The 71,313-nt window shown below is 46.4% G+C and overlaps 2 protein-coding genes across 5 annotated transcripts in view; one reads left to right on the forward strand and one right to left on the reverse strand.

Annotated features, from left to right (window-relative positions):
* The first annotated feature begins 2,997 nt into the window (after positions 1–2,997).
* On the forward strand, positions 2,998–21,901 carry DUSP9 (dual specificity phosphatase 9). 2 transcript variants are annotated; one of them, XM_066617007.1, is made up of 4 exons: positions 2,998–3,136; positions 8,006–9,277; positions 16,044–16,466; positions 19,305–21,901. In XM_066617007.1, the coding sequence occupies exons 2-4, from the start codon at positions 8,920–8,922 to the stop codon at positions 19,601–19,603; spliced, it is 1,080 nt and encodes a 359-aa protein (XP_066473104.1). In that variant the 5' UTR covers positions 2,998–3,136; positions 8,006–8,919; the 3' UTR covers positions 19,604–21,901. The 2 variants fall into 2 exon arrangements, with proteins under 2 accessions (XP_066473104.1, XP_066473103.1); XM_066617006.1 differs by lacking the exon at positions 2,998–3,136 and having other exon boundaries at positions 7,864–9,277.
* A 30,683-nt stretch (positions 21,902–52,584) lies between these two features.
* Positions 52,585–71,313, reverse strand: part of PNCK (pregnancy up-regulated nonubiquitous CaM kinase) — a 23,028-nt gene continuing 4,299 nt past the window's right edge. For 2 of the 3 annotated variants that reach the window (XM_066616174.1, XM_066616172.1), the window contains exons 3-12: positions 69,898–70,029; positions 67,590–67,664; positions 66,926–67,064; positions 62,797–62,920; positions 61,722–61,797; positions 61,477–61,589; positions 58,132–58,210; positions 56,986–57,073; positions 55,670–55,788; positions 52,585–53,562 (exon numbers count right to left, since the gene is read on the reverse strand). In XM_066616174.1, coding sequence (XP_066472271.1) covers positions 55,678–55,788; positions 56,986–57,073; positions 58,132–58,210; positions 61,477–61,589; positions 61,722–61,797; positions 62,797–62,920; positions 66,926–67,064; positions 67,590–67,664; positions 69,898–70,029 — 937 coding nt within the window. In that variant the 3' untranslated portion in view covers positions 52,585–53,562; positions 55,670–55,677. The remainder of the gene's footprint in view (positions 53,563–55,669; positions 55,789–56,985; positions 57,074–58,131; positions 58,211–61,476; positions 61,590–61,721; positions 61,798–62,796; positions 62,921–66,925; positions 67,065–67,589; positions 67,665–69,897; positions 70,030–71,313) is intronic. The other variant, XM_066616173.1, reaches the window with a different exon arrangement.

The raw sequence follows: 71,313 nt of genomic DNA on the forward strand, positions 1-71,313 counted from the left end.
GTCTGAGTCAAGGAGTCCAACTGAAGGGGAAGAGAATGGACATGCAGAGGAGATGCAGGGGAACAGATAGATAGGAAAGTTGGCAGACCAGATAGGAAGCAGGTAACTAGAATAGCACACAAGTAAGATCTTGAGGCATTTCAGGTCAAGCCACATTAGAAGGAAGCTTTGGGCAGCAAGAGGATGAGGAGTGGGAGTTATGCTGGGACTTGGAGGGGATAACACTACCCCTCTGCTGCCTCAAGTGCCTCACTCCAAACAACTCTGTTGGTCAGACCAGGCAGTGCATGCTTTGAATCCTGACTGATCTTTGACACTTCCATAGCATGCATCACATTGGCCTGAGTCATCTAAGTGCTCTTTGGACACTTCACTGTGCCCTGCCTCTGAGTTCCATCTTCCTGAGCTTTGCTACCATGGGAACTGCAGCGGTCAGGTGGGAATGCTAAATTTGCGAGGTTTAATTCCAATTACCATTCCTCCCTGCTACAGAGTCACAGCTAGAATAGATTCTATGCACTATCACTTCATACTACACCCCTTATATTTTCTGAAGCAGCCCTACTCCATAGAGACGAGGGTCCCAAACCAGCAGAGTCCTTGTTAGGTCTGACCTAAAATTGAGCTGGCTTTCTATCCTAACTTCCTATGTATAGGGCTTTCACCACAGAATGCCAAGGCTTAGAGCAACTCTACTCTGTGCCCTCAGGCAACTATGACTTGCAATTGTTATCAGACATTCAGATTAGATCTATGCCTTCTCCTACATCCAATTAATTGGTTCCCCCCTCTTTTCCCCCTAGCCTGAAGACCCTAATCTTTTTCTCTTTCTATTTCCTAATCCCAGTGGTATACAAATGGGGGGTGGGTGGCAGGCCCCAGGTGCGAAGCTGCAGGCCAGTGACAGGCCATCTCCCAATTTTTTAAATCTTGGTATATAATACCATCATGTTATATACCATTTGATGCGTAATTTCATGCAGAATGCAATGAAACATTGAAATATCTCTATTCTATCTAATGTTATAGCAAAAAAAAAATCAGAAAAACACAACTGCCTTATGTAACAAAGAGTGGATTACACTGGGAATCCTGTAATAAAAAGTGTACTCTGTAACAAAAAGTGGATTACACAGGGGTTACCACTGGGAATAAATAGTTTGCTGCAAACATTTCAGAAAACCAAATGTATTCTTTATAAATGTATGGATGTTTTGCCTTTCTTCTATATTACAATAAAACTGCTTTTGTAAGTATGACAAACCACAAGCCCACTGCAAATTATCTTGATAGATATTCCTTCCCTTTTTTATTTTGGGCTATGTTCACTACATGTTCACTAATGTTCACTACATATGCGAAACCTATAAGTTAAAAAAAAGAAAATGTTCACTGTCTGTAATTCTCCTCTGGCCATTGTTATTATTCATTTCATATCATGACTATTACTGAAAGTAATTTTGTCACGGGAGTGTGCCAAAAATTTATGGGCCACAGGTGCCAAATGACCTTTGTACGCCACTGCCTAATTCACATTAAGCAACCTTGCCAACCTACCCCAACAGGTGGCCATTGCATGAAATGAACTTTGAGCATGACTCAGGAAATACATTCCACCAAGAAGTTCCCCAGCACAAGAAGAGTAGCAGATGTTTTTATAGGGCATTTCTTCATTCTAAGCACAAAAATTCTGCAGAATGTTACAGAACATTCTAGAAACGGTCACTGCTATGAACACAGAACCCAGGCATAAGAACATAAGAAGGAGCCCTGCTGGATCAGGTGAAAGGCCCATCTAGTCCAACTTCCTGCATCTCACAGTGGCCCACCAGATGCCCCAGGGAGCACACAAGACAACAAGAAGCCTGCATCCTCCCTTGCACCTGGCATTCTGAGGTGGCCTACTTCTAAAATTTTGAGGTTGCAAATCATGGTTTGTAACCTGTGATGGACTTTTCCTCCAGAAATTTGTCCAATCCCCTCTTAAAGGCGTTCAGGCCAGATGCCATCGCCACAGATGTAGATACCCATCATAGCTTGTAACTTGTGATGGAGTTTTCCTCCAGAAATTTCTCCAATCCCCTTTTAAAGGCATCTAGGCAGGATGCCATCACCACATCCTGCAGCAAGGAGTTCCACAGACTAACTACATGCTGGGTAAAGAAACGCTTTCTCTTGTCTGTTCTAACTCTCCCAACAGTGGATGTCTCCTGCCAAGCAATAGCTGTTCTGGATTAACCTGGAATTTATGAAAATAACGTCTTCCTGCCTAAAGGGGGAGGGGTTCCCCGGTGCCTCAGGAGGCTGTTTGAAACCAAAAGAGCCTTTGCAACAAACCCAGCACGCAAGAAACAAGAGAGCGCCCTGATCGTGACGGCGCAGCCACGAAGCGGGCCAGAAGAGGCGAGAGCGCGCCCCTCCTCTCCCTGCGCTCGCACACTCCGCCTTCCCGGTCAGGTCCCTGGAACCAATGCGGGCGCGGCTGGGCGTGGCCTCTCTCTGTACACAGCCACCACGTGGAGCTGGGTGGGGACTGGCACCAGCGGAGCAGGCAAGAAGGCAGAGTCAGCGGCGTGATGTTCTGGAAGCCAAGAGTGGGTGGAAGGGAAGAACGGAGCGAGCGCTGCTTCTCCACCGCGATCTCCTCCTCCCCGCAGCCCCGCTCGTCTCTCAAGAGTGAGCCCTGCAGCCTTTTCGCCTCGTCCTGAAGTCCCGCTCGGCATCGCAAGCGAGGTCGCTGCCCGGCTGGCTGCTGCAGAGCCCCCTCCTCTTTCTCCCGCGCACTGCAGATGGAGGCTGCCCCGCACTCGGTCACTGCTGCTGCAGCGGCTGCCGCTTCTCCTCCTGCCGACGAACTGAATCAGACGATTAATCGGAGGCAGGAGAAGGGAGAGGAAGGAAGCTGAGGCCGGTCGGGGCCAAGGAGCGGCGCAACCGGGGGGGGCGCCTGCAGCGAGCGACTGCTTCGGCCCAGGGATCCTCTTCTCCGAAGACCCGGCGCGCTGCGGGCACTGAGGCTGCGTGAAGGCGTCTCCGCGTACGAGGCGGCGTTTGTGTGTTTGCAAACATCGCCAGTGTCGGTATCATCACCAGCATGTCGGAAACACTTCGCAGGGCGTGCGGCAAGAACTCCAGGGTGAGGCGGGAACCGCTCCGTGGTTCGGGTTTTACTGAGTGGCAGCCTTCGGGGTTCACATGCCAGTGCTCAGCCCCGGAACGACTTTCCAAAGTAGCGATCCTGTGTACGGTTCCTTGAAGGCAGGCAGGGCACCCTGAACTTAGTGGGGCACCCTTCGGAGTAGCCACCTGTGGGAGGGGGACTCCCCGTGAGCAGGCGCAGTGTGCCTGCCTCTCCATCACTGAGCAAACCTGCATAGGATCAGACTGCAGGAACCAGTGTTTCTGGGCATGTGCAGCACAGTGCAGAAATGAGCAATGCTATTTAGCATCAGTGTGGCTTTTCAAAAACAACACTCAAAGTGCTTCACTTGCTTCATATACAACAACCCTGTAAGGTAGGTCAGCATTATTATCTCCCATATTGCAGGTGAACAGAGAGGCTGAAGCAGTGAGAGGGAGTGGCTAGAGGTCAGTAAATAAAGCCAATAAGCAAGTTCAAGGCAGAGGTAATATTCAAACTGGGGTCATTTGATCCACAACTCTCCCTGCACATGTTTCCTTAGAAGTGAGTCCCACTGGGTTCCATGAGGTTTACATGCAGGCAGATGTGCAGAGGGTTGCATCCTGGGCTGCTATGCACCACAAGGCACTGAGACAGCTGGCTTTGACTGCAGTGAGAGAGAAAGGCTATTGCTGTGGCATGGGGGAGATTGAGCATGGAGCCCAAGAGTGACAATGTTTTTGTGAATGAATTTGTTGTTATCATTTTATTACTGGGAGAAGTGTTCCTGCTTTATGGTTCTGGTTCCAGGTTTTGCAGAACCCTCAGGCAAGATGCCCTCAGTGGGCCTGCATTGGCCCACCTCCTCCTCACCACTGGTAGAACTGGCATTCACCTGCACTCTCTCTCTCTGGGCCTAGTCTGTTTCTGTATGCAGAGCAGAGGGCCAGGTGAGTTGAAGCTGTTGATTCTTCTCCTAAGTCTTGTGCCTGACAGCACACTTAGGGAGGGCAGGTAAACAGCCAGCAAAAACAAAGAGCAGGGCTGGGGGGCAGGAAGGGGGGAAATCTGTGGCCTAAGGGAAGGCTTCATTTGAATTGTTGCAAGCTGGAGGCTGGGTCCCTGGTTTTCATGATCAGGCTTGGCAAGGAAGCTGAGGGAGAATGGTATGCAAGGGACATACTGGGAAGCCCTAAGCTGTTCTGTTGACCTGAGGTGGAAAATCCACATTCCTCCTACTGATTAATCCACACAGGGCAGAAATGCCCTGGGGAAATTCTCCTGCACAAGCTTCAGTGAAAATGAATAAAAGTAGTACATTCAGGGAGTTCTTGTGCTGAGGAATTCTCAGGCTGCAATCAGTGACCTTACCTGAGAGCAAGCCTCAGTGAACTAAATGGTATCTCATGCCTATTAAAGGATGAATGAACGAACTAAATGGAACTTAAAATGCATAGGATTGCATTGTCAGTGCCTCTCTTAATGACACCCAAAATCCCTCAGTCAAGACAAGTATACTGCAGTTTTGGGAACCCAGCTCTGTGCCAAGTTCTATCACTGCCCTGTGATTTTTGGTGAGTCACACTGTCTGCTTCAGTGTTGTGACTTCTCTCTGTATAACAGTGACCTACTTTACAGGGTTGTTGTGAAGATAATGCCTATCAAGGACTTTGTCAGTTAAAGGTATTACATAAATTATAAATAGAAACTGAGCTCCAAGTTCAAGTCACTCACTGCCCCAAACCATTTTACCTCTGTAGAGCTGCAAACCTCTATGTTCTTTCTTCTGAGTGAACATAATTTATGATTATTAATTATTATTTATTTATTGCCACCAAGGTACATGGCACTTTATGTTGAATGCAAAATAGGTCCCTGTCCCACATGATAATTGAGCTCTCCCAGCATCACCCTTTCAGCCTCACTACTTCTATCAAGACTCTAGAAAAGGGAAATGGAAAGAGAAGGCAAGGAATGGTACAGGGTAAAGGGCAGACCAAGAGGGGTGTGAGTGGAAGACACTGCCAAGGCGCTTGGAGAGCCCAATTATCACATGGGCCACCCTTTCAGCAGCACCACTTCTGCTGAGTCATCACTTCACAGAGCACCTCTCAACTGCTGAGCTGCAAAGTGATGCCTTGGCAGAAGTGGTGCAGCTGCCCATGTGATAACTGGGCACTCCTATATCTTGAAAATATATCAAGATTTGCCTATTTTCTCTTCTGTCATTTGCAGCTAATGATTTCCTACATGAGAACAAAGTACTTATTTCTGACCATCTTCTGCTTAATGGCCACTTCCTGCTTAATGATGTCATTTTTGGCTCTCAGCATGTGCCATCAGTGTTGTTTGGCCCACTATATGGAATGAGTTTGACACCCCTGGTGTAAATAATGACATAAGGAAGACCTCTGAGGGAAGGGAGGGAAGGGAAAAGAGGTATGTGCAGTTGTTTCAGTTCTATGTACTTATTTAGTAACAATGGGGAATGAATGCCAAAAGGCTTTATGCCAAAGCCATGACAGAAAAAGTGGGTTTTTAAAAAAGTGAAGGAAGAAAGCAAGATGTTTTGGGGAGACAGTTTTGGGTCTGGGAGAAAGGATGGGGTCATTTGAGGGAGTAGATACCTTTGGATGGTTGAAGATGGTGGAGCTGGAAGAGTGAAAGGCACAGGAAGGAGAATACTGGAATATGAACAGCAAGAGCAGTGCTAGTGCCAGATTGTTGGGCACCTAGATTGTTTCCACCCCCTCATGGCACATTGGGACCTACCCCAGCTAACAACATTCAGAGTTCAAGAGTTGGCTTGGTCCTCTGATGAGCGTGAGCCTTTGGCTAGTGCCCAGCCAGGCTGACTCAGTGCTGCCCCTGCTCTAAGAGGGAAGAGAGGAGGTATGAGGCCATGGAGGGCTGTGAACAAGAATGTTTTTAATGTTCAGGATCATGCTGCAATACACTACTGTTCTCTTCCTGGATCTTGAATTACAGGAAGTAGTTGATTGTGAACACCAAGAACAGTTAGCCAATAGCAGCTAATTGCCTGGTTTGTAGTGCACTAAGAGCCCAATCCTGAGCTCTGCGTGTTGGACCGCTGGAGCTTTGCTTACCGCCCGACATGGAGGTTTTTACCTCACTGCTGACCTTTTGGTAGGCAGTGAATTGAGTAGCCCTATTGTGGGGCTACTCCCTTTACCCAGGGGAAGGGGACAGTCCCCTTCTCCCGAGGTGCTGCCCGCAGCTGCCTTGGGTGTGTAGGATGTGGCGGCATCCATTTTCGGTGCCACCGCAGCCCTGTGCCTAGGCAGCTCAGGATTGGGCTGTTAATCAGGCTGATGACATTGTTCTTTTCTTTCAGTTAACTGAGTAAAAATTGAAGTGGTAATTTGAATTCATGTTAGTTATAGATCAACCAACTTTTCAACAAGTTCCTGCACCTTTATCAGAAGCTTGATTAGCAGGTCATTGTGCTTGTGCCACAGCCATGAAGAACTTTATCTACTGATTTTGACTAATCTCTCTGCTTCTAAAAGCATAGGAGCAGGTCAGATTTTGTTCTGGTCATTTGGCAACCCTAAATTAGTGACTGGGAATTATGGAGACAAAGTTGATGAGTGGTCCCTGCTAACTGGATAAGAGGCACTCTTTCAAGTGGGTGCTCCTCTTTTTAGCAGGGGGAGAGTAACTAGCCCACCTCACCCCAGCAGTGTCTTTTCTAGTGGCTGTCTGCTGGTATTCTTTTCAATCGTTTTAGATTGTGAGCCCTTTTGGGACAGGGAGCCATTAGTTGTTTGATTTTTTTCTCTGTAAACCACTTTGTGAACTTTTAGTTGAAAAGTGGTATATAAATACTGTTAATAATAATAATAATAATAATAATAATAATAATAATAATATTCCAGATTAATCTACAATAAATTCATAATGCATGTGGCACACTTCCTATTAACATTTTGTATTTGGAAATAGTGATATGAGTAGTTTGGATATGAGTTTAGTTTGGAAACATGCATGTATATAAGTATTTGGACTTGGAAAATCCAGACAATTGGGGGTCCAACCGTTTCCCAGTTAGCTGTCACATGTACATTGTACCTGTGAAGAAAAGCACCAAACCGTGCATTTTTCAGCCCTTCAAAACTCACACACAAGGCCTGTCCTTTGTACTTGGCTATAGAAAGTGCTCCTTCAGGTGTATAAACCCTTGGATGTGAATCAAAGCCTTCAGAAGTGGGTCCCACTCTTCTGATCCATCTGCCATGAAAAAAGGGTGGACGGGTTGCCTGCACATTCAAGGAGCTACATGCAATATAGTATGTATGAGAACTGAGGCTTTCTACCACTCCAGTGAAGCACTTGGAGCATATGACACAATATAAAATGCTTCTGAATATATGCAAAGTGTCTTTCACTCCCCACTGGGTAACCACAGTCAGCCTACAAACGTATGGAATTAGGGCTAAAAGGCTTTCAGGGCAGAAGGTGTGATTTATAGTCCAGCTTTCTGCACAGGCATCTCTTACTTTAGAAATTAAAGTCCGGGGCGCCTACAATGTATACACAGCCTGTGTTGTCATCTGGCTCTTGGCAATTGCTGCCGTCTTCCCTCCAGTTGCCAGGAAGTCTCTTGTCAGCATCTGGCCAGGATGGAGGGGGACAGCAAGGTGCCAGGAAGGGAACACGCACTTCCTGTGTTTCCCTTCCTCTAGTGCCTGTTCTCTCTCCCCAGCCTCACTTCCCCCTTTTACTTTCCCAATGCAAGTTTGTCTCATCATGGATCCCAAAGCCATGCTAGCAGCTCCCTGTTCTTTGGGACTTTGAAACTTTACACTTGATACCCAGAGCAGCAACACTCTCTCTCTCTCTCTCTCTCTTTTCCACACCCAGGCGGATCTAGACTTTGGATACCTGCTTATTGCAGACCCACTCCTCACTGGTCTCTGCTATAGCACATCCTCTCCATCAGTGTTGGATAGACTGCAATCTGAAGATCCAAAGGAGCAGATTGGACCCCAAGTTGTGGCTCTCTTCTCTGCCTGAAGGGCTTTACCAGCAACACTTCTCAGGACAACAACATCAGAAGCTGTTTCAGTTTCTCTAAGCAAACAAAATTGGCTGGAGTACCCAGAGGAACGGTCATCCATCCCTCCAACTTTTGCTTGACTCTAGCTATTTCTACAGAGGCAGATCATTCTCGCATAGCAGCACCAGGTAAACCACTCCAAGAACGGGTGTCGTGGGCAAGGTGTACCAGAGTCTCAAGTGAAGTGGCTGGGAAGCACCTTTTCTGACTGTACAGACTATTTCAGGAAAGCATGCTGTGAGATCTCTTCTCCTCCAAACATTTTCCCTTGCCTTGCTAGAAGGCCTGGTGGTGTGGCTTTTGCTGCATACCATTCATCTCTTGAAAAATAGACTGGAGGATGATTTCCTTGCAAGGAGCAGGACTCCACGGGGTCCTCTTGTTTCTTTTATAGCAGAAGCTGTTTCGTTGCAATGGATAGACGAAGACTTTCTGGATGTGCAACACAATGTAGAAGTTTTCCCAGGACAAAGGTGCCTCGGGATTTTTATGTCCTGAGTTTGGGACCGTTGCTTGCCCCCTGTAATACTCCTCCTTTGAAGTCCCTTTGCAAGTGCTGGAAGAAAGGAAATTAGTGAGGTGGTGGGTGTGTTGCATCCCTATGTCTACTTATTTATCCCTGTGACTATCCACATTCAGACGGTGCTCTGAATTCAGGATCAGTGCAAAGAGTCTGTCTGTGAGTATTCCGATTAGCTGGACTGTGGCTTGGAGCTGCATGGAAGACCTGGGCAAGTCCACTCTGTGGCTGCAGGCCAAACTGGCCTCCCCATCTCCACACCTCCACATCCTTGACTGCCGCAGCCGGGAGCTGTATGATTCATCCCACGTGGAGCGGGCACTGAGCGTGGCACTCCCAGGACTGTTGCTGCGGCGTCTTCGCAAAGGAAACCTTTCCGTCCTATCATTACTGCCTGCACCCCCACAGGGTCTAGAGGATAATACCGTATTGCTATACGATGAGGGAACACTCCAGCTGCCCCATTCAGGGGGGCAGGAGGAGGATGAAGAGTCAGTGCTTGTGACATTGCTGCAGAAGCTGCGGGAGGAGGGTAGCCCAGCCTACTATCTGCAAGGTAGGTATGCAGTGTAAAGTGGACTTTGTGGAGGGCAGGGAGAGGGGACAGAGATTTCTTCTTTATTTTCTGCAGAAACCTTGAGATTGTTCTACCTCCTGTAACCTTCTGGATCAATTTTTCTCTGACGGAGCAGGACAGAGCCAGGAATAGGTGCCAGATTACAACTCAGAGATTCTCCCTTAAGCTTTACATTTGCTGCAGTCTCAGGACAGGAGATGAGGCAGCTTTAGCATCTCCTGGTCATTCTTCCTCCTGCCCCTTATAGATTGCGCCATGCCCATCTGCTGAAATGAGGAGGACTCCAGGCGTGCCACACACCAGGCAGGGAGGGAGCAGATGAAAGGCTGGGTTTGGGATGAGGGAAGGTGGTAGGAGAAGTGGTTATTTCATTGCCCGATCTGGGAGCAGATTTAAAACTTACAGGGGAATCTCAGGGTTGCAAGCTGTAGTAGTCGGGAAGGAAGGATGCAAGAAGACAGTAATAAATAAAACAACAGTAATAGAGGCCCAGCAGAGGTGTATACCGCAAAGAAAGAAGGGTTCCACTAAATCCAGGAAGGTGCCCGCATGGCTAACCAGCCAAGTTAGAGAGGCTGTGAAGGGCAAGGAAGCTTCCTTCCGTAAATGGAAGTCTTGCCCTAATGAGGAGAATAAAAAGGAACATAAACTGTGGCAAAAGAAATGTAAGAAGGTGATATGGGAGGCCAAGCGAGACTATGAGGAACGCATGGCCAGCAACATTAAGGGGAATAATAAAAGCTTCTTCAAATATGTTAGAAGCAGGAAACCCACCAGAGAAGCAGTTGGCCCTCTGGATGGTGAGGGAGGGAAAGGGGAGATAAAAGGAGACTTAAGAAATTAAATGAGTTCTTTGCATCTGTCTTCACGGCAGAAGACCTCGGGCAGATACCACTGCCCGAACGGCCCCTCCTAACCGAGGAGTTAAGTCAGATAGAGGTTAAAAGAGAAGATGTTTCAGACCTCATTGATAAATTAAAGATCAATAAGTCACCGGGCCCTGATGGCATCCACCCAAGGGTTATTAAGGAATTGAAGAATGAAGTTGCAGATCTCTTGACTAAGGTATGCAACTTGTCCCTCAAAACTGCCACGGTGCCAGAAGATTGGAGGATAGCAAATGTCACGCCTATTTTTAAAAAGGGAAAGAGGGGGGACCCGGGAAACTATAGGCCGGTCAGCCTAACATCCATACCGGGTAAGATGGTGGAATGCCTCATCAAAGATAGGATCTCAAAACACATAGACGAACAGGCCTTGCTGAGGGAGAGTCAGCATGGCTTCTGTAAGGGTAAGTCTTGCCTCATGAACCTTATAGAATTCTTTGAAAAGGTCAACAGGCATGTGGATGCGGGAGAACCCGTGGACATTATATATCTGGACTTTCAGAAGGCGTTTGACACGGTCCCTCACCAAAGGCTACTGAAAAAACTCCACAGTCAGGGAATTAGAGGACAGGTCCTCTCGTAGATTGAGAACTGGTTGGAGGCCAGGAAGCAGAGAGTGGGTGTCAATGGGCAATTTTCACAATGGAGAGAGGTGAAAAGCGGTGTGCCCCAAGGATCTGTCCTGGGACCGGTGCTTTTCAACCTCTTCATAAATGACCTGGAGACAGGGTTGAGCAGTGAAGTGGCTAAGTTTGCAGACGACACCAAACTTTTCCAAGTGGTAAAGACCAGAAGTGATTGTGAGGAGCTCCAGAAGGATCTCTCCAGACTGGCAGAATGGGCAGCAAAATGGCAGATGCGCTTCAATGTCAGTAAGTGTAAAGTCATGCACATTGGGGCAAAAAATCAAAACTTTAGATATAGGCTGATGGGTTCTGAGCTGTCTGTGACAGATCAGGAGAGAGATCTTGGGGTGGTGGTGGACAGGTCGATGAAAGTGTCGACCCAATGTGCGGCGGCAGTGAAGAAGGCCAATTCTATGCTTGGGATCATTAGGAAGGGTATTGAGAACAAAACGGCTAGTATTATAATGCCGTTGTACAAATCGATGGTAAGGCCACACCTGGAGTATTGTGTCCAGTTCTGGTCGCCGCATCTCAAAAAAGACATAGTGGAAATGGAAAAGGTGCAAAAGAGAGCGACTAAGATGATTACGGGGCTGGGGCACCTTCCTTATGAGGAAAGGCTACGGCGTTTGGGCCTCTTCAGCCTAGAAAAGAGATGCTTGAGGGGGGACATGATTGAGACATACAAAATTATGCAGGGGATGGACAGAGTGGATAGGGAGATGCTCTTTACACTCTCACATAATACCAGAACCAGGGGACATCCACTAAAATTGAGTGTTGGGAGAGTTAGGACAGACAAAAGAAAATATTTCTTTACTCAGCGCGTGGTCGGTCTGTGGAACTCCTTGCCACAGGATGTGGTGCTGGCGTCTAGCCTAGACGCCTTTAAAAGGGGATTGGACGAGTTTCTGGAGGAAAAATCCATTATGGGGTACAAGCCATGATGTGTATGCGCAACCTCCTGATTTTAGGAATGGGTTAAGTCAGAATGCCAGATGTAGGGGAGGGCACCAGGATGAGGTCTCTTGTTATCTGGTGTGCTCCCTGGGGCATTTGGTGGGCCGCTGTGAGATACAGGAAGCTGGACTAGATGGGCCTATGGCCTGATCCAGTGGGGCTGTTCTTATGTTCTTATGTAAGACATATATTGAGTCAAACCATAGGTCTGTTTAGCTCAGTACAAGAAATGGCTCTGCAGTGTCTCAGGCAGATATCTTTCCACAACCCTGCTACTTCAGATCCTTTAAGTGGAAATGCCAGGAATCAAGCCTTCAATTTTCAGCAGGCAAAACATATTCTGCCACTCCCCAAAATGGAAGGGATACTCAGGAAGAAAGAAAATGCAAGCAGGGTGTGGGGCATGCAGTGCCCAGTTCAGTGCTACACAGAACAGTTCTCAAAGTGCCCAGTCTCCTTGGCAGACTTGGGCAGCTGCCAGAGAAGTTACCAAGCATTCCCACTGGGTTCATCCCAGTTATTGGATAAGAGCCAGAAGGAGGTAGAACAGTGACTAGTACAATTGTCAACTTTTCAACTGGCTGGTGTAACTGTACCTTTTAACTGTAGTTTTATCTGCAGGCATTAGCTGTGGTAATGGTTATCTCTAATGCTACAAAAAGCCTCACTTGCTGATATCTGCACATCACGCTGCTGTTAAAGACAGAAGAGTAAGCCAGGTGGGCTTACTCAGTTGGCAGCTCCAACAGTATGCAGTTTTTTTGAACATGCTGCAAATCCAGTCCAAAGTATGAGAAAGTGCCACTCTTTATTACAGTACATATGAACCCCCACCACCTTGCTTTACATTCATCTGCGGTTTCATGAGCCAAAGACTCAGTACCATATGGGAGAGACAGTAGTACCTGACTTTTTTTACATATCCAGGAAAGTCACAACTCCCTGCCATTTGTAGCAGTCATGGGGAAGGTTTACATATTGGTTGGTTGCAGAGCTGTCAGGTTGCAATTCAGACATTCACAGCCAAACCAGATATAATGCACAATTGTGTATAGCATCACCCCCATTTTTTGCTTTTCTAAGGAAAAGCAGCCACGGCAAGCTGCAGTTTTGAGTGGATCATTGGTAGGAGGAGAAGAGCTGCTTCACACTTTTCCCATTCACCATTTTCCCACCCAACATCACATAGCCCCATTTGTTTTTCTGCCGAAGTAAAAAAAATACTTTGTCTAGAATTCCCCCCCCCCCCGATGGGGATGAAAAAATAAGCTGGGGTCAGTTATGAGCAGAAATCTTACCAGAAGGGAAAGGGTTAAGGACTTCCCCGCCATCTGTTGGTGTTCCACTCCAGACTGCAGCCTTCTAGGTAGGTGGTTAAAGCTACATGCAACTGTATGTTCTGCAAAACAATAAATCAATGCAGGACCTTTCCTTTATTATTTTAACAGATATTTCATAGGCTTCATTTCAGCCCTAGACTTCCAAGGCAGCTGACAAAAAATAACAACAGAAGCTGCAAACGCTGTGTGTTCAGGATAAACTGCCATGAGCGAACCTTAGGGAGGTCTTTGGGACATGGGCTGGCTCAGTTATCCCTTCCAGGCACTTAACATTGAAGGATTCCTCAAACATCAAAGGGTCCTCTCCTCTTAGCCCAGAGGGTAGCAAAGTCCCTGTGGAGTTTTGTTTTTTTTTTTTGTCTGAATACATTCCATGTGTGTTCCTATTCATAGGGTATTTCTGTTGTGCCTTTTAACAGTGGTGTGACTGGCAGAAATCCAACAGGTCTTTTCCAGCATTGAAATACAGTGATAGAGAAAGCTGCACCTGGTAACTTTCTGCCTGTTGTGCTGTTAAAAAGGAAAAAATGTAGCAAACGCAACCTCAAAGTGGCACCAACCCCATTCCTATCCCATTTTTATCTTGTCTGTTGCTGAGACTATGAGGTCAGATGGCCTGAAGGTTCAAAACCTGAGACTAAAGGGGCGGTGCTTCCTAGGAGAGGATGAGAGGGGGAAGCTGGTGCTGTGCTCAGACTATGGGAGAAAAAATAAAATCCGTAATAAAATCCAGAAGCCTTCCTCTACCTGCAACCCCATCTTAACCAAATCTGGACTCCCTTGTAGCCTTCTAATTAAAAAAAACATTTAAAAAAAATATTCAGAACAGTCCTCTCTGGCCTGATCAGTGCGATGGTCACCCCTGGGGCAGGTCATGGGGGTGGAGCCTCTGTTTAGATAGTATGGAAAGTCAAGGTTCAGCCCTAGTGGCAAGGAACACGAGAAGCAGCAAAGAGGGTTGGCACGCACGGTTTAATTTTTCAATGAGTTTACATCATTAGGGTCCTGTTCCGTCACAGGAACCCCAGGGCATACCCCTCCTCTTAACTAGTCAATCACAGAGTCCATGAAAAAGAGTTCTTAGGGTCCTGTTCCATCACAGGAACTCCAAGGGTGTGGCCCTCAACGCGAGCTGTGTCGTTGCTTTGGAGTCCACGAAAAGGATTAAGTTAGATCCTTGCCGGCAGGCCATGGCTTACAGCAGGGGTGTCCAAAGTTTTTGGCAGGAGGACCACATAAATGTATTAAAGATGAACTTGTATGAATGAATATAAAGGCCTATAAAAGGCCTTGCACAAAGCAAGGCTGGCCTTTCCTTTGCTGCTGCTACTACATCACAGACATGAAACAACAAGCAGTGGAGGGAGCCCTCATCCCACGGCTCAGGCGAGAGGTCAAACAGTCGCCCTCACGCAAAGAGCAGTTGCATCGGGCCAGTGTGGGCTCCAACAAATCTCTGGAGGGCCAGAGGCTCATTGAAGACTGGGGGCTCCCTGAAGGCCGTCTTGAGAGGCCTTGAGGGTCGCAAGTGGCCCCAAGGCCGGGGTTTGGGCACCCCTGGCTTAGAGGATCTTTGGCTACCACTGGTTGTTCTGTCGGGGACGTCAGGTGGCAGATGAGTCCAGGTGGGGTAGTTGTCATCTCTAGGGGTTGCTGCAGTTTGGGTCTCCCCTTGGTCTAGCAGTGGTGCAAGAAGTCCCGCTGAACATGTTCTGCTGTCCCAGGGTTCTGCCCATTCAGGCCTGGATGCTGCTGGGTAGTTGGGTGACGACCAGGCCCCTTGTTCAAAGGGAGGCCCTTTTGTGCCTGCCTGGGCAGGAGGGGTCTGGCCAGATGCCCTCAAGGGTGCCCAGGCTGACCCAAATGCTCAGCCACCCTCCGTCAGTCCCAGAGGTTTTGCCTAGTTGGGGGGCTGGAGGAGCCTTTCCCCAGTTGCCCTGGGTCAGCTACTACTGCTGAGGTGGTGGCCTAGCCCTCCTTGGGTCCAGGATGAGCCCAGGGAGCAGGTCGGGGCTGATGCACTTCTCCCCTCTCTGCCTCCCTCACACTGGAACCCAGGGAGGCGCAATCCCCCCTTGTTGGCTGCCAGGCTTCTTATGAGTCCGACCAGCTTGGCTCCTCCCCTTCTGGTTCTTAGCCGGGCCTGAGATCTCGGACTTTCCCAAAGGTGGGCTGAGCGCTCCCACGGCTGTGAGCACTTGCAACTTGGCTGTGGGGCCACTAAAGTGGCCGGCACCTCTACCAATTGGCGAGCGGACTGCTGCTTGCCTACCTGCCCTGGCACTATCTGGGATGCGCAGCAGCAGGGATCTGTCACTGCAGCTACCTTGTGACAGCGGCCTCAAATGGCAGGCAGTGGTGTGATCACAGTGGTGACACACAGTGGTGTGTCACAGTCGGACATTAGACATAAAAAGGCCATGTATCTGTGTCATACTACTCTGTTCCTCACAACACAGGCATTGCAGACAATTTTGTTTCACTATCATCAACCTATATTAGAAATTTCAGTTTATATTAATACAGTTTCTGCAAGGTCCTCATGCCCCTGAAGACCAGTCTTCTCAAAATGCATGGGGCCTTTTCAATAAATTACACATTATCAGAGCACCTAGAAATTGTGTCTCCTATTATAGCAATTTTAGTACTGCCCTCATCTTTTTTCTAAGTTCCTCCTTCTCTGACCCACTGTCACCCAGGGACTTACCCCACAGCGGGAACTGCCTGGGGAGCCGAGGTGGCCAACCAGCCAGGTGACAAGCCCCCACAGTCTGGCGGGAGTGCTAGGCAGCTGGCAGAACGGGGAGGCGGGAGCCCTTGGCGCTCCAGAGCTGCAAGCAGCAGCACTGGGAAAAGGTTTGGAAACCCTGAATGTCAGTACTGTAGTCCTGCATGTAGCAATGATCTTCTGTTTGGTGTGTTCTCCCTGCAGGAGGCTTCCATAAATTCCAGGCTGAGTGCCCCCATCTCTGTGAAACCAACCTCAACACGGCCAGTTCTAGTAGTTCCCCTGTGCCAACGGCAGCTCCTGTTGTGGGACTGGGGGGCTTGAGCCTAAGCTCGGACTGCTCGGATACTGAATCGGAGCCCCTGAGCAGTGGCGTGGAGTCGGAGGGGGCCAGCCCCCCATCTTTCCCTGTCCAGATTCTACCCAACCTCTATCTGGGCAGTGCCCGTGACTCAGCCAACATGGACACTCTGGCCAAGCTAGGTATCCACTACATCCTCAATGTCACCCCCAACCTTCCCAACCTCTTTGAGAAGAATGGCGACTTCCATTACAAGCAGATCCCCATATCGGACCACTGGAGCCAGAATCTATCTCAGTTCTTCCCTGAAGCCATTGATTTCATTGGTGAGTGATGGAAAGCAATCCTCAGCCCATTCCTGGCTATTGCTTTGTCCAAGGTTTCTATTTGTACAGTTTGCCTGCTGAACAGGTGCTCCTATGCTGTCAGCCGAAAGACTGACCTGCCCCTTTACTGATGCGTGTGTGCGAGTCTCAGATTCCTGGCAAGTTAGGGGCTGGCTCTGCTTTGCAAACATATGCAGGCATTCCCAAATTACTACTTGAAAGAGTGCTTGAAATTTCTGGCTCTCCCAGTCCCAGTAATAGTAATAGTCATCATCTTCAAGGTGAAACAATTGGAAAAGATCACAAAATACCAAAGATCTAGAAATTGAAATACACTGCCTTTGAGGAAGGAAAACAACATCCACGCCTATTGTCATTGGTGCACAAGGCACAAACTCCAAGAAATATCAAGCCAGTATAGACATTGACAAGATAAGAGTTGAACAACTACAATGAGCCACACCACTAGGAATATCGGACATTATACAGCGGTATCTCCCAGTTCTTAAACTCTTGGTTAGAGTTTGGACTATTGAGCACCCAAAAATCCCAGTCCAAACATTTGGTGAGCTGTGACATCACTGATGATAATGATGATAAAGGACTTTATTTATTTGAAAGCTTTATATTCTGCCTTTCCTATGCCAAAGCAAATACCCAAGGCAGCTTACAAATTACATGCTAAAATATACAATATATAAAACAATAAATATAATCATTAATAAGAACAGTAAAACCAATGGTGGGCAACTGTTTAAACCAAAACATTATTACAGAGGCAAAGGGGGTAGACATCAATCCATCACCCAAACACCAGATGGAACAAAAACATTTTGAACCCTCACCAATAAGCCATGAGGGCTGGTAGGGAATTCCATAGTTGTAGAGCCACTACAGTGAAGGCTTGCCCCTGCACTGCCATACCTCTGATTTTGGATAAAGGCAGCACTTGTAGGAGAGCCTCCTCAGATCTAAGAGACTGGGCTGGAATGTATGGGAAGAGGCAGTCTCTCAGATGACCTTGACCCAAACAGTAAAGGTCTTTAAAGGTCAATACCAGCACCTTGAATTGGAATTGGAGGCAAATGGGCAACCACTGGTCCAACAGAGTCAAACTGCCTAGCTCCAGTAACCACCTGGGCTGCCACACTCTACACTAGTGGTTCTCACACATTTAGCCCTGGGACCCACATTTTAGAATGAAAATCTGTCAGGACCCACTGGAAGTGATGAAATGACTGAAAGTGACATCATCAAGCAGAAAATTTTTTTAACAATCCAAGGCTGCAATCCTACCAACACTGACCCAGGAGTAAGTCCCATTTACTATCATTGTTAAAAGCATATACAGAGTAGCCTGTTAAAAGTACAGATGTGTAACATTTCCCCAAATGCAGTCACATACCATGGCAGCCTCAAGTCTAATATATTAAAAATAAAATATTGAAATGAATGGGGACCCACCTGAAATTGGCTTGCCACCCACCTAGTGGGTTCTGACCCACAGTTTGAGAAACACTGCTCTACAGTAATGGCTGCTTCTGAACAATCTTCAAGGGCTGCCCCATGCAGAGCATATTACTGTAATACAATCTTGAAGTCACTAAAGCAGGAGTCTCCAAGTCCAGGCCCGGGGGCCAGATGCAGCCCACGACAAGCCTCTATCTGGCCCATGGCAAGTCTCTATCCAGCCCACGGCAAGTCTCTGGTCCCCTACAAGCATCTAGCCCGCTCAACCAAATGTGACCAGAGCTGTGCTCCAGTTGCAGCTGGAGGGTGTTCTGAGGGCTGGGGAGGCATAGTCTCCCCTCAGAATACCTTCTAAAGGCCTAAAAACATAACTTCCTGGCTTTCCTGAAAAATCAGAAGTGACTTTTGGGGCTGCCTTAAGCTTTCTAATGTATTTATTTAAATTTTATATTTAAAATTTATTTTTCCGGCCCTCAACACCATGCCAGATATTTTATGTGGCCCTCTGGCCTAAAAGTTTAGAGACTCCTGCACTAAAGCATGAACCACTGTGTTAAATACTGTGGAATTTCTGCATCCAAACAGAACATCTTGCATATCACACCAGATTTAATACTAGTGAGGAAGAAAAAAGTTTGGATAACACAGGCCTACACACATTTTGCTGTCTTAAAAGTTAGACTTATTCTTGGGTATATTGGTGTGCTGAATCAAAAAAATGGCATCAATTTTGTCCAGTTGGCTCTAGTTTTGGGGCTACGACAGCCATGTTGTAAGCTTCCTCATGAGGAAACTGCTTGAATCGGTATATAAGCACCCCACAAATATCCTAAATTTGTTAAAATATCCTTGGCAACTAAAAAAAAGTTTTTTGTAGGCCTGTGTTAGAGATGTGGCAATATCTAAAGACGTGCAAATTGAAGAAAAAGGACATAAAAATGTAACCGACTTTTCAAATTGAGATACTCTGACAAAAAAGGCAAAAAATTAGACCAATAATTTTTCTTTATTGCTTTAGGTGCAATAAAGTGCTATACGTTTAGGTGCTTTAGGTGCTATGCCTAAAACCTTGGAAAAACACCTGTACACCTTAGGTGTAATCAGAATATCCCCCTATGAACTGCAAAAAGCAGCTGTACTTGGATCTGCACATATTCCATGGAAATACCTCTAGATATCTTAAGTGCCCTTAACTAGAACTTTTCTGAGTCTCTCCTCTCTTTCCTGTCGGCTTTAATGTCCCTTTCTTGTCATCTTTCTTGCCTTTTGCCTCCTCCTCTCTTGTTTCTTGCCTATGACATCTGCCCCCCCCAGTTCACATGACAGTAATTATGACTCACCTCTCGCTTTTCTCATCTCTGTCCCCAGATGAGGCCCTGTCTCGGAACTGTGGGGTCCTGGTGCACTGCTTGGCGGGGATCAGCCGCTCAGTTACTGTCACCGTAGCCTACCTCATGCAGAAGCTCAACCTGTCCCTCAACGATGCCTACGACCTGGTAAAGCGAAAGAAGTCCAACATCTCACCCAACTTCAACTTCATGGGGCAGTTGCTGGACTTTGAGAAGTCCCTGGGGCTCAGCAGAGGCAGCCAGCACCCACCTTCTGGCCAGAGCTGCTTCTTCACCTCACCAACGGATGACAGCGCCTTTGAGCTGGATCCCACGTAGGGGTGAAAGCTGCTGCTTTCTTGTCCTCCTTTACTCTTCTGTTCTGCCTGCTGCTGCCCTGGTGGCAGAGCACTTTGGGAACCTACAGAATACCTCATGCCAAGGAAGGAGGCACCCCTTTAGAATTAACTGCCACTTCCAGAGAAGGTTCTTGTTGCCTTTCTGACACATCAACAGAAATGCTCTGCATCTACCAATCTTGCAGCTAAGCTGACAGGGCCATACCAATAACCAAAGACTCTTTCCATTATCATCACCACCAACACATACCTGATTCCCAAAAGCTCTTATACAGACTGAGAACCCACCAGTTTCCAGAGCTGCTCTTTCTGGAAGGTTTGCTGTGGACACCATGTGTTGAACTACTCAGAACACCCTGCTAATTTAAATATTTATTTGGTTTGTGTCAGGTCTGGAACCTGCCAGTAGCTAATGGTGTCCACCTTGCATAGAACATTTTCCATCCAACAGCCATCATTCAGAAATGAGGCTAGAGATCTGCAGCTCTAACAGGATGTTCCTCCCTACACTGAACTTCTAGTGGTAGAGTCATGCCCTTCAGCTCAACCAGAGTAGGAGGAAAATTCACCCAGTCTGCATTAGCCAGTTCTGGAATGAACAAAGGACTCTTTGACAGTAATGCCAGGTCAGGAACCTGTACCTCAAGGATGAGAACAGAAGCTCTCCAGCTGTTCATCTTGTTGGTGGTGTTGATGGTTCTGGAGTCCAGATTGAACCACATAATCTAAGATCAATCTCTGAGACTCTTGAATTGCCTTAAGGAGTTTAGAGTGGCATACCTGGTCTGGTACCTGAAACTGTTGAACAAGGATGGAGAATCTCCATCCCTTTATCTTAAGCCATCAGTCTCTGGTTCTAGAACCACAACAGGAATGAATTCCACCGTACCAGAGCCTCACACCTTCAGTGCTGTGCCAGGTCAGGAACCTACAGTTCTGGAGGCAGATTCAGAAATCTTCATAACCATACCTCATCCTACAACTTTGGATGCCAGAAGCAACCCACCCAGCCACTCTGCAGTCCATCTGGATGTTTAGAAAAAGCAGAAGGAAATCAGTGGGGTAGGATGCTCAGAACAGATGCACACCAGGGAGCCAGCTGGAAGACACCAGTAATGAAAGGGCAAAGTGACTGCTTCCTGCATAGAATTGGAGAAAGCAAAGTAACTTCTGTCCGTGTTTGTATGTGTGTGTGTGTGTGGGGGGGGGTGTTTGTACATGTTTTAATGCACGTGTCTGTGTCTGAATGCCAGTAGGTGAGCAGCCAGACCTGTGGCATGCATATACAAAGGGCAGTTCTGCATTGGTACATGCAGAGGTTAATTTGTGCCCAGGTTAGCCCCTTAACTGGAAGTCAGTTTCTGTGCCAGAGTACAGCCCTACAATACATGAAGGGCTGTATTCTCAGAGAAGCCTCTGAGTACGTATGGAGTGTGTTTCCTTCCCCACTAACATAGTGGCAGGCTGCCCCACGTGTCTGAGATCCGGAGGCAGAGTGGGTCAAGTCTGTAACTTGCAAAGTCAAGTTCAGCCTCAGCACTTTAGAGTTCCCCCTTTTATTAACCATGCCAGTATGTTGAATGTGGTCATTCGACAGATTGTGTGTTACAGTATATTCAGGGAGTTCAGAAGCTTTCAATTTTAGTTTATTACTACTCTTGATCTGTTAGTTTTGTATCTGCTAGGCTGTGTCTATGCCATGATTCTGTAAGAGTGCTGAAAAAATGCAGAATTCAGCTTTCTGAGAATCTCTTTTTTTAAAGTAAGGGAGTTCTGCATTCTTTTGGTTTTTAAAATCGTGGTAACAGTGCATGTGGGCAAGGAACCAGAAGGTTGGCTGAAAAAGAATGTCAGTGACTGAGGGGGCGAGGTTTCATTGCCCTGCATATGCATAGCCCTACCCCACAACTAACACAATTGGAATAAATTTTACAAAATAGTAAAAAGTTTGCTTTGTTAGCATAATTTACATGGGGTGCAGAATTTGGATTGCCTGGGTACAGCATGTTCATTTTCCAGTCCAGAGCAAACACAGCCCTGCATACCTGTCTCTGGAAGTGCAGGTTTGCACATGGGTGTTTCTTTCTATTGTTGTGCATCTTCAGTGCTGTCTGGGGATGAGTTGTCCTTTAGAAGTAGTTGGCATCCTGGTATCTCTGTGAGAATCTGGCTTTTCACATTAATGTAAATGCTGTGGAGATGATGGGGAGATGGGCAAATGCTGCCATTGCCATGGGAAACAGTCATTTCAATAAAGCAGGACTTTAAATCATGCAAAGAGGTGTATTGTTTCTGTTTTTGAGAATCAGTGGTCCTGATTAGAGCCAATTCATAGCTGTTCAGTCTTCTGCCATGCACACAAGATTGATCCAAAATAGCTGCTGGTGCAAAATAATGATTGGCTGTCATTTCAGCCATGGGATTCTAACATGGATTTGAATGCCCTGTCCACAAAATGTTAGGCATCGAAGAAATACAATAAAATCTGCCCCCTTAATTGTCCTGACTGAATATAAAAGGGAGATTAAAGATATTGTGCTTACTATATATTGCACTGTATTTCACATTGATGGTATTGCACAGTGCATAAGCCAAAAAGAGCCCCAAAGAGCTTACAGTCTACCACTTTGCTGTTTTATAATAGCAAGAGAATGAGCAGGGAGAGTGTAGTGGAAAAGCACACGATCCCTTGAGGAGATAGGGTGTGGTGTCAACAGTGGCCCGTTGCTCTGACAGGTCTGGGAAGCTTGGGGTTAACATCAGGTGGTTAGAATGCAGTGTGTGCTGCCCCACTTGGAGGCAGCAAGGCCCTCAGGGTTAAAAGCAGAACCTGGAGAAAGAGGGTGTGGGTGTAGAAGGAAGGAGGTTGGAGAGACAAAGAGCAGCAGGAAGGGGCTTGGAGAAAAGAGGACTGATGGACTGAATGAATGGAAACTACTGGAGATTGCTGGAGCAGAGACTGCTGGAGACTGGTGTGTGGCTGTCATGCCCAGGAGCCGCTGGGAACCAAGGTTTTGCTGCTTTTCCCTCCCCATGTGCCGCCTGGCACAAAGGTACCCCGTCTGGTTGGTGCTGGGGCTGGATCTGTCCCTGGTGAGCCTTATGGCACATTTGCAACACTCAGGAGCCAGCACAGGTCTCCTGTGCACAGTGTGCTATAGTTCAGGTCTCCTAGATTTAAAGATTTTACTATTTTAAAAAAACACAAAATTTTTGAAGGCACAACACACAACAACAAATTATATATTAATAATATTATTAATTAATATAGTAATATTAATACAGATAACATCATGGACTATTTAGAAGAAAATAATATTTTGCCAACAAAGCAGAAAGGAAATAAAAGAAAAAGCAGGGATACAAAATATGAACTCCTAATTGATAAAATGATACTAGAAAACTAAAAAATGAAGAACAAATTTGCACATGGTCTGGATTGATTATAAAAAAGTCTTTGATTCACTCCCTCATAGTTGGATTGCAGAATGCTTGGAAAGAATAAAAGTTTGCAAAAATATAAATGCATTTATACAGAAGGCCATCAAACAATGGAGAACAGAACTGATAGCTGGAAATGAAAGCTATGGTACAGTTAATATCAACCAAGGTATCTTCCAGGGTGATTCACTTTCATCATTATTGTTTGTCATTGCCATGATTCTGCTATCAGTCATATTAAATAAAACAAAGTTGGGTTATCAAATGGCCAAAAATTCATAAAAAAATTAACCATTTGCTTTATACAGATGACAGGGAGCCCAATCCTGAGCTCGGCACACTGGCTTTGCACCAGAGCGCACTGTTGCAAACGTCCCGTAAAGCAAGCCTGCAAAGCTTACCGCCAGACCAGCACCCATACTAGCCCAGCGCTTGCCGGAGCTGGGGTAGTGCCGGGCAGGCGCCCATCCTCCGCTGCTTGGCAGTCTCACCACTGGCGTTGCACGGGGGGGGGGGGTGCGGGGCCGCACCAGGTGACGCGCCAGGGGGGATGACGCGCTAACATCGCAGCTTTAGGAGCTACCTTGTCATGCTGTACACTGTTGAATGCAGAACATCCAGTGGAACGCAATGCAAAAAACAATTGAAATAGCTCCTTTCGTTCAAAAGTTATGACCAAAACACCGGAAAGAAAAAATGCATGGAGCCCTATGGAAAGTGAGCTGTATCGTGCGTTTACTCGCGAGTAGGCATACTTGCCATAGTCCGTCAGAAAGGGCAGGCTGAGAGGACTCCAATGACACCAGAATGGGCCTGATCCAATGAATGCAGCCCCCCAAAAAACAAAAGGGAGAAGGAGGTCCCTGCCTCCCGCCCAGCTGCAGTCTATTGAGCCCTTTGGAAAGTGAAGTAGCCTCATGGTCACGTTTACTCACGTTTAGGCAGATGTGCCTTGGCTGGTGGTCAGGCCAGGCAAAGGGGCATGTGAGGACACCAGAAGGGTCCCAATCCAACGGAGCTGGAGTGCAACAAATGCTCCAGAAGGCAGTCTCCCCTCCCTTGACCACAATAGAACTTACTTCAGAGTAGATTCACTTGGAGGAACAGGACTGACTCCACCTTATTTAATTATTTATTTTAATTTAATTTAAATTAATTTAATTTAATTATTTATAATTATTTATTCAATCTTGGGGAGAATCTTGAAGAGGCCATCCCTGCTGACCAGGTCGAAGGCCTTCGTGAGATCTATGAAGGCTATAAAGAGTGGCTGTCGTTGTTCCCTGCATTTCTCCTGCAGTTGTCTAAGGGAGAATACCCTACCTGTAGGGTGGAAAGTGCCCTACAGGTAGACCACAGCTGTGATACAAGGACATCTGCAAGAGGGATCTGAAGGCCTTAGGAGTGGACCTCAGCAAGTAGGAAACCCTGTACTCTGAGTGGCCCGCTTGGAGGCAGGCTGTGCAGCATGGCCTTTCCCAGTTTGAAGAGACACTTGGCCAACAGTCTGAGGCTAAGAGGCAAAGAAGGAAGGCCCATAGCCAGGGAGACAGACCAGGAACAGACTGCACTTGCTCCCAGTGTGGAAGGAATTGTCACTCCCGAATTAGCCTTTTCAGCCACACTAGACGCTGTTCCAGAACCACCATTCAGAGCGCGATACCATAGTCTTTCGAGACTGAAGGGTGCCAACAACAATTATTTATTTTAATTTGCTTGATGATGTCACTTCTGGCCATGACATCACTTCCAATGGGTCCTGGACAGATTGTCATTCTAAAAAGTGGGTCCTAGTGCTAAAAGTTTGAGAACTGCTGCAATAAGGTGTTAATAATTTGACACGGGGTGTATGTGTGAGAGACTACAAGTTTTCAAATTCACTAAAATCTGAATTTGAGGAATAAGACCATCATGTTATATATCAATCAATGCATAATTTCATGCAGAATGCAATGAAACAAACCACATTGAAATATCTGTGTTCTAACAAAAGAGTCCTGGGACTCATGGGATCTACTTCTGAGTAGACATGCATAGGATTGGGCTGTCAGGCTGCAATATATCAAAGGGCAGCTCTGCTTTCAGGCCCTTGGCTGACATGTCAGCTGAGCCTTAAATCTGTGCCCTTTTGAACCGGAGAACATGTTTCTATTTCATGCATTAAACAGAGTCCATAGTTCTCTTTTTCAGTGTTTTGATCAGTTTAATAGAAGATTCCTCTCTTGGCTCTCCTCCTAACTCTTCCCATCTGTGCTGGCTTCGTGTCTTTTGATTAAAAAATATATACACAGTGTCTCTCTCTTCTACTCCGTTGCCTGGTAACCAGTCTTCTTTCTGTTCTGAAAAAAGAATGGAATGAGAGAGAAAATAGCTATAATTCTGGGAGATGCCCATATTGGCTTTCTCCTCCAGCAGTTTTTTCCCCCCTCTTTTTTTTGCTCCCGCCTCTTGGAGGGCAGGAGGCACTACACTGCAATATACACCTGATCAGTGTGTACTCACAACTTATAGGTATCAGTGTAGAAATACAGTATTGCCTGGTATTATTATTATGGTGCTGACAATTGTACCAGATTGTAGAAAGTCAAATTTCCCTAGTTTAAACCATTATATGCATAGATAGAAATCCTGCAAATTAGACATCACAACCAGACTCACCATCGAACAGGAGCAACCTCTGCAAACCAGGCCTAGGTCACTGGGAAGGCCCAGCCAAGGGCTGACCTAAGCTATCCCAGAGGCCTGCCACTCAAGTATGTGTCAGCCTCTGCTCCTTCCACCCTCCAATGCACTAACTCACCATTCTTCTCCCCTTCACATTTCTTCTTTCTGTCCATCACTTCCTTTTCCAATCCAGGGAATGGGAGGAGAAGGAGGAGCAGTGAAGGCAAGTAGTCAGACAGGGACCCCCCCCCCACTAATCTGCTGTCTTAGATGACCAGTTGGACACATGGATGGGCTGTTCCAAGACCAGTCTTCATAACTGATGACAGTCATGACATTAAGACTCACAATCTAAAATGAAAGCACCCAAGGTTGGGACTGTTGGGGAACCCAGAAAAAATAAAAATTTCTTCCAACCAACCTAATCAACCTCTCTCACTAATCCCCCACCCATATGCTATGTACCTTTAAAAACACCAGAAATTCAACAGGTGAAACTTCTCCCACCACTGCAGTGCAGCAGTCCACAGCTGGACTTCACTAGAGCAGACCCAGGCTCATGGAGGTGGCCTTGGAACATGATTGACAAGGGGCACAATCCTAACCAACTTTCTGGCACCTAGGTAAGGGCAATGCAGCTCTGAGGTAAGGAAACAAACATTCCTTTACCTTGAGGAAGCCTCTATGATTGTCACCCGACTGCAGGATGGCACAGCTATGGCACACCCATTGGCACAGCTATGTCAGTTCAGGAAAGTTGGTTAGGATTTGGGCCTAGGTCTATCTCACAGGATTGTTGTGTGAATAAACTGGACTTCCCCCCTCCCCCATGTTTGTCACCTTGAGCTCCACTGAGAAAGAATGGGAGTCACAGAATGTTACGACCAAATAAAATCAATGTATCTTCATGCCAGGAAAAATGGCACAGGAGCCCCACCAAAAAGAAATACTTGTAGACCTTCATAGGGAGCCCTGGCTATCCCAATTTCTCTCTCTCTCTCTCCTACATGCATAGTTCTGATTCTCCAGCCTTGAGCTTCCGTTCCCACCATCGCCCTTCCCCTGTTCAGAAGCCATTTCCTGCAAGCTGTTTCCGAGGGATTATTTTCACCCCATTTTCTTCCTGTCAGAAGACAGGAAGGGCAGCTTCCTTTACAGAGGAGATCGCTGTCGCCTTCACATTACCTCTGATTCTTATTCTGTTGTGCAAAAGTCTTTCTTATTATCTTCACAAAAATGTTATAAGACAGGACATTAAATGTTTTACAGGCGGGAAACCAATGGGCATATCCTGGAGCACCTGAAAGACCAAGGCACATATTGTACAGCATAAGCTCTCATGGGCTAGAGCCCACTTCATTGGACCCAAAGCAAAATGACATTTTGCAAACAAAAAAATTTCATCTGACCTACATAACTCTCCCCCCCCCCCCGCTCTGACTCCAAAAAACAGAGGATAGCATACAACACCCTATTGTATCCCCATCCTCATTTTAAACTCAGCCTAAGGGCACAATCCTAACCCCTTATATCAGTACTTTCCAGCACTGTCGTAGCGGAGCCAATGGGACATGTGCTGCATCCTGCAGTTGGGTGTCGCTCACAGAGGCCTCCTCAAAGTAAGGGAATGTTTGTTCCCTTACCTCAGAGCTGCATTGCCCTTATGTCAGTGCTGGAAAACACTGACATAAGGGGTTAGGATTGTGCCCTAAGACTGTATCTGAAATTCTCTTATGCAGATGCTCCAGTGTTTAGTCAAAGGCCATTCATTGAGTTTCAGGGAGCATAAGGGAAGTGACCTGAAGTTTCTCCAATCTAGGGGCTAAACTGCACATTACGTACAAATAATTTTAAGAACTAGACAGTCAAGCCTCCCTGAAGGTATTCAGATGAGCAGGTGCCACCATGGAGAAGGCCTTGTTTGCTTCAGTTCTGACACAGTGTAAGCATCAGACATGCATATTGTAGTATATCTTTATTACTGTATATTATATATATTTTGTTGGCATCCTTCAGTCTTGGAAGACCACAGTATCGCGCTCTGAATGGTGGTTCTGGAACAGAGTGTCCTCTCCAGTGCACGAAGCCTGGGTAAAGTAGATATGGAGGATAGACTGTTTCCTATGCAGCAAATCCCCCCTCTCCACGTCGCTGAAATGGTCCAATAGAAAGGCAGAAGCCAATATGGTTGGTTCTAGCAGCGTCGCAGGAATTGCCAGAACGTGACTGTGTTCAGACATGAACTGCCTCAGGGACTCCGACTCCGGATTTTGCCTCGAGGTTGACTCCTGAAGCCTTTTCCATAACTGGATGTAGCCACAAGGCAGTGGAGGTTTGGGATCAGAGTTTTCCTTCTCTCAGATGAGCTGCCTTCCCAGGCTAACGAGTCCCATCTACCCGGTGGCTGTTTAGTCGCCTCTGACAACAAGTACAGCCAAACCGAGGGCCTATTCTTATCCCCAGCCCCCAGGGGAATTGTATATATAGTATAGTTCCTTGACTTATCCCTAAGAGTATTTCACAGTGAAGACAGATGTAATCTCACAAGAAATCTAACAGCTGCACAGTAAGCCTGGCTTTTCCTGTCTGTGCAACTGAAATGGCATGTGCATCAGCAAACCAAGCCCTGGTTTAGCTTATCACTCTTTGTTACCCCTCATTCTTCAAGTAGGTTATCCAATTTTTAAATGTTTTAAATGTTTAAACAAGGCACCCCTTGGGCAGCTACCCCAGGACCCTGGCAGGGTCCAGCTCTAGCACCAGCCCAGGGCCCCCCTTTTTTCTCCTCTTGGAGGAAAGAGTGGTTGCTGCCATCTTGGTTTCCTGCAATGTCCCAGATGCTGAATAATTTCAGGGCATTGTGGAAAAAAGATGTTGGCTGCTGGGTGCTGAGAGGATAAAGTCTGGAGGTGGAAGTATGCCTCTGCAACCAAAGTAAGCCACCAATAGTCCCTATGAACATTAATCAGCTCATTAATGCATGATTGCGTTCACTGGATGGAAGTGTATTATGGCCCATCAACCTGGAGCCAGCCCTGTGTTCATGCATTTATCCATTTGTTCATCACCTAAGGAAGATTTTTTTTTAAGTGTTGAACTGCCCTGGGAATGTAATGGAGACCAGTTTCTTGGTGGCATCATGGAATAGAAGTCAATCTGCAACATGCACAGCCAGTCATTCCTTCAATTGTCCAGAATCTTTTTCTTTTCCTTTATAACTTAGCCCCAGATTGGAGACACACATTTGGATTGAACACAGTGGGGATTTTCCTGAGATTCCCATTGCTCTAAAGACGTTACTTCTGCCTTCACATTGGTTTTGCCCCACACATTAACAGTCCTTCCTGCTAGCATGGCCTTGGAGCCAAAGCTGGTTTTCTCCATTCAGAAAGTAGGAGGCATAGTTTCTGCTGAAGCATTTACCCTTCCTATGACAAGAAATCCTTTCCCTGTTTAAGAAAGACCAGGGCAGAGGAACAACAAACAGGATCAGTGGGATGTCGTGCTGGACAGGACTTCACATTTACAAGATAGGATGATCCACAAGATCCTGTCCACAAGATAGGATGATCCCTGGCATGTTCATAAATGTTAGTATTCATTATTTTTGCACCTTTGATATTGCAAAGTTACACAACAAAGAAATATCTCAAAGTGAAAGCAAAGCATCCTATTTCTGTGAAAAGTGTCACCCTCTGTGTTTTGCACATCAAGCTACTTTTTAGACACAAGAGCAGACCAAGCTGGGTTGTGGCGTGGCCAGCTGGCACCCTCAGCGGTAGAAAATTGGCACATTTCCCACATTTATGTAGCTGTACTATATGTTGATCCTGCACATACTGTATGCAAATCATTATTCTGCACTTAGGAGTAATAAGGAAGGTGACAATGTTTGAAATGGCAGGCTGGGATGCACACCTGCAGAAATGACACCTTGTAACAAGAATGTGCTTGTCCATTATGTGCTTGAGCCCCCCCTCCCCCAAATTAGCAACTGCAATGAAGCATCCAGATCAGGACCATGACAATGGGGCTTTAATATTTTTCCTACCTTGGTCCCAGCCTGGATTGCTTCTCCTCTGAGGAGGTGCTATGTGTCTTCGAGGACCATTGATGCCAACAGGTAGACACCACACTTTGCTGTTTCAAGTGGAAAGCTTGACAGAAACAGCCACCACACACATCAGGTTGCTGGAAGCGCAGTTTTGCACTGCGACCCCTTTGGCACCCCGTACTTACCCCCTGATGGCACATGAAGCACTACCACTGCCACTGGTTTTGAGGGTTCAGAAGTTGACCCAGCCTAGTGGACCTCTCATGGCATGTCCCCTTGGCCACTACACCACTTGGCTAACCATAAAGCTGCACCAGGAACAGGATCTCTCACAACACCTGAACAGACTCTGACAATCATACTGCAGGATTGTGGATGACTCTTGCATTAGTATTTCCGCTCTGCCTTTCCTTTGGCAAGAAGCCTAGTGACAGCCTGTAACTGTGAGAGCCTGTGGATATTACATATCTGGACTTTCAGAATGCATTTGACACAGTCCCTCACCAAAAGCTGCTGAGGAAACTCAGGGAATCAGCCGCTGCTGCCCACAAACCCGCATTGGACGCAGAGCAAGCCTCCTGGCTTGCCTGTTCCAGCACAGGTTTGGATTGCGCCCTTAGTAATGACTTGTTCTTCTACGAGACATAGCTGACTCCAATAGAAACGTATAATCTTCAAAACCATACATTTTCTTATTCACTCTGAATCCCTCCAAAAGCTATATATACTGAAACCATTGACAACTAAATCCCTCCCCTACAAGCTCCTCTCTTGTGTTCATTCTATATTCAGTTTGTGTAAAAATTATTAAATTTCTATACGATAACCAAGTTTCTGTAGAACCTGTATTACAACCAAAAAAAGCTTCTTGCAGAGAGATCCATAATGGTATTTTTGTATAAAATCTATTTTTGCATTTATTCCATACTCATGTCTAACATATTGACACCAAGCTTTTCTAAGTGGTGAAAACCAGAAGAGATTGGGAAGAGTTCCAGAAGGATCTCTCCAAACTGGGAGAATGGGCAGCAAAATAGTAAGTAAATGTAAAGTCATGCACATGGGGGCAAAGAATCAAAACTTTACATATAGGCTAATAGGTTCTGAGCTGTCTGTGATGGATCAAGAGAGAGATCTTGGGATGCTGGTGGACAGCTCGATGAAAGTGTCAACCTAATGTGTGGTGGCGGTGAAGAAAGCTAATTCCATGCTTGGGATTATCAGAAAAGGAATTGAGAATAAGACAGCTAATGTTGTAATGCTGTTGTACAAATTGATGGTAAGGCCACACCTGGAGTATTGCGTCCAGTTCTGGTTGCCACATCTCAAAAAGGATATAGTGGAAATGGAAAAAGTACAGAAGAGAGCAACCAAAATGATTATTGGGCTGGGGCACCTCCCTTACGAGGAAAGGCTACTGTGTTTGGGGCTCTTCAGTCTAGAAAAGAAGCGCATGAGGGAGGATATGATTGAGACATACAAACTTATGCAGGGGATGGATAGAGTGGATAGAGAGTCACTCTTTGTCCTCTCACATAACACCAGAACTAGGGGACATCCGCTAAAATTGAGTGTTGGGAGAGTTAGGACAGACAGAAGAAAATATTTCTTTACCCAGTATGTAATCAGTCTGAAGTTAATGCCCCAAAGCATAATGATAATCAATGTATACATGCCTCCTTTAAAAGATAAATCTGCAACAAAAAAGCAATGGGTATATCTTAGTGGTATAACCAATGACCTGACTGGTAAATTCCCGTCTTAAAAATTACTAATCGCAGGAGATCTCAACTCCAGGGTGGGGCAAAATTCTGACATCTTTTATCAACTTTGGGATCTACCTACAGAAATGATATTGCCAGAGCCCTGCTTATTTGAAAGGCAATCGAAAGACAGAACAATCAATGCTGCGGGGCTGTTTCTAGCCGAATTCTGTATTACCTAGGCTGAACTTGGCCTAGATGTATTGGGCGATAATGGAGAATTCACTCACACCTCATCTAGAGGTGCGAGTGTCATTGATTACATTTTGGTCCCCCCTCAACTCCTTCCACAGATAGCTAACTTTTGTGTTGGGTACCCTCATTCTAGGGACCACCTACCTCTGATGTGTGATTTAGCTTATTTTCCAAATTGTTATCATAACACTAATATCCAGGAGGAAGCTGGCTACTCAAGCATAACAAAAAGAATTAAATGGAACCCAGATTCTAAGGATTTGTTTTGTGCATTGATACAAACAAAGGAAATCCCTCAGTTGTCTACTTTGGATCAACCAGGGATTATCCTCTTTTTTGAGGACCTAATATCCACTCTCTTGAATACATTAGATCCCTTCACCCCAAACTGCTGAGGGTTGGAGAGATGATTCTACCAAGATTGATCAGATCTGCTTATCTCTGAAAACTGCTGTTCGCAGCACTTATAAAAAATTAAGAGATACTAATAGTATCTCTATTAGTACTTTTACTAGTACTATTAGTACTATTAGTCCACGTTTACACCAATATTTCAAGCTGACTGACTGCCTGAAGGATGCTGTTAGAGTTTCAATCCATCGCATTGCAGAAGCAAGATGGTCAGTCTTAATTAACGCTGTTAGATCTAAAAATGTCAAGAGTTTTTGGCAAATAATATCAGGCTGTTTTCATAAAGAGCCAATCGGTATTACCACAATTTCTGCTAATCCGTGGGAAACACATTTTAAATCAATTTTTTTTTAATGAATCGAAATCTATCTCTGTTGTTAAGGCATATATCCTGCCAGACCTCCCAGACTGGCCCACAGTCTTGGTGGATGAGGTCATCTCAATTATTAACCAGCTGAAACAGGGTAAAGCAGTTGGCCCAGATGCAATTCCATCAGATATCTGTAAAGCAGCCCCAATCATTGGTGGGCCCCAATCATTGTGGAATTATTTACAAGAATTGGTAAATTTGCAGTAATTCCAGAATCCTGGACTAGATCAATTTTGGTCCCTATTTTCAAAAAAAGGAAATAAGAACCTTCCTTCCAGTTACAGGCTGATAAGCCTTCTGGATGTTGCAGGGAAAATGTACGCATCCCATTTACTGAGGAAACTCTCTTCCTGGATATCTGATCACAACATCATAGGCCCAGAACAAGCAGGCTTCAGGCCAAACAAGTCCACAATCAACCACTGTGTAATATTGTCCCACTTAATTTTCAAACAGGTGACTCAAAATAAATCTTGACTTTATGTGGCATTTCTGGACCTAAAGTCAGATTTCGATTCTATTGATAGAGACAAACTCTGGGAAAAACTTGAGAAGATGGGACTCGATAAAAGATTATTAGAATTAAATCGTGTCCTCCACCTAAATACCTCTTGCCACATGAAATTATCTCCGCAGGGTCACCTTTCAGCTCCAATCCCAATCAACAAGGGGGTCAAGCAGGGATGTGTGCTGGCACCCATTTTGTTTATTCTTTTCATCAAGACTTGGCCCCCTTCCTAACAAAGTTTGACACGCATTGTCCCAAATTGGGATTGGTGGACTTTCCTTTACTTTTATATGCTGACGACATGGCTCTAAACTCCAGTACAAAAATAGGCCTACGAAGACTGGTTAAAGCCTGTATTGAATATCTCGCAACTAACTCTCTGCAGATAAATTATGAAAAGTCCAAAATAGTGGTTTTGGAGAACTCATGGAAACCACAGTCTTGGCTTTTCAATGGAAAACAGCAGGTCAAGGAATTCCAGTACCTTGGTCTTCGGTTTCATTATAAGCATTCCTGGTCCTCCCATTGTTCAACTGCAATTAATTCATCCAAACCAGCTGTCCAAGCCATAACTCGTTTTTTCTTTTCTTGCGGCAACTCATTTGTACCAGCTGCTTTGCAAGCTTTTAATGCCAAAGTCATACCTCAAATTTTATATGGCATCCCTGTATGGATGCCAGCATTAAATGATACAATCAAAAAGGTCCAATCTAAACTCCTTTACAAAATTTTTGGCTTACCGCAATGTGTTCCGTATGCAGCACTCTGCCTGGAGTCAGGTCAACATAAATTGGAGCTACATGCATGGTCCAGTTTTTTTAAATACTGGGCCAAAGTCTTTTTCAGGGCTGATCATGATTTGCTGCTAAAGGGGGCTGTTGGTCCATCCAATGATAACTCCTTGCCTAGCCCTATTCTATAAAAAATCCCAACAGATGGGACTTGAGGTTGATCTACAAGGGGCTCCCTCTCCTGAGGTTATTATCAGGCTTATGACAACCAGACTACATGACATTGAGAGGCAAGAGATTTTAGGCGCAGCACAAAAAAAATGTTCCCCGCTGAATTTCCAACTTAAAATTACATTTGGTCAACAATCAAAATATCTGTCCTTCCTAATACACCCCCCCCCCCGGAGAGGAGGGCTTTCACCCTGGCACGTTGTAATGTGACCCCCTCTAATGACCTACTCGGCAGATTTAGAAATGCCTCTGGGGAGAACGTTTGTGTAACTGCTTCTTAGGCGAAGTAGAATAATCTCTACACATTATGCTGCACTGTCCTAAATATCAAGTGCTAAGACATCAATTTCTCTCTCCCTTGCTCAGTGCTAAAACAGGGCTTTCAGAGAATGCTATAATTCAATACCTTCTGGGGAGTGACGATGAGCATATAACCCTTTCAGTTGCATAGTTTCTAAACCTGAGTAACTTGAACCGAGCCAAGCTATTGGTCCCGAGTAACCACTGAGTAGATCACATCCTGACAAAGTCTGTAATTGGCTGTTTTCTGTTTTTTTAAATAATATATGCATGCATGTATAATATTATGTTTGTATGTATTTGTACACAGAGAGAGAGAGTGAGAGAGAGAGAGAGAGAGAGAGAGAGATACCTGTGTATTGCTTAGGTATTGCATACCATTCTCGTTATGGTATCTGTTCAGAGACCTTATTTACCAAATATTTATGCCAAATAAAGGTTGAACGAACGAACGAACCTATATTAGTGTTGTAGTATGAAATGTTCAGGCTTATTGGCCATAGAATATGAAGATTTTTATTCCTAACATTTTGCCCACAACAACAGTGGACATTTTCAAAGGCTAGTGGTTAGAAACACAGGTTGTTCATCTCACCCCAAAGCAACTGACTACTATACTATACAGCAGAGGTGTCCAAAGTTCTTGGCAGGAGGGCTATATCATCTCTCTGACACTGTGTTGGAGGCCGGGGGGGGGGGAAAGAATTAATTTACATTTAGAATTTGAATAAATTTACATATGTTTACATAAATGAATATATTAAAGATGAAATATGAATGAATGAAGGTCTTGCAATAGCTCAAGGCCTATAAAAGGCCTTGCACAAAGCAAGGCTGGCCTTTCCTTTGCTGCCGCTACTGCATCACAGATGTGAAACAGCAAGCAGTGGAGGGAGGCCTCATCCCACAGCTCATGTGAGAGGTCAGTCGCCCTCACACTGAGAGCAGTTGCATTGGGCCAGTGCGGGCTCCAGCAAGTCTTTGGAGGGCCAGAGGCTCATTGCAGGGGCTCCCTGAGGGCTGCATTGGGAGTCCTCGAGTGCTGCAAGTGGCCCCAGGGGTGGGGTTTGGGCACCCCTGCTATACAGGTATAACCTAATTACCCACAGATTTTTTTACCCTGTGGTTTTATCTCATTGAGAAGGGCCTCATTAATGCGAGAGAGGACAGGCAGCTGACAATCCATTGATCATTTTCTCTCCAGGCACTTAGAACAGCTTCACTCCAAGAAACTCCCTTCCTCCTGAGTGAAAGAAAGATAATCACTTTCCATTCCTTCCCAGCACTGCGCTCTGGGTGAAGGGAGGGGTCACTAGCTCTGAGTGAAGCTTTTCGAAGCACTGGAGAGAGACTGATGGATTGTTTGCCTATTGACTGTGTCTTACATCACAAAGGTCAGCAAGGCTGTTTTTAAATTGCAGAGCAAAGGGACATTGTTTTTTAAATGGATTTGCTTTAATGCAACTTTTGCCATCCATGTGACTTCTGGGAACCAGTATATGACTCAACCAGTATTGTTTCTGGTGTTTGTCCAGGGATCTCCCTTTGTTAGGCTGGGGACTTGCTAACAGAGCAAAATGCTGGTTGATGTTCCCTCGTGTAGGAGAGGTCTTCTCCACACCCATCTGCAGGAAGATAAGGGGATTTGAGATCCACCTTTCTTTCCAGTCCGCAGGTGGTGTGGGGAGACATTTGCTGTTTGGAGATACTAAGACTGAGAGAAGCTCTTTCAGCTGAAACTCTGTTTAGGTGCAGTTGGATTACTAGGTGCACTATCTGTTTATAGAAGCACATTTATCTCTGCTGTGATCTGCTTGTTTATAGTAATATCTCTGTTAACACCAGGGTTCCATTCCTGAAAAGCCACACACTGTCTGAAACTGTGCTACGGGAGATGATACGGAAGGGAACTGAGGCTGTCTGGTTGCTTCTGTTGACAGTTTATAAAAGCTTCTAATAATACAGTTTATAATACTTCTGCTGCTTCTGTTGACGGTTTATAATAGCTGTCAACCAACCCAGGACAAAGAGCATGGTAACAAAACTAAGGGCGCCATCCTAACCAACTTTCCAGCACTGAGGTTAGGGCAGTGCAGCTCTGAGGTAAGGGAACAAACATTCCTTTACCTTGAGGAGGCCTCTGTGAGTGACACCCAACTGCAGGATGCAGCATATGCCCCACTAGCACAGCTATCCCAGTGCTGGAAAGTCGGTTATGATTTGGGCCTAAAAGGAAGTGGTGTTATCAGCGGTGTTACTGTACTGGGGAAGAGTGATAACACAGAGGTTGAGGACAAACTCTGCATGCACCAGATCTCAGCAGGGCCAGCCATCCATGAAACGAGTTCACCTGAAGAAGAAGCCTCAAGCGATGGGCACGGGCCAGGTGCCACCTGCCTCTGCCACACCAGCCTGCCTACCTCCCTCATTTGCATGCCCACTGCTGCGACCCAACTCTCCCCTCTTTCCTGCGTGCCCATTTTTCCTTTCTTTCCTACCAAGGCACACTGCACTATCCAGACTTCCAGGGGAAGAGTGAGAGACCTGAAAGATTCCTTGCAATAAGCTTTCCTTCACCAGTCTCCACTTTCAAGGCAGTCCCTGTTCCTCCCTGATCCTGCAGTTGCAGGAGCAGCATTTTTTTCTGAGCAGCATTTTAGGTTTCAAAGACACAGAACCTTGAGCCACCAAGATCAGCACTACATTTGGATGAGGAGGCTGTGATGAGAGACTGTGATACGTGAGGAGGTGTGACTCAAACAAGAGACAAGAGGGATTTGTCATCAGCGGTTGCATAACCATGGCCTTATAACACCCACAAGTTGGTATGGGATGCCAACAGGCACATTGGGCTCTGGAGCATGATGTGCCTGCCACCTACTGGATAAAAGTGGAACTGCATAAAGACTGATCTCTACCATGCATCTCTAGCTTTCCCTCCTTACATAGGCCATTTTAGGGATAGCCAGATTTTGTCATGTCTGTTTCTGGAGAATTTTGACCAGTATTTCTGTCATTGGGTTGCAGTGATGTAAGAAGATGCACCTAGTGGGATCTTATCAAAGGCAGAATCTCAGGATGTAGACTTTGTAAACCAACCTCCAATGGTATAGGAGGAAATAGCCAGGATTCCTTTAGCTGTAATAACTGTGTAGAAGAGGTAATGAAGGCACAGCTTTTGCAGTGATGAAAAAGGCTGCACCTGTCAGGGCTGGCTTTAACCCAATTGGACTGATTTGGCCCAATCAGGCCACATGCTTGGGTGGCCCCTCACTGCAGCAGAGAGCAGGTCACCCGCAGACATCGCTGGCAACTGCACTGATGCTTCCACATGGAATCCTCCATGTCAAGGTGTCACAATGAGAGTGCAGTCAGTGAGCGGCGTATTGCTGATAGATGTCCCTCCCTCCCGCCTCTGGGTTTGACTGGCTAAAAATTGGACCCCAAAAGCAGTTGACAGTGATGTCATTACAGCACAGCTACCTACTCCTGGGTGCTTGTCCTGCTGCTTGCACAGGGCGCCATTGCTTGTCCAGTGAGTAGGGGGGCCTACGGAGTGTGGGGACCCTGCCAAAACATTTTGCATTGGGCCCTGCAGCTCCTAAGGCTGGACCTGGAACCTGCCCAAATTCCATCTCCTAGTCCCTATCCTGCCCCCAAACAGGATGTGACTAAAGTCATATTCCTTCAAGTTAGTGTGACTATATCTCAAATTGACCTTGGCTTCAATCCATTTGAGAGCTGAGCAGGAGTCCTGCACCACTGTAGTGCATTGGCATCTGGTAAATGCTACCTTGTTACCAAGCTCTTAAAGAGACTAGAGCTAGGATTGCCAACTTTTTAATTGGCCCAGCGACTATGCTTTTAAGAGCAGCAGTCTCTTGCAAAACTTTCTCAGTTAAAATTTTGCCTAGCACAGAGATGAAGTGAAGGGGAATGCTTTACCTGCAGAGTATCTGCTTATTAGGCCCCTATTAAAGACACTTTTATCAAACCAAGACCCTAGCAATCAAACTAGCCTGTGTTTAGAGCCCATATAAACAGAGAATGCTCCAATCAAACCAGAGATGGCAACCCAGAGATGTATCATGTACCTTTTACATTTTCAGTGCTGCAGGGAGGAGGCAGCCATATCTTCCCTCTCCTATTTCTTTTGCCCTCATCTGATCTCTGCGTGCTGTAGCAAGCAAGATGCCAGGTGTGCTGCATCACAAGTGAAAACAGCAATGTGAAGGTGTAGGAAGCACCTCCAGTTTGCAACTTGGCAACCACACAGAAATGAAAAACAACAAGCAGAATGAAGAAAACTGGCAGTGAGAGAGACGCCTACAGCCGTCAGCTAGCATAAACAGAACTTATGTAAGAAGGCCTTGCAATGAGAATGTTGCATTTTCACATGTATGGCTTAAAGCAATTTGGAATGCAGGTGTAACACCTGCACTGGTTGGCTGTTCCTCCAGTCACTTCTCTTCCACTTGTAAGTCCACATTTTAATAACTTGGCTTCACACAGGGAGGATTAGTGCCAAACTGCACATTAGGTACCATGGCCCAGTTTTTACTGGGTCTGGGTTGCAGGAAAGGGCCAAAACTCAAGTGACTTGAACTAGAGTTGCGAAAACAAGTGTTTTTTGGGGACTCATATGGACTTGAGTTACCAAAAGTGATTTGTGACTCATCTTTTCTCAAAAACAAGTTATGACTCATAAGTCCCTTAACTCAAGTCTACTGCCCACCATTCCACAGTGTCTCTCTGTGCTTGCTTACTTTGTTTAACTCCTTCTGCAGCAACCAGAAAGACCTCATGGACTATCCAGAAGCTGCATTAAAAGTGGTGTGAGCAACAGACTTGGTGAGAAGGGTGGTTTGGCTCCAGGAGACAGGGGTTGGGGGGAAGGCAGGCGGGAAGAAGGCTGCACAAGGCTGGGGAGAGAAACCAGAAAAAGGCTAGGGCAAGGAGGACATGGGGAGGGGCCAGGACATGTCCATCCAAAAAGGAACAGATGATCAATTGGCGGAATGGGGTGGTCTGGGTTTTTGGGGGGGTCTGACTGGATGAGGAAGGGGAGAAGGAGGAGCCCAATGGACAGAGGTTTCATAGAAAAGGGGAGCTAAGGAGGGTGGCAAAGCAAGGAGAAGGCATTTCCTTGCAATAGAAGAGGAATGCCTTCTAGACTCGTTGCTCATTTTCGTTTGGGCATGCCTGGAGCACAAATCTCCTGATTTTGCCGATCTGTCCTGCGTGTTTCTCCAGGACTGGCAGGCACACAACCACCAACTGAACTAACTCAGGCTGCAACCCTAACCAACTTTCCAACACGGACATAAGGATAATGCAACTCCAAGGTAAGGGAACAAACATTGCCCTACCTTGAGGAGGGCTCCATGACTGCTCCCCAACTGCAGGATGCAGCACATGCCCCACTGGCACAGCTATGCCAGTGCTGGAAAGTTGGTTAGGCAAGCCAAGTGGCAAGCCAAGAAGCTTGCGCTGTATCCAGCACAGGATAGGGGCCATAAGCAGCTCAGCCAGAGGTAAGGGGAAACATTTCCCCTTCCTCCAGGTAAGGACCGCTGGCCCCTATGGGTGTCCTTGAAGGCGGCGCAAGTCCAAGGAGAGTGGAGCAGCTTTCTCCCCAGGAACAGGGGTTGGGATCCAGTATAACTGCTGAATCCCTGCCTTGCCTCCCAGTTCCTGCCTGCCCGCCCCCACCACCATCGATCCCAAAGGATCAGATGAGAAAGTCTGGATAGCAGACATTGCAGCACCTGGTGACAGTAGAGTAGAAAATAAAGAACTAGAGAAAATCACCAAGTATAAAGACCTACAAATAGAAATTGAAAAACTGGCACAAGAAAGCAAGAGTAAAACCAATAGTCATAAGGGCCGTGGGCACTATCCCAAAACACCTGGAAAGGCACTTGAACACCGTCGAGATGAACACAAGTACCACCAGCCAATTACAAAATGTTGCCTTACTAGGAACAATGCACATACTCTGGCAATATTTGTAACACAACATCATGAAGACAAAAAAAAAAAAACTACCAATCCTAGGTCCTTGGGCAGGACTTGATAGGTGGATACAAACAAAAACAGTCAAAAACAACATGACTGTGCAAAAATATAATGATGATGATGATGATGATGATGATAGATAGATAGATAGATAGATAGATAGATAGATAGATAGATAGATAGATAGATAGATAGATAGATAGATAGATAGATAGGCTGTTAGTATTGTTCCTCATCATCCACACATCGCTGAAGAAGGACCTTAGTCATTGTCTGTGCTTGGCCGCAGCTGGACCTTCTCCTAGCTAGCAGGGCATCCAGTTCCACTTCCACTAGAATCATTATTGTTCCATAAAATTAGTATTGTTAATATTAGGAAGGTTGTGAGGATTGGTGGATTTTTCAGCTACACACTGCTGAAGAACCGAAGTCACTGTCTGTGTGCTTCCCTAGCAGGGCGTCCTCAGCTTCTCTTCCTCCTGCTATAGGATTAGTATAATAATTTGGTGAAAAGTGCTGTGTTTTGGTGTTTCCTAAAGGCCAAGACTGGAATGGCCTACATTTTTTTTTACCTGAGGGTGCGCTATTAACTCCCTCCTTGACTTGTTTTCACCAACCTGGGTGAGGCCATCTTTATTATTCACATAGAATCATAAAGCTTGAAAATAAAAATTAGAAAAAAAATTTCAAGATCAGATTGTTCAGACGATTTATCATTGTCACATCGAGATGAGTTTTTCCAGAAGGACTTCATCCTGGGAAGGTTGAGGAGTTTGAACATAGCATCTGCTCAAGGCATAGCATCTACCCATACTGCAACCATGCCAAAGTCCTCCTACTCTCCAATTTCATGCACTTGCCTGCATTGAGTGCGGGTCTGGCCACCAAAAGTAACACTTTTAAAAGTAAAAAGCAGAAGAACATCCTGAGGTGGGTGGTCCATGATTTAATAGTGGAATGTTCCCTGCCTCTGTCATTGGTCAAGAGGCCGCAATTCAGACACTTCTGTGTGGTGTTATACCCTCACTGTCAAATAATGAGCAGAAAACTGCTGAGCTCAGAAATAGAGAGACAGTGAAAGAAGTCGTCTCTGGACCTCTGGAAAAGGCCAACAATGTGGTCCTGATCCTTGATATTGGTCAGACCAGATAATGTGAGGCTTCCTCAGTGTGGCTGTGCACATGATCCTGGACTCTCAAATGAAGATCTGGTTGCTGGTATGTCAGTGATTCATGATGCACCACACTGGCACCAACATCTATGATATCTTTGAAGACATGTGTGCCTCTTTAAAGAGAAGGTGAGCTATGTGGTGACTGATAACACAGGAAACATGGTGAAAGTCTTCACTGTGGAATTCTCTTCTGTGGAGGACAGGACTGATAGTCAGGCAGAATGGAAAGAAGTTGGCCTTCCCACAACTGAGTACCCCCCTGTGGAGAGCACAGGCTATTGGGAAGACATGGATGAAAATGTGGTCGTGTCCCTTGTATGGCAGGCTGAATCTGCAGAGCGGACCTGTCCTGTGAAGAGGCTGCCCTACTTTGAGCACACCCTGCAGCTCTGAGTGCATGTCAGCCTGAGGAAGGCCAAAATCCAGACTGCCGAAGCCTAGGTTTTAAAAGTCTGCAGTTTGCTGCACACCAGCACAGTGTTCAAAGACACCTTTCAGAGGAGCTTTGGGTCCATTGTGACTGTTCCACAAGTCAGCTGCATGAGATGGAACAGTACTCTCAGTACAATGTGTGCAATCTGCCACCTGGCCAGCTGGCCCTGATAGTAGTGGCTCTGAAGAGGTGGCTGGAAACAAGATTCTCTGGCGTTCTGGCCATTGCTGGTTTGCTGCCCATGCCACAGGGCCAGGGGGATAAACCTCTGAATTTCCACAACTACATCTACTTCATAGCTGCCGTGTTGGACCCCAACTTCCACTTTTGGTGACTGCAGAAGGTCAGTGAGCACAAAGAAGACACTGCCACACTGAGGGAGAAGGTGGTTTATGAACTTCAGCACTTCTGCAGCCTGCTTCAGCAGCATCAACTAAAGTCTCCATCTGTGAGCAGTCAGGGAGGCAACAGTGAGCCTAACATCACAGCAGCAGCTCCCAGAAACAAGAAATCATGTGTCTCTTCTTCTGTCTAGTCTTACTTGAAGCCAAGACAGAGTGAGACTCTGTCCAACTCTTGTAGCCCATTTAGTATTGAAGCTGACATACATCTCTAGTTGCCTTGTAATGCAAAGTGCCAAGTCTGGCCGGATCCATGTTTTGCGCTTTGTGTTATATACCGGTGGGTGTGGAATTTCCAGCAGAATGCAATGAAAAAAATCAGAGTGAAATAGCTCCTTTCTATCAAATGCTATTGGCAAAAAACCGGAAAACAAAAAATGCATGGAGACCTACGAAAAGTGCATCTGAGCCATATCATGCATTTACTCATGAGTAGGTGAACTTGCCTTAGTCCATTGGAAAGGACAGGCTGAGAGGAATCCAACGACACCAGAAGGGTCCTGATCCAATGAATGCAGCCCCCCAAAAACACCCGAGAAGGAGGTCCCTCCCTCCAAGCTGGCAAATGTATTGAGACCTATGGAAAGCGAAACTAACCCAAATGGCCTTGTTTACTCACGGAGTAAGCAAATGCACCTTGGCTGATGGTCAGGTCAGGCAAAGGGGAATGTGAGGCCACCAGAATGGTCCCAATCTGATGGGAACTGAAGCTCAACAAATGCTCCAGAAGGCAGCCGCCCCCCCTCCTGAAAAAGAATGAGACAGGCTTCAGCTGGTAAGATCAATGTTTTCTATTTTAGACTTGTAAAGTCAGGTGGGTCCTGATACTGATATGCTTGAAATATAAGAATTTACACTGAACTGGGTACTGGGTAGGGCTGAAAATCTTACTGATTTTTTTTTGGGGGGGGGGGGTGATTGCAGGCAGGCTACAGAGGAAATTCACTTGGTGGAACAGGGCTGGCTTCCCTTTATTTAATTATTTGTTTTAATTTAATTATTTATAATTATTTATTTTAATTTGCTTTATGATGTCACTTCCAGCCATGACATCAATTCTGGTGGGTCCTGGACAGATTGTCATTCTAAAAAGTGGGTCCTGGTGCTAAAAATTTGAGAACTGCTGCAAGTTTGGGGGAATAATTCCATCATGTTATATATCAATGTGTAATTTCATGCAGACTGCAATGAAACGAACCACGTTGAAATATCTTTATTCTATCAAAAGGTACAGCCAAAAAACCAGAGGGGCGCAGGGCAATGGTACATCACTACGCCCACCACCTGGGGTGTTGCCCTGCCCACTGTATGGGGTGACGCTCTGGGCTTCCACACCGGGTGACGCGAATGCAGAATGACACGTCTAGTGTCTAGTGACACCTCTGGCCTGTCATATCTTAAAGACCAAGAGCATGTCATGCCTGCCTGCCTACTCTCCCTTGCACACATGCTTCATATGCAGAAAGTCCCAGGTTCAGACTCCCGGGAGGGCTGGGAAAGACCTCTGCCTGAAACCCCTGGGAAATCTGGAGCTCTGCCCGCAGAGCCAAACCTCCTACTGCTTTGCGTCACGTGGTGTTGCTGGTCTTGCCTCCAGGTGGTGGAGGTCTGGGGGAACCCCACGTATACCATTGGACACCGCCTCCATGGTAGTACAAGTAACACTGGATCAGGACTGTAGGAGAACTCTGGCCACACTGGAGGCAAGTGGTCTCCCTGCCCTGCCTGCCTGCCCCACATTGTACCACTTCTGGCCTGTGGCAGTTGATCCTGGTGCCCAGTGCACCATAAGGTGCAGTGTGCAGCCCTTTCTATCTACACTTTCCTGGGAGGATGCAAGTCCTGGACTTAGGGAGGCAGAAGTATTCCACATATTTTTGAGCCAGTCCTCGCTCAGTAGAACTTCTGCCGCCATAGGGCCTAGGCACACTGGTGGCAAGTACTCTCCCTGCCTGCTCCCCCTCATGCCACCATATGTCTCGGAGTACACCGCATCTTTAAGATGAGGCAGGCTGCCTGTAACTTTGAGCATGCAGTGTGTCCTCCCGCCTTGTGTAGCTCAGATGCCTCCCTGTTGGGTCATGGGGTTCAGCCTCTTGCCACTGTCTCATGCCACCTTCTCCTCTGATGGGGTCTGCCCATGCTGGGGGCAACTGCCTCCATGCCTGCCTGCTTGCTGCCCCTAGTGCCACCACTTTCTTATTGGAGGAGGAGAGGAGAGGGGTGCATCATCATGCCCTTCCCTCTCCTCCTCCCATAGGATTAGTATCCTTCCGGCCAGCTCACTACCATTCCAGTGGGTGCGGGTGAAGGGGGACTTGTTATGTGAGGGTAGACTGGGACTCCTTGTACTGCTGCTGCTGCCACCACCACTTGGTCAACTGGCTACTACTACCGCCTTGTTGATTTCAGGATCCACCCATCATCATGACTGTTGAGGTCAGCCCCACCTGCCTGCCTGTTCGCCCCCCCAGACTGTCTGTGTGTGTGTGCGTCTGTCTCTGTCCTGTGCCCCCCTGTGCCACAGAGGCCTGTGCCTCTGTACTCCATAGGCTGCAATGACATGAATGTGCAGTCCTAGTATCCTCCTCCACAGTTTCTTCCACCGTTACCTGAGAGGAAGCCCCACTGATTACAATGAGACTCAGACTTCTGAGTAGAGCTGCAAAGGATTGGGATGCAAGCCTCCAAGCTGCTGTGGGCAACCCTCCTGCCCACCCACCCACCCGCCGCTTCTATCCCCTGCTGCCCTATTCTGCTCACACTGCCTGTCCTCTCCCGCCTTCATTTCATCAATGAAATAAAAATGCTACTGGTGGTTGGTTGAAGTGAAGGCCTTCACATAGACATCGCTGACAGTAGATGGGATGGGAACATCCAGGGAGTGTTAAATGAGAACTCTGACATGCACCTCTCCTCAGCATTTCAGTTTTTTTCCGCAGAGCCATGACCGACTTGCAGGCTGACCTTTTTTATGAAAAGACTCTGACTTGAGTCAGAGTGACTCTAAAAGGGCTCTGGACAAGTTGGAAAGGCCTCCTGTTATGACTTGTTTGCAACTCAAGTCAGGTGGGGTGGAGACTTGGGACTCGACTCAAGACTTGAGCAAGTGGCTCGGGCACTGCTGAGTTTTACTGCTTCAGCCTGCAGGTGACAGTTCACAGTGGTGTTACCAAAAGGGCTGTTTTGTTTAGAGGAATTATTACACTGCCCTTATTGGAACATTAGGATCGTAGGCTGGATAACAAGACAGCATAATGCAGAGAAATTCCCTTTTGCTTAAAGAGGAGACTGAGAGAAAGACAACTTTCAACAAAAGATTATGGTTTATTACAAAAGAACACAGGTAAAAATAATGCACATGGAGATATGGTAAGGGTATGTTTCTTAATCCTAATGCTTGAATCCAATGTACCTAGCTTTCATGGTGGTTGCGTGTGAAGAGTATTTGGTGCATCTAAGGATATCAGAAAAAGGAAGGGTTGTAGGGAAGGATTTTAGGGGTCCCTGCTATGTCAATCCCAGCTGCTAACTAAAGATGGGGAGAAAAGGGGAGGAAAAGGGGGGAAGAAGGGAAAGAGTTCCAGGCGCAAGATAGTTACCTGTCTTGTAGAGCAGTTGGAGTGGGGGGGGGAGCGTCCTGTGGAGAGGACCCTCTGGCTCAACACAAATGTGTTGGGCCGGAGAGAGAGAGAGAGCTTGTGAGTGGCCTCCGTTAGCCTGAAGATAACATCAGAAGGTCGCCAGTTTGAGGACACTGGCAGCTCCCTGAATGGCTGAGAATGGCAAGACCTTGAAGCAGCTGACAAGCCGAGCTGAGTTCCATCTGCTCTTGGTGTGAGCAAGAAGCGTCTTGGCTGCCCTCCATGTGAGAGATGGCGCTGCTTGTCAGCCTGCGTGGGAGAACTGGAGGGCAGAAGTGAGACCAAACCAGGAAGATCCATTCTGAAACGTTGTTGGTTCTTGAAAGAGAGAACCTTTATGATTGTAAAAATCCTCTTGAGGGATTTAGAAATGCCTGCCTATGTAAACCGCCTTGAATAAAGTCAGAGGAGTAATCCAATGACCAGAAAGGCGGTATATAAATACCAAGTTGTTGTTATTATAAGGGGATGGGAGACAGTGCCTAGCTGGTGCTGAGCTGGATGGTAGCTTGATTGCTAACACAAGGCTGGGTGCTTGGAGTATGTATACATTTGAATGGGGATCAGGATGTCAGTTATCAGCAAAATTCAATCAGCATTTGATGGCTGGCTTCCTAGAAGGGGGAACATAACAAAGACTGTGGAAAACACAGGTACAATGCAATGAGTCAGCAACACCAAAATCATTTGCATACAGTAATGTAGGAGATGCTTAAACAGTGATTGGATTACAACACAAGACTGCCTTGCATAATGTGTGACTATGGGAGGGGTGGTTGTGTAACCATGAGCTTGTGGCTTGACCAGAGTCCTGGAAATGTGGCCTGTATGCTGGGAGAACAGTTCAGCTTGCATGATATTATAGTCCATAATAGAAAATCACAGCTAAAAGGCAAAAAGAGGTTTTTTCATGTAACAGTGGTTCTGCTCCATGCACAACACCACATAGAAAATTTGATGTCAGAGTGAAGTTTTCCAGCTAACTTCCTGCTGGCCATGCTAGTTTGGCATGAGGGATTTTTTTCTTGCCTGGAGAGGAGCACTCCATCACATAACCACCCATTTATGGGCTGAATGGTACAGCCCTGACACAGATTTGCCATGTCAGCAACAATGAGGCTAAAGCTTCATGACTTTTCACTTGCTTTATTGTAATGCTTAATGCACAAACAGGTATCATGGCAGCATCTCCTAACCCCTGCTACAGATCAATGGCTGACAGTGGGCAGGGAGATTCTCAGCATTATCATGTCACTTCATGTTGTGTTGGGTGTTCCAAGACAAAAATGAGCAATGAGACACAGAGCCATAGCAATTTTGCCTCACTTATCATGTCAAGTTTGGTCCTCCATAGAGGTGTTGGCTTAAGATCAGTTTAATCTGTGATGATCTGCATTGCAAAATGTGCTACCTCAGCTTTGATGTGCTACCTCAGCTAGGCGGCAACACAAACCACTGCTTGGAAAATTGTTGTGCGCTGTCTACAACTGAGCAATGAGTCCCATCTTTCTGAGATGAGTCCCATCTTTCTGTCCACAAAGCAACTGGATGTGTACTTCAGCCTCATATATGCTTGGTGTCTTGGGCTGGTTCAAATGGTACTCTGAAGACCAGTTTAAATTAACTGGACTTAAACTGTCCCTCTACACATACTGCTTACAAGTTATATCAGTGGCATATGTGGAGGGACAATTTGGAAGAGCTCCCCTGCTGTCACCTAATTCAACAATCTGACCTGGGAAGGTTTGCATCCTGGATGACTGTGTCCCGGTCAAATTCGTCCCAGTCATTGGCGTCCCTAGACATTTGTGTCTGATTTTCTTTGCATCCTGGTCATTTGCATCCCATTATCACTGAGCAACAAATCTCATGTTATGTATCCTAAAGCCTCTTATCCCTAGCCTTTGTGTTTTAAATATTAAAAAGTACATTATATATAATAATATAAATCCAATGTCCAGGACGCAAAGAGAACAAATGCCAATATCCAATACTGGGACAAATTTGATCGGGACACAGTTGTCAAGGGCGCAATGGTCCTGTCACTGCCTGGAAATGTGGGGAGGGACCAGGCTATGTCCATGTTGTGAGCATAATTATGTGGGACCAAAGTATCATCCAGACTGGCCCACTAAAAGCAGAGCTTTGCCTGAACTAAAACAGAGGTTTTAACATTAGCTTGGGAGTCATTAAATGCACATGGGGGAGGTTATCTGCAACAATATACTGTACTTTGAATTCTTTTAATACTTGTTTTATTTCCCAACTGAAGCAGAACCAGATCATCAATTAGGCATCAAGATCTTTGTCCCGCAGGCAGGTGGAGAAAGGGGCGTGGCTGCTCATGGTGTACGTGCGTGCAAATGTGTGCACACTCTCTCATCCCACTTCCGCCTCTGAGTAACAGCGTTGTGTAACATTTCAGAAGCCAGCCACACCCGCTGACCAAGATGGAACAAAAGAAGTGAATGCATACACCATAGGAAGCATAGCCTTTCTCAAACCACCTTCAATGTTCTTGAAGACTTGTCGTCTGCCTTCCAGGTAAGAGTACTGACATTTTCTGGAATATTCTCCCACATATTTATTGATTTTAAAAAATGTATACCCGCCTTTCCCTTGCCAAGGCAAATGCCCAGAGTAGATTGCAAAGACTTTCATAAAAACAAAGATAGAACAGTAAAAGCATACAATAAATGAACACAGGGTCAGTAATTCAGTCCAACAAGCAGTAAAACAGCGTCTGTGGAAATGCAAAACTGCGGCAAACAATACACCATATGCAGGCAAAGGAGGCCAACCACCCAATCCATCACCTAAACCAGGAGTGCCCAAATCCACAGCCCAAATGCAGCCCGCAGCAAGCCTCTATCTGGCCCACAGCGAGCCTCTGGCCCCCAATGAGCATCTGGCCACTCCCCAAGCCCTGTAATCCTCCAGAGTTGAGGGGAGCTCTGGAGGGAGTCCTAAGGGCTGGAGAGGCCGCGTGCAGCCTCCCTGGCCCTCAGAATGCCTTCTAAGAATTCCGGGACGCCTCTTAGAGCAGCGATTTCCAGCCTTTTTCAGCTCGTGGCACACTGACAAGGCACTAAAATTGTCAAGGCACACCATCAGGTTTTTGACAATTGACAAGGCACACCATGCTGCCAGTGGGGACTCACATCCCCGTTGGCCCTACTAATAAATGATCTTCCCCCAAACTCCTGTGGCACACCTGTGGACCACTCACTAGCACAGTGGTTGAAAATGGCTGCCTTAGAGGGTCAATTCTAGTTTTTCAAAAACAGGAAGTCACGTTTTAAGGTCTTAAAAAAACCTTTGGAGGGCAGGGGAAGCCCTCTGGAAGCCTCCAAAGGCCTTAAAACTTCTGTTTTTTTAAAAAACTGGAAGTGACCTTCTAAAGGCTTCTGGGAGACCTTAGAAGGAGTTCTGAGGGCCAGGGAGGCCGCAGCCTCCATGGAGTTGGCTGGAGGAGCAGAGACTGCTTTGGACTGGTTTGCAAGATCCTTTCCTTTCTCCCCGTTTTTTTGAAAGTGCTTTTGAACTGGTTTGCAAGATTCTTTCCTCTTCCCCCCTTTCCCTCTGTTATTTCGAGACTACTTTGGACTGGGGGAAATTATGCTTCTGGGGGACAAGAATATTTTTTTTCTGGAGAGCCTGCATTAAGTACTGATCTCCGATCTCTTGGCTAGTTTTCCAAGTTATCTTTGGTTCCACCTCTTCCTCTGCTGTTTCTGCCTCTGTTCATTGATGAATTGTGTTCCGAGAGACTTCTTTTCATTTAAGTAAGCTGCTTGGGGGTGGGGATGAGGAACGGGAGTCCATTTAAGTGCGTTTTTTATTTCTGTGGTGTGTGTTGGGGCTTGGAGAAATCCTGAAACTTTGAGCCCATTCATTTATTCATTCATCTAAGTTCCGTCTCTAATGTGTTCAATTATTTAAATTTGTGGCCCTCAGCACTGTGCCAGACAAATGATGTGGCTTTCTAGCAAAAAGATTTGGTCACTAAACACTTGAGACAATAAAAATGTTTTGATGAGTCCTCACCAAAATGCTGCCTCTTCTTCCTCCGCCTCTGTCACTTTGTCTGCAGCTTACAGTGGGTTAGGGCTCTTCACCACCTCCTGACTCACTGAGGAGTCAAAAACCTCCTTCTGCTGTATGTGTAGACCAGCCTGAGGGTTTGCCCTCACAACATACCTGTATTTCCCCCAGAGCTGCAGGTTGCAGGGGGTGGCTGGCAGTGCTGGGCCACATGCCATGACTGATATCCCCGTGGAGGAACTCTCTGATAAGCACCCAAAGGATCCCTGGACCACAGCTGAAGAATCAAGGCTTTTGCAAACTAGATGGTAACCTTCCCTGACTAGGCACAGTGGTGGACCTCGAGCAGGGTGAGGGGGCAAATACCCTGGGTGCGACAGTTGCTGTGCACTCACTGATCCCTGGCCGCTGCTGCCCCCCCACCAGGATACTCACAGAGCCTCGCACCATGTTCTGCAGCGGTCAAGAAGCCTTCTGAGGCTTTTTCTGCTGTTTTAAGCAATACTTCTGGTTTTGATGGGAGATGCCTCAGAAGGCTTCTCGTCTGCTTCAGAGCTTTGTGCTAGGCTCCATGAGTATCCTGCCCGGGGGGGGGGGGGCAGTGTGCTGGAGGAGGAGCGGCATGTCAGGGGGGTCGCAACAAGGGCTGGTCTGTTACACCAAACCGTGCCACATTTGAGCTTTGCTGTGAATGATCTCCGAGTTAAGGGAGGTTTCCAGGCATTCTCAAATCTGGATAGGCCTTCTTACCAATGAAGCACTCATGGAGTTGATTTAAATGATTCCTACAAAATATCACCACCACCGCATGTCACTTCTCATGCATGCCATTGTAGGGTTTGATTGTTGAGGTTACAGTGTATAATATTTCTAATTATTTATATGGAGAAATTCTTCTGCTGGGTTACCTTACCCTCCCCACCTTCTGCTGGAGTTCTGGGAAGAAGCTGCTAGTGTTCTGACATTGCTCACTGCTGGGAATCTGGAGGCATGTTTTTGGCATTCCTCCAAATTCCTCTTTCCTTAACAGTTTGTTGCTTCATGCGGAGCCACTACAACTGAACACCAAAGACTGCATGCCAAGGTGTCTCTGCTTCAGATTGCATCTTGGTTGTGCACTCTGTCACCTAAACCAAGCTATTTTCTCAGCCTCCACTCCTCCTCTGCAACATGGGAACAGTAACACTGACCTACCCACCAGAGCTGCTGTCATGGGGGTGGCATGGACTGCTTCAAGTCTGCAAAGGATGTTGTGCCACTGCTGAGAAGTGGAAATGTTGTTGCATCCTGCTCAGAGTTTTGTGTTAACACCTAAATTATGGTCTATCTCCAACTATAGGTAGACACATGCTAGTTTTAGTCGCTAGGGATCAGTAAGTGGCAGCCACAGAGCCCTTTGCCAGCTAAGAGGCCAAACTGTGGGTGTAAAAATGGTTGGCAACCTTCAGTCTCGAAAGACTATGGTATAAGCCTACGGCACTCAGTATTCCCAGGCAGTCTCCCATCCAAGTACTAACCAGGCCTGACCCTGCTTAGCTTCCAAGATCAGACAAGATCGGGCACGTGCAGGGTAACAGTTGCTGTTGTGGGTGTATGTGAGTGGCCATAGGCCATACCAATAGGCCACTAGTTTGGAGTTGGTGGTGTGGGCAGAAGGGGGAGCCCTGACTCACCATCCTCTGCCACCTCATCACACTGGGTCTCCATTCCAGTGAAACTCATTGCAACTGCAAACAGAGCAAAAGGAGAATTGGAACTCAGAGCTTTGAGCCTAATTCACCACCAGCAGCACAAGTTAGCAGGAGGAAGATGTCAAACTGGAAAGGTTGCGGTCCTGGAGCAACAATTCATGCAGCCTATTTGCTAGGAACTGCTGTGCGAATCCTATCCCACAAATTCTGTGAAAAATGTAGCAGTCTAAGCCTGAGGTGGGGGGGGGGGGAGATATGGTGACATCCAGCAACAATAGCTATTCCCACACATATTTGTTGTTTTCACTTGTTTATTGACACAAGTCAGGGGTAAGGGAAGCATAAAGGAAATAAACCTCACCATCATTTCCCACAATAACAAGAAGAAAATCTCCAGCTCCCAGCGACACAGCAAAGCAAATGTTCAATTCGACAGGGGGAAAGGCCAAGTAGAGGAGGGTGTGGAGGACAAGAAAGGGCCACTGGCCTTGTTGACCCCATGTCTTCTTTGGGGATCAACCCAGTCTTACATGGGGGGTCTTTGGGACCAACTGGAGAAGCAGATTAGTGGTCCTCCAGTGGCTGGTTCCCTTCTATTTAGGGGAAAGGGTACAGCGTAGATAGTGCTGATGCTAATTTAAAGCAAAACCTGATCCATCAAGGAATCCAGGCTTCTTTGGAACAGAACCCAGACAGCAATCCCCTTTCCTACAACTCAGAAAGCTTGTGTCTAACTTGGCCTCTCAATAAAATAAACAAATACAATACAAAGACAGATGTAGTATTCTAAGACTAGATTCTTCACACAGCGCAGGCCCAAGTTCACAGCGTGTGTTACATACATTACCAGCATGTCAAATTCACATTACATTACATTACATTACACACACACACACACTTTTTAAGAACTGAGGCAAAACTGCTGTAGGAGGATATCAGGGAGGAAGGTGAGTTGGTGATATGATGGGTACTTGCCAATAGACACTTCCCACAGCTGTCATTTCCCTGGTTCAAACTGAGCCAGCCTGAAAACCAGCAGAATTGTGGTGGTTTTTTCCCCCCAGAGTTTATCCTGAGACAGAGAAGCGTACATTTATTTAGAGGGCAATGACAGTGCTATCAAACCATCTCCACAATTCTTAAGATGTTACATCTATCTTCATCCATAGTTCCGAGTATGGCAAAACTAAGCCACATCTCCTCAGAGCCTAGATCTTATGCTTCTCAGAATGTCAAGCAAATTGCACGTCAACCTTGGCCCAGGTCTCACATGTTATTTCAGATGTGGGACTCCTCAAGGCCTCACATGCAGTTCTGCTGATGACTCTTTTCTGACCATTCCTGAGTACACAATTCTCACTCTTTCCTGGATCCTTCAGCTCCACCAGTTCCTCTCCATCTTGCAGCTACTGTCACAGGGAGGAGAAAGATTGTCTCAAATCTGTTTTGGAAATCACCGTGCATGCTGGAGGATGGAATCTTTACCTCCCTGCCAGTGCAATCGCCCTTGACGTAACTCTTTACTGGCCTCTGCAGCTGACATGGATGGAAGTGAGGTGAGGAACACACAGCAGGGTTGTGATGGATCCACCAGCCTCAAGAGAGCTGAACTTTGGTCCCAGGCAGGAAAATGCAGAACCCTGCTTAGGCAGACTGGACAGTGCTAGACTTGACTGGATTTAACTCCAGGGCCCAGTGGGGCTGTTCTTATGTTCTTATGCCCCTCAGGGCAGAGACATCCCCAGAACAGGAAATGAAAAGACACCCCACCCCTTGGGTAAAGGTGCTGGTGCAGCGTTGTGGCTGTGAAGCCGCATGCAGGAAGGTAGCTCATGCAAAGGGCTGTGGCCCAGGTTCTTCAGGCACCTGCAGATGGTAAAAAATGGGTCAGTCACTGGAAATGCCTGCAGTAACAAGCAGTACAAGGGAGCGTTGCTTGGGGTAGAGCCCATGTGACTTTACGTTCAGAAGCAACCAGGTTCAATCCCTGACATCTTCAGGTGGGATGAGACAGACCCTTGCCTAAAACCTTTCTGAGAACAGAGAACCACTTGGAGGACAGATGGGCTGACTCAGTAGGACATGTTCCACATTCAGGCCATCAGCCCCACATACCGCAGCCTTGAATAGGCAGGCCCTATCAGGTCTGGTGAACCTCCACTGTTGCTCCTTCTCTTGCCATGAGCCCTGCACGTTTCTCTACTAGAACGTTTCTCTGCACTCAGCCACCAGTTTTGTTTGCACACTGCAATGTCAGAACCAAACACAGCAGCCAGAGCTGGGAGCAGCAAAGACCCAGGAGAGGGGAGAGCCTGCAGGTAGACCAAGCCTGATCTCTGCCCAATTCAGTGGATAAATGATGTCCTGGAATATTTCTCCCTTGACAGCACTGCCTCATTCTTTCTTTGCAGGCTCTGGCCATGCCATCTGGAAAGCACATCCAACGTATCAGGAAACAGAAGAACTTCAGGAGACACTGCACCTCTTAGGGCAGGGGTGTCAAACTAGTTTCATACAGAGGGCCGAAGTTAGCATGCAGGGCTCCAGCTGAGGGCCGGAAGTGATGTCATTAAGCAGAAAGTGACATCATTAAACAGTCAATGGCCAAAAATCAGACCCTGTTCTCATATAGAAACTCATTAACTGCAAATGACAGAAGAGAAAGTACGCAAATCTTGGTCATATTTCAAGATTTGGGAAAGCCCCATTTTCATGTGGGCTGCCATTTCAGCTGTAACACCTCAACAGCTGAGAGCCTGAGGGTCGGATAAAAAGCTTCTGAGGGCCGCATCCGGCCCCCGGGCCTTATGTTTGACACCCCTGTTTTAGGGCAAAAGAACCATGGCTGACACCACCACAGGCCACAGTGCCACTGAACCTGCAACTCAAGGGCTTAGTCTAGGGCAGTGGTATTCAGACCAAGGCGTTGTGACGCCCCAGCCTGAGGGCCCTGGCCTCTGCCCCCTTAAGGGGCAGGGGGGGAAGGCAATGACCTTATCCCCAGGATCGTGTCACTAACGGGACTACAGGGACTGGGATGTACTCAGCAGTCCCTGCAGCAGCCTTCCCAGGGTGCGGGGAGCCCTGCGCAAGCACCTGCAGGGCTCCCCAGCTGGTTCAAAATTCCGGTTTTGCGGAAGTGGAGCGTGTTTGCTCTACTTTCGCTTCAAACCAGCTGGGGAGCCCTGCAGACGCTCACGCAGGGCTCCCCGCACCCCCTGGACAATGCTGCAGGGACTGGTGAGTGCATCCCAGTCCCTGCAGCCCCCCTGAGCAGCACGATCCTGGGGATCGCGTCGCTGCTTTCCTCCCGCCCCTGCTGCCACCCTCCCCTCCCTTGTAAGAACTTACTGCACTTTTCAAACTCCCAGAGTTTGAAAATCGCAGGTCTAGGGGAAAGATTGACCCTTGGATTTATAATCAGGCACACAGCCAGAGGCTCCCTCAGTTTCACTCTGAGAAAGCTTTAATCATTTGGTGGGTCTCTGTGTCCCAAGACACTTGGAAGCTTATTCACACACGTCCACCTGTAGGAAGTGCATGCATGCCACAGATGATTATATGACAAATATTAATATTGATTTTAACTTAGATGTTTTTGTTTTCTTTTCAAACTGTTAGCCATGCATTCTGATCTGCCATTGATCTGCCGGTGATGGGAAAGAGACACAGAAGTCATAACAAGGTATATCTCTGCCTTGAATATATGACTCCAGACTTCCACAATCTCCTTCACAACTTCTGAGTCCATGCCTGGCCCTGTGCCTTTAACGGAGGCTTGACACTCAGAAATTAAGCAGGTGAAATGTTTCACTTTATCTCCATGTCAAGAAAAAATCCACCTACCTGACTTCTCCATGACAAGCTGTTATCATGAAGAAGCAGGAGAAAAAAAAGTGGCAACCCTATTCAGCAAGATCCAAGCTGTCTTTGGCTAGCAATGCCACCTGCGTTTCCTATCTATGATACGCACCTCTCTTGTCACCATTTCCCATGCTGTTCTCCAGATGTGGCCTCTCCAATTTCCTCGCCATCTGCACCAGGTCCCAGCTTAGTGATATGGCGCAAGAAGGATGTGGCATTGAATGCTCGCTACAAGATCAGACATGGAAACAAAGGTGTCAGCTTAGCAGAAAAAACACTGTCTGCTTGGCTCTTGTGCTTTTAACAGAAGCTTGATCAACAAGATTTTCATAGCATGAAGACAACATTATAGCCTGCTACCTACCAATTTGCTATCAACACAGCGAAAGAGGCTGGTTGAAAAGCTGACAACCCTAAATGAGAAATGTGGAGGGGAGGGGAAATAGGAGAAATTCTCCCTGGAATAAGAGATTCAAAACCAGCAAATAAACAAAAGATTTTAAGTTCAGGATGAGGGGGCAAGATGCAGAAATGACAGCCCAATCCTATCCACCCTTTCTTGGGAGTAAGTCCCAGTGACTCTAAGGGGACTTACTTCTGAGTAGACAGGCATAGGATTGGGCTGTAAAGCAGGTGAAGAGTTAGTGGGGCAAATGCCCCAGGGTGCCACGCCTGTGGGAGTGACACCACCACCCACACCCCACCCTCTGCCACCACCATGCTGCCCACCCTCCAGATCCCTTCTGAGGGCCAGAGAGGCCTCGCATGGCATTCTTTAGCCCTCCGAAAACCTTCTGAGGCTTCCAGAGGGCCATTAAACATCACTTCCGGTTTCCTAACGAAAACTGGAAGTAATGTTTAAAGGCCCTCCAGAGGCTTCAGAAGGCTTTCGGAGGGTAGATGATGTCGTATGAGGTTCTGGGGGATGGTGGTCTTCTGTGAGGGGCATTCTGCAGTCCTGGGCGGCACATGGGCCAGAATCGCAATTTATATACACTAGCATAACTAGGGGCATCAGCAGGAACAAGTGACCCTGGGCAACATGCCTACAGGGGTGCTGCTGTCATCCACTTCCCCCACCACCACTCGGAGTGGTAATTCGGAAAAGCTGCCCCACTTATTTCCAAGCAGTAAAAAACAAGTGGCCTGGTCACTCCAAGCAACTGCAGTCACTCGAACATGAAAGTAATTGCGATGACATCCTCATGTCACCTCAAGGCATCTTAAGGAAACGGCCCTAGGGTGGTACAAGCCCCAGGAATGCCCCTGAGTGTATAGAAACTTGCTTCCATATATGGAAGGTTAGGGGGCAGGACCTCTAAGCTAAAAGATATAGGTGCCAAGGGTACTTGAGCTCATTGATCAAAGGAATGCAGAACCTCCCTGTATGGGGCCATTCCACTGGCTGCGAGCAAAGTTCCTTACCTTCCACTGGCTGCGAGCAAAGTTCTTCTGGATCTGCTCACACACAGAGCCATGGATGTCTTTTTCCAGAGCGGTATCCCCACAGATCCTGAGATACACAATAAGGAAATCTTTTCTATTCAATTATTTTATCTTGGTGTCACAGTTCAGAGACAGATCTAACCAAAGCGATGTGCAACTTGCGCACTGAGCAGTTCATACATACACGTGGGAGCACTGGTATTATACCGGCGCACTCTACTCAGTGCACTCTACCAATGTTACACAGCACGAATATGAAAGTATTGCCCAAAGCAAACTGAAAATTCAGGGACAGTAACTGCTGTGAGCTGTTTGTTACTATGGTTTTATGGACACTCTCTTGCCCAACAATCTATTCTAGATGGGAGAGAGTTAAAAAAAACCATTCAAACATTTAAAATCTGGTCTACTTTTGAACTGCCAGCAGAATATTGAAACCCAAAATTTGAACTACCAGCAGAATAAAAAGGATTCAAAACAATGCATGCGCCCTTGAAAAATAAGATGTTTAATCTGTCTTGCTCCTGCCTCTTACGAACTAGCTGTTATGTGAGAATGCATGTAAGGCAGCCCCTGACACATATAAATAAAAATAAAATAAAGAAAAACAACTTTGGGAAGGCAGATTTTGAGAGGGGAAGGAGTGCTGAATCCCTGCCCACTGTTCCTCTGCTCCAAATCCCTTCCCCAAATGAGTGAACGGTGGGCTGTGGGGTAAATCTAGCGAGGGCACACAATAGCTACCTGTGTGAAGCTCTTCCCTATTGCTTTTCCCCTGAGAACTTCCCTTTCACAGAGATGTTTTATCTGTACTTTTGAGAAAAGTGTCAAGATGTGCATAATGTGCAGTTAACTATTTCCCAAATAGAAACACTGGAAGCAACATGGAAATGTTGCATCAAAAAATGGAGACAGCATGTCTACAGAAATACAAATGTGTTCTGTCAACAGTGCAGCTTAGTTCTATAATTTGTCAAAGGAAGGACATTTCTTTGTTACCCTGCACTCTTCTCCACCAAAGAGTGTTCCATGCCACCTCCAGCTACAGACACCTTAGCAAAGGGTACAGCAACCACAACCCAGTAAAAAACCCAGTAAAAAACACTAGTACTTCATGGGACTCACCAAGGATGTTGCAGGGCCTGCTCACAGGTGAATCGTTTCTCAGGGTCACGTTCTAGAAGGTGCCGGATAAAATCTTTGGCTGTGTGGAAACAAAGGCACCAATCTCGTGACTTACCATAGATACTTGCCTATAAGATGAGAAATTTCTACCAATAAATCAAGAGTAGATTGACACCTCTTCTTATCAGCTGGTCACTCAGGGGATCAGGGCTGTTCAGGCTGTCACAGCAGCCAGGAGAAGATTAGAGGAGCTTTAAAAGTGCCTTCAGAGGGTCTGTGAAGCATCTGAGGAACATCTGAGTGACAGCTTACAAACAGGCACTTTTGCTTACATTTGTCAGAGCTGGGTTGTAGAGTCTTCCAAGTATGTTCGTTAACTCCAAACCCAGAAGTGCCTCTTAAAACGACAGTGAGCAGTATAAAAAGTTGTCTGGGAGCAACAGAAGCAGGGTGTTGTGCTGTGGTAAGCTGTTTATGTTGTTTTATATTGGTGCTGCATTTGTTTTAGATGGTTTTTAAAACTGCAAATGCTTTTCTGCAGTTTCAAACCTGGATTTTTTTTTTTTTAATCTCAATGCAATGTTCAGTTCTGTTGCTTTTTGGGGGGGGGGGAATTGAATACAGTAGAAGTGTCAAATTCGTTTCATACAAAGGGCCGAAGTTAGCATTCATGTTGCCTGCTTAGGCCCGGAAGTGACATCATTAAGCAGGAAGTGACATCACTGAACAGATGATAGCCAGAAATAAGCACTATGTCCTCACAAAGAAACTCAATAGATGCAAATGACTGAAGAGAAAACGTGCAAATCTTGTTCATATTTTCAAGATATGAGAGAGCCCAATTATCATGCTGGGAAAGCCCAATTATCATGGGGACTGGATAAATTGCTTCCAGAGACCATATTCAGTCCACAGGCCTTGTATTTAACACCTCTGGCATACAGTACTACATAAGCACCTTGTTAATGTCTTCAAAAACAGTGGCATGGCTCAGATTCTTTCCCCCCTTCCAAATAGGCTTCAGGGCAAGCTGCAGCTCTTCCTCACAAGCACCATTCCCCAGGTTTTACCCCCGACTTATCTGAGGGTCATGGAACATTTTTTCCCTGTGAGATCGACTTATAGGCGGGTGTCTGCAGTGGCGCTGCCTGGGGGTGATTTCTTGACAACGGGGCACAGGGATGGCCCTTACATGATTGCACTGACTACTATCCCAATTGCTGAATTCACATTTTGCTCTTTAGTGAGGTAGGAAAGCGAATAATGAAAATATTATGTGGAACAATATCAGTCGATACTATCACTCAATAGGTGAATCCATCCATTTAGAAAAAAGGTACTGAGGAAAAAAGCTTAAAGCAAAACTGCTCCAGGGATTAGGGACCAATTTTGTGCCCCAGGTGTCATCCCTTAGCTATTCCACTGTATAACACTTACATTTGGCAAAGGGATATCTACATCAAGGGAACAGCTCCCTGCCTAAGAGTTCCTTATCAGTTTTGAAAATGAAGATCAACAACTACAGGCATTCTCCTGTATCCGCGGGGCAGCAGTATCGCTACTAGGGAGTGCAAACCACACTGGATGACCACTCCTTGCCAAAACTGTTAAAAGTTTTGTATTTTCGAATAATACCATCATGGCATATATCATTTGATGCAGTATTTTATGCAGAGTTTGATGAAACCAACCACATTTAAATTATTCTATCAATTATAGCCACACACACACACAAAAAAACCCAGAAAAGAAATACACAACTGCCTTATAGCCCAATCCTATCCATACTTTCCTGGGAGTAAGACCCATTGACTCTAATGGAACTTACTTCTGAGTAGACATGCATAGGATTGGGCTGTGATGTAACAAAAAGTGGATCTTCTTAACTGACCAATGAGACTGACAGTTCTAAGAGCCAGTGATGTGGTATTATGATATAGCAGGGAACCAATAAGGTGTTAGTATGAGTCAGCTCTCATTTCCATGTCTGAGAGCTAATACTAGAATTCTTATTCAGCTGTGTGTGCATCAACAAGCTGGCCACTGGTTTTCTGTTGGTTCCTGATTTGTTGGGTGACCTGTACTATTATATATTAAAATAAATACATAAATGAAGTTAATGGGGGTTACACCAGCCCTAGTGATGCCACCATTTAGGCTGTGCATATGATATTGAAATTTATTTTGTATGGTCTGGTACAGGATGAGGTCCATTATGGGAGTGATGCAATGATCTCTCAGACTGGGAGACCAAACCCTAACAACGCCTCTGGAGCTGTTCATCAAGTATTGCACTGTTTGTGTATTTTATTCGTTCCTCCTCATTTTTAAAGAAATCAGACGTTCAGGAAGTGTTGGCACTGTTTGTATATACGTTCCTGTTCATTTTGACAGAAATAAATATGTAAGTACATACATACACATACACTGTAATTTAAAGATGCCATTTTAAAGATGCAGGGGCTGGGCAACGATGCATCGCCATTCCCACTGCCCAGGGGCATTGCCCATCCCACTACATAGGAGGAAGTTCATCATGGTCACTCCTGCAATGGGAGGTGGTTGGCAACCTTCAGTCTCGAAAGACTATGGTATAAGCCTCCAGCACCCAGTATTCCCAGGCGGTCTCCCATCCAAGTACTAACCAGGCCTGACCCTGCTTAGCTGCAATGGGTGATGCAAACCCTAGTAACATACTGCCATTAGGATCCATTTTAGGGGGCCACTGTGGATATGGAAATTATGGATATGGGGGAACCCTATCTCTGTGGCCTCCTCATGACCTCCTATGGCCCCCCGTGCCCATTAAAGTTGTTCAGATGCTTACGGTGGTGAAATGTTTCTTTTACAGGTTGCTATAAGCATGCAAGCTTATAGTGTGACATCTGGCAGGCTGCAGGAAGCCTGAATGCTTGAACAGACTAGATCAAATCTTAACAGGAAGCAGGATATCTTAACAGGAATATGTTAACAGGAAGCAGGATATTCAGGGATAACTGAATCTGCACATACTGGATCTATGGATATGGGGAGACGCCTGTAGCTGTTTCTGAGCTATCTTTAAGAGTATCACCTGGTCCTCAGTTGCCAGTCCAGGGGTAAAGGTTATAAGGAAGGAGGGAGGACTATGGCTGTGGGACTTCAGCTGTAAGGGCTTCAAGGCTTTGTCCTGCTGCTCCTTTCCACCATGGTCATCTAAACAAACTAGTCACCAGCCAAGTTCTTAAGCAAGGCACTGCTACAGAGTGGTAAGCAGTCATTTTCATGCCGCCCGCTCTTTCCACACCTCCTCCAGCAGGGATACTTTTACGCACATCCTGGGAGTAATCCCCAGCTCCCGCTCACCTGACTCAGAGATGTCATCCCAGTATGGAGAGTCAAACTCGTATTCAGCTTTCAGAATCTGGTTGAAGAGTTCAGAGTCATTCTCATCATAGAAGGGGGGATAACCACAAAGCCTGCAGGGTGGGGGGGGGAGGCATAAAAATCATGCATATGCGTGTGCCAAGACATACACAGCATTCTCTATAGGCCGCTCCTAGCACTAAAGTGCAAGAAGCTGCCATGGAAAGTGGAGAGATCTTACGCACAAGATGTAGGAAATGACACCAAGTGCCCAGGAATCCACAGCTTTTCCATATGGGTTCTGCTCCAGAATTTCAGGGGCTGCAGATGGCACAGTGGCCAAGAATGAGAGAGGACCAATTTGAAGTTAGCATGACACCTATTTTGATTTGGAGTGTTTTTTTTCTTTTTTATTTAAGCATACAGTGCACTTAGCCCTGATTACATCATCATCATCATCATCAATATTATTATTACTATTATTTATATAGCACTACCATGTACATGATGCTTTACACAGAGTGAAAAGTCAAGTCCCTGCCACAAGGGACTGGATACAAGGGAGATGAAACAGCAAAGGAAGGGGATGGAAGCAGCGGTAAGCAAGGCAAGTACATTATATGTGATTGTTCCAGTAACACATACAGTGGGAACTAAGTTACTTAGGGCGCAATCCTAAAGCACCCTTGGGCCACTGCAAGGGACTTGCGCCAACCCAAGGGTGCTTTAGGATTGCACCCTAAGTGACTGAGGGCCAAATCCTGTCCAATTTTCCAGCACCAGTGCAGCCATGCCAATGGGGCATGTGCTGAATCCTGCAGTGAGGGGGCAATCATGGAGTCTCCCCCATGGAAGGGAATGTGTGTTCCCTTTCCTCAAGGCTGCGTTGTAGCTGCACTGGCACTGAAAATTGGAAGGACTGGGCCCTGAGTCCTTTGTGCCAGCCTGGGAGGCATTTCAGGGCAGGGAGAGGGCAGCCAGGCCTGTGGGCAGGCGAGCGGGGGGCAGGGGACGGAGCCAGGATTCGGCACTTATGCTGGATTCTAACCCCGTTCCTGGGCAGTCCCGGGCAGCTTGGATTTGCGCCACCTCTATAGGTGACATGGATCTGAGTAGCCCCATTAGGGCTGCTGCAGTGCTACCCGGGGTAAGGGGAATTATTTCCCCTTGCCCAGGGCTGGCCCGCAGTTAGCCCCAAACTGGCACTGGATACAGCGCAGGCCTACTGGCCTGCCTGTTCCAGCAACAGTTAAGATTGCACTGCCTGTTACAATTGGGACTAAGGTTTGATGTCAAAGACTTCCTGTATCCCTCACTCACCCACATAGCCAGGTGTTCCACAAGCAGTGGACATGATTCCGTCAGCCTCAATCTTGGAGAGCCCAAAGTCTGTGATCATAATCTTGGCATCTTCAAACGGAGTGGCATAGAGAAGGTTTTCGGGCTGATGGGGAAACAAAACACAATAGGGTTATTCTCTTACCACATCACACTTGCATCTTGCACTTTCTCCAAAGAGTTCAGGGAATGGGCCAAGGGGGCTATATTGTTTTATCCGCAAAAAAACCCTATGAGGTAACAAATAGTGAATGGTTCAGATGGCAATAATTTTTAGGGGCATGTAAGAATTTGAAAATAGATCTAAGAGCCTCCCAGATCTAAATCTGATTGCATGTGCAAATGCAGAACAGGTCTCATGGTGAATCATCCCCACTCCATTTCTAATCCCACCAGTTAGAGAATTACAGTATTCTGTACTAGCGTAGCGACGGGGGGAGGGCCAAGGGGGCCGCCAGCCTCGGGGGCCACGATGGGGGGATGACACGCTGCCCCAGGCACTCCCACACTCCCCAATATGGTGGCTGCGATGCCATGAACACCCACTGCAGCCATGCAGCTTTGGAGAGCCACTGCAGCCAAGCTCTCAGGCACTGCAGTGTGCCTGCCCTCTTTCCAGTGGGGGGGGGGCTGGATATGCAGAGGTGGAGCCGTGCGGACGTTGCTGCAGAGCCAGTTCTGGTGGTGGCAGCGTGTGCCCACTGCAGGCTAGAGCATGGGGGAGGGGGAAGCGTGGGGAGGTGGCTCAGAAGCAGAAGGACAGGGGCAGGTAAGCAGGTGAAAGATGGGGGAGCCAAGGCGCTGTGGCAAGTGGCGGCTGCCTCTGAGAGGGAGGGAGGGCAAACCAGGCAGCCAGCAGTCCAGAGATGGAGGCAGAGGAAAGAGCAACATGGATGGGGGGCTCAGAAACAGCAAGGGCAGTGGGTGGGCAAATGAGGCTGCAATTCTAGTCTCACTTTCCTGGGAGTAAGCCCCTTTGACTATTATGGGGCTTACTTCTGAGTAGACGTGCCGAGAATTGAGAGCCAGCAGTGGCCCTGATCCAAAGGTGGCCCATTCCAGCCAGCCAGCCTGCAAGCGACTGCAGAAGTAAGGGAGGATGCGGGCTAATTTGGATGGCAACGCTGACTTGTGCCAACAGCATTATTGGCTCAGCCAAACAGGAAGGGGTTGGGGAGCTGCGAGAGCCTATCCCCTCACAGCATAGCCTTTCGCAGCATCCCCTGATTGGCTGGTGTTGGAAATTTTGAAATCTCTTATCTGTTGGAGCTATCTCTGAGCATGTGCAGAGTGCAGCTCCCTCCAGTGACTGTGAACTATTTTGGGCACACATTCGGTACAGTGTTCTCATGCTTAAAGATGCTCAGGCTGCCTGCCTGTGCTCACTTTGGTGAGTGTGAAACAGATTGGGGGGGGGGGGTCCGGGAAGCATGGAACAGAAGTTGTTGGATATGTGTTTGGGGGGCTGCTCTGTGGAGGATGCTGTTTTGTGCAAGGGGAAATGTGTTGGGGGTGCTCTGATCTGTTGGAAAGGTTACTCTGGAGGTTACTCTGCTAAGTCTTTACCACATCTCCTAAAAATTTATGAGTTTTCTGATGAAGACATTTTGAGAGACATTGGTTGACTGCCACCAAGGTTGAGCCTGAGAAAGCAAAGGCCTGGACAATACTTCAATTTCTGGAATTTGTTGTTCAATGGGATTTTTTTTTCTTCTGTGCCAAACCTAGCCTTGTGCTTCAGACTCTTCCTAACTATTTGTGTTTCTGTAACAGCATGTGAACGGAACTTTTCAAAATTAAAATTAATACAAAGTTCTCTTCATACAACTATGATCAAAGATAAAGTTACCAACCCATCAAGACTGTTATAGAGCATGAGTATGTCAGAAACAGATTTCGAAGAAATACCGCAGACACCTGTCTATAAGTCGACCCCACAGATAAGTCGAGGGCAGGTTGTGAGCCAAAAATCATGGAATTTTCTATAACCCTAGGATATGTCAGGGGTTATACTTAGGGGGGTGCCTGAGTATAGTGTTGTCTGATTTTACCCGAGGCCAGATCCTGAAAAATAACCTACCGCTAATTGTTACCTAAGAACTGTAGTCTAATTTATTAAAAACATAGTAAAAGATCATAAGATACATTTTTATTCTTTTTAAATTCTGGTCTTCACCACCTTTTTGTAAACACTATCAGAGTAAATGCACTGTAAACAACATACCATTAAAACAGTGGTTCCCAACCTGGTATTCATGTATTCCCAGGGACACTCAACAGGATCTTTAGGGGTACTTGAAAAAGAATGGAATAATGGCAGAAAAAGGCAGGTCATGCTTCAGAATGCCTTGCAAGACAGGAATGCCTTGCAAGGACCAGCAAGGCAGGAAGGGAGGTAGGTAGTTGGCTGTGAAAGTCCCACCAATACCTAGTTTTTGGTCATCAATTCATGTATGAACCAGTGATTGAAAACCAGCACAGTAAAAAAGCTGAAACATAATATGGAAAGTGATCCATCACCCAGAATTTCTCAGCACACTTCTGGTGCAAAACAGTGCAAAGGCAGAGTCTTCTGTTCTTCAAACAGAGGAAAAGAGAAAATATATGAAGAATACATGAAGTCTGGGTTTTCATAGAGAGGAGATGAGGGCTTGTATTATTACAAAAATTTTGCTAATATGAAGGGTACAATTTATGGAAATGGGCTGCCAAGGGATATGCAAGTGAAAAAGGTTGGGAACCACTGCAAGAGATCCATGAATCAAATCCACCTTTAAGGTGTCTGGTGTGTTAAGCCAGAAGCTCTACATACAACATACAACCCATAACACATAACTGCATGTAAGTGGTTATCTTGAATCAATGTCATGAGGTAAGGTGTAAAGCATTCTGGGTCTTTAATCAGATAACTCTGTCAGACACCTGGACAGTGTAACAATAAAGAGAGAGCATGCCAGCTAGCTGGACTCATCAACAATTATGCAACGTCCAATGTATGATTGGTTGACTTCAGTACAGAATAACTAACTGCTGACTGGCAATTTGCCTTTTTACAGGCCGTTAAAGGGGGCTGATGCTGATTAGTATCCTGACCCCTTGATCATTGGACTCTTGAGAGGATGGTGCCCAACCACCTAGTGAAATCTCAGTCTTTCTACAAGTATTCAGCAAACTTATGTATGTAGGTAGATATTAGGATAGTTTTAGATCTCTTATCTTTCTTGTTGTGTATCCCTATTGTATCCCAATGGATACATTGAACCCAGTGTATCCCTATTGTTTTCTTTGTCTGGGAACATTATGTTTCCTATTAATACTTTTCTTTACAAAATAAAATTGTATCATTATTTGACTGGAGAATCAAGTCCCTCATTCTAAATTCAGGTCTTGGCCAGAAGGTGTTAATTCTTCCAATTGGGAGAGATGAGGGGTGTGGGGCATTTAGGCAGATTCTCTCCTGTATTCTCTCAGCCTCTGAATATAGAGCTAAGTAAATGTCAGCTTGCTTCCTCAGCTGTTGTCTGGGGCAGTTTTGAGGAAGTGGTGGTGGTGGTGAGATTTACTGCTGGAGTAATTCCTTGTGGAGAGTTACGGAGAGAGTTCTTCAAAAAAGGAAGGCACCAGGGCGAGAAGCCTAGCCAGCCCAACAGTCAAAGCTCCAAAGAAGCTTCTTGACTGTGCAAGGAAAGGAAGTGCCCATATGGTGGGGGGGATAATCTTTCACCCAAACAGGTTGAAAGATTAAAAGGTACCTTTTAATTCTTAATATTCTATGATTTTATGAAGCAGTGTTTAAAGCATCCTGGACCTGAGCCATTTAGGATCATTGAGGGCAATACCATCACTTTGAATTGGGCCTAGGAACAGACCAGTAGCCAGTGCAACAGTTGTAATGTGGAAGTTCTATGCTTCCAGTGCCTGGCTCCAATCGGCAGACTTGCCGCGGCACTCTGGGCCAGCTGCCATTTCCAAACTTTTCAAAGGCAGTCCCACATGGAGTGCACTGCAATAGTCCAGATGGGATTATTTAGTTGTCAGCAGGAATCCCTCACCTATCACAAGAGATCCTACAACCAACCCCCAAGTATCTCAGTGCTCTTCATCCTCTTACCTTCAGATCTCGATGAACAATGCCCAGGTCATGCAGGTAGTTCACTGCCTCCAACACCTGCTGGATGAGCTGGCTGGCATCCTTTTCTGTGTAGTAGCCTCGCTCAATGATGCGGTCAAAGAGCTCCCCTCCTGTCACACTGCAAGCCAGGGAGAATCTAGTTGACATCTTGGATCTCCTTCATCATCAGGACTAATGTAATCTGATAGGGAAATGGGAGTTCCTTTCTCTAACCAAAAAGAGAACCACAAGGTCCCAATAGCCATCCTACCTGTAAATATTTTTTATGCAATAGTCTCTGTTGTTGGGTTTTCTGGTCTTCCCTGACATCAGAGAAAAGCCAGGACAAAATTGAACTGTCAAATGCGGAGAAATGCCAGTGTCACAATGCAGATTGTGGGCAGGGTATGTGTGTGTGTGTGGGGGGGTGAGAACAGGGTCCCTCTCTTTCTTAGCTTATGTTACTCTGGGAAGCAATCTGCAACAGCGGTGCTGTACCTACCTACCTACCTACCTACCTACCTATCACCCATCCATCCAGTCAATTAGCAATGACACATGTTGCTGCCCCCCATTCATGGGGTCTCTCCAGTAAAGGACTATCCACCTCTGAAGAGCATTGAAAGGGATGATCAGATTTGGAGCACTAGGGACTGCTACTCACAGCTGCATGGCCAGGTAGAGATGAGTGGGGCTCTCATAAATGTCTTCTAGGGCCACAATGTTCTCATGCTGAATCCTGCAATACCAGTGAGATTAGGAGAAGTTAGCACAGGAGGAGGAACAGGCAGCACACCTGGATTTTGTCCTGGCTCTGAGAGAGGCTTATGATGGAATACTACGGAGTAAAGTACACGTATACAAGTCTGAAGAATCCAAAGAAGATATGTGGTTAATTGCTCAAAATTCAGAAGCAAAGGAGACAAGTCACATTTCACATTAGTGAAAACTATATTCTCTAATATGAAGACCTGCTCCCAAATCTATAATCCCAGTAGAGACCAGACTCTGGTGACTTTGAATATGCTCAGAGGTACCCTTAATATCAGACAGGCATAGAAGCACTTGCAACCTTTTAGCATCATAAAGCCTGAAAACTTGGTTCATCACAAAATCAAGGCCATTTCTCCTATCCATAAGAAATTTAGCAGAGAAAACCAAAATCCTAAAGGATGTAATACAAACAAATTTCACAAAATACTGATGTAGTATAGCTGAGTTTCAGCACTTTCAACATTTTGCTTTGAATGAAATGACTCCTGCTGTGTGCAGTTGGCTTTCTCCCATCTTCCCATCCCTAAAAACATATTTTAATTTTTTCCTTTGAGCAGTTTATGTAAAATTCCAAGGTATCACAAGGGTCTATCTGCCCTTCCACTGTCGTTGCTTACAGCTTCGCCTCCCTGCATTCACACTTACATCACCAGTTTATGCATGGCATGTTGCGGCATGCATGAGATGTGCTGCTGTGTCTGTGGCATGCAGCGTACGTGTAGTACGCTGTGGGTGTGTGCAGGTTGCATCACACATTTGGCTGGAATATGTTGCAATGCAGACCAAGGGAAAGCATGGGCACATGGAGACAAGTTGTAAGCATAAGAACATAGGAAGAGCCCTTGCTGGATCAGGCCCAGGGCCCATCTAGTCCAGCTTCCTGTTTCTCACAGTGGCCCACCAAATGCCTCAGGGAGCAAACACAAGACCACAAAATACTTGCATCCCGCTGCCATCTCCCTGCATCTAGCATTCTATTTACACTCACACCCCCAGCAATTGCAGTTGGGTTTAACTTGTGCTACTTTATTAAACACAGTGATCAATTTTTAATGCATGAAACCTACTGAATATACCTTCCCTCCCTCGCCAGTCTGGGGTAGGCAAAAAAACTGCCATCCATGGACAAGCAGCACAATATGTGAGACTATAGACTGTATTTACTGTTTACATGCTGCTGAAGTTAATGGGAATTTTAATATACAATTTCCACACTTTCTGGATTCCTGAGTGAATCTGTAAGCACCTTAACTCTTCCCTTAAACCAGAGGTGCCCAAACTCCAGCCCAGGGACCCCCAATCCAGCCCGTGGGGTGCCCCCAATCTCCAATGAGCCTCTGGCCCTCCAGACACTTTTTGGAGGCTGTGCTGGCCTGATGCAACTGCTCTAAGCATGACAGCGACTGTTGGATCTCTCAAGAGATCTGTGGGTCGAGGGCTCCTTCCACTGCTTGCAGTTTCACATCTGTGATGCAGCAGTGGTAACAAAGGAAAGTTGAGTGTTGGGAGAGTTAGGACAGACAAAAGAAAATACTTCTTTACTCAGCGTGTGGTTGGTCTGTGGAACTCCTTGCCACAGGATGTGGTGATGGCATCTGGCCTGGATGCCTTTAAAAGGGGATTGGATAAGTTTCTGGAGGAAAAATCCATTTAGGGGTTACAAGCCATGATGTGTATGTGCAACCTCCTGATTTTATTAATGGGCTATGTATCAGAATGCCGGATGCAAGGGAGGGTACCAGGATGCAGGTCTCCTGTTATCTGGTGTGCTCCCTGGGGCATTTGGTGGGCCACTGTGTGATACAGGAAGCTGGACTGGATGGGCCTATGGCCTGATCCAGTGGGGCTGTTCTTATGTCAGTCATGCTTTGTGCAAGGCCTTTTATAGGCCTTGATCTATTGCAAGACCTTCATTCATTCATATAAGTTCAGTAATATATTCATTTATGTAAATCTATGCAAATTTTATTCAAATCTGAAATGTAAATTAATTTCCCCCCCACCTGACATAGTGTCAGAGAGATGATGTGGCCCTCCTACCAAAAATTCTGGTTACCCCTGCCTTAAACCAAAGGTTTATAATTCTAGAATTATCATTTGACTCAGGCTATGCCCTGCTGTTGAAAACAGATTCTGGGACAAAGCCCCAGCTCAGTTTATATTATGGAAAGGAAATGGATTTGGACAGATGCACTTACTTTTTGAGTACAGCTATTTCATTCTCCACTGCTGCTTCCTTGCCCCGCAGGGCTTTCTTTGGAATACACTTGAGAGCCACAAGGCGTTGGGAACCATGCTCCTGTGCCAGCACCACCTCTGAAAAGGCCCCTCTGCAGAGAAAGGCACCAGAATATTCAAGCAGTGACTGTGGGACGGACATCTGCACTCCCCACTCCACAAGATGTTCATCCATGGTGCAGGCAGCTCTGTCAGATCCTAACAGGAGCAGCCACACAATATGGGTACCAACTAGAGGCTGGTCATTTGTTTACTTCAAACCAAAATGTCTCCCATCCACTGTAAGCAGATCCACAAGCCAAAGAACTCCTGGAACAGGGCCAGCTTCCTCCCAGATGTGACACTGTTAAGGAATGTTTGCGTTCCTGAGCCTGGGGCATGTGGTTTCTGGCCGTAGTTGCTGCCATGTGCCATGTGCATCCCATGTGGGTAGCGTGTCTGAGTGGGATTGGAAAATGTAAGATCCCAGGAAATTTCTGAGCCCCCCTTCTTTGGCTCCTGGGCCCCCTTTCTGACCCTGGGCCCAGGTACAAATTACCCCCTTTACCCCCCTCTCCTAGGCCCTGTTCCCCAGCCTGCAGAAAGTGAAAGTGGAGCAATTGTGCTCCACTTCCAGTTTTGCAGAAGTGGAGTGCAATCACTCCACCTTCACTTTTAGAAGGCTGGGGAGCCCTGCAGACGCTTGCGCAGGGCTCCCCGCACCCAGGACCGCTGCTGCAGGGCCTGGTGAGTGCATCCCAGTCCCTGCAGCCGCCTGAGTGATGCAATCCTGTCGCTGCCTCCCTCCCCTCCCCTGCAAGCACTTACTGTGGTTTTCAAACTCCTGGAGAGGCAAGTTCCGCCTGGGACAACTAATCTGCAAGAGCTTATTCACACAAACAAGGCATGATCACTCCATGCTACAGAGACAATAACTGATGAAGCCATGTGCAGGATCTGGCCCTGACTTAGGCCTGCTTGCTTCAGTGAAAAATTTTTCGGGGTCCCATGATTCATACTCTGCACACTATACAAATATAGCCCAGGTTCCATGGCCTTCCTAGGGTTGCTGCCTCTCTGACGCTATATTTGCCCAAGGTGATACAATTGTGGAAATTCCTAGAGGCCCTGATAAAATCTCCAGGACAGCTTTCAGTAGCCATCTGGAGTTTGATGCTGATTCCTGAAGGATTTTCTGGAGTGGTGGCAACCCCAATCCTTTCTGAAATTGTGCCCTCCATCCCGTTTTACTCTACTCCCACTTCCAAATTAAGAAAAAAGATCTTGTGAACTCAATCTGGAAAGGGTTAACTCACTAGTTGTTCTCTCCCCCCCCCCCCATTCCCTAGACTCCAAGTCTATTATTGTTCCATGCATGTCAGACTGAGACTGGGCGC

Source organism: Tiliqua scincoides, chromosome 2 (genome assembly GCF_035046505.1).
Source record: "Tiliqua scincoides isolate rTilSci1 chromosome 2, rTilSci1.hap2, whole genome shotgun sequence".
NCBI lineage: Eukaryota > Metazoa > Chordata > Lepidosauria > Squamata > Scincidae > Tiliqua > Tiliqua scincoides.

Excerpts from the sequence above, each read along its gene's own strand:
- DUSP9 (XM_066617007.1), top strand. The coding sequence starts at position 8,920 with ATGGAAGACCTGGGCAAGTCCACTCTGTGGCTGCAGGCCAAACTGGCC. Across the intron at positions 9,278-16,043 it reads CCCAGCCTACTATCTGCAAG|GAGGCTTCCATAAATTCCAG; the intron begins GTAGGTATGCAG and ends TTCTCCCTGCAG. Across the intron at positions 16,467-19,304 it reads TGAAGCCATTGATTTCATTG|ATGAGGCCCTGTCTCGGAAC; the intron begins GTGAGTGATGGA and ends CTCTGTCCCCAG.